The sequence below is a fragment of the Scyliorhinus canicula genome, chromosome 6 (genome assembly GCF_902713615.1).
Source record: "Scyliorhinus canicula chromosome 6, sScyCan1.1, whole genome shotgun sequence".
NCBI lineage: Eukaryota > Metazoa > Chordata > Chondrichthyes > Carcharhiniformes > Scyliorhinidae > Scyliorhinus > Scyliorhinus canicula.
In genome coordinates this window covers 14,268,709-14,320,986 of record NC_052151.1, presented here as the reverse complement: position 1 = coordinate 14,320,986, position 52,278 = coordinate 14,268,709, and the positions used below count along the sequence as shown (strand labels likewise).

At 55.1% G+C, this 52,278-nt stretch overlaps 2 protein-coding genes across 2 annotated transcripts; both read left to right on the top strand.

The window, feature by feature from the left end:
* Positions 1–14,453: 14,453 nt before the first annotated feature.
* Positions 14,454–15,133, top strand: LOC119966929 (ubiquitin thioesterase ZRANB1-like; the record flags this gene model as incomplete). The annotated part of the gene is made up of 1 exon (XM_038798887.1): positions 14,454–15,133. A coding segment is annotated over one exon (483 nt), but the record flags the coding sequence as incomplete, so codon positions are not given.
* Positions 15,134–19,672: 4,539 nt separating this feature from the next.
* Positions 19,673–49,380, top strand: LOC119966928 (zinc transporter ZIP9-like). The gene is made up of 5 exons (XM_038798886.1): positions 19,673–19,788; positions 23,319–23,498; positions 30,672–30,773; positions 40,406–40,474; positions 49,271–49,380. The coding sequence occupies exons 1-5, from the start codon at positions 19,782–19,784 to the stop codon at positions 49,378–49,380; spliced, it is 468 nt and encodes a 155-aa protein (XP_038654814.1). The 5' UTR covers positions 19,673–19,781.
* Positions 49,381–52,278: the final 2,898 nt, after the last annotated feature.

The window sequence follows — 52,278 nt, the reverse complement described above, 5'->3', positions numbered from 1 at the left end:
GGCGGAAGGTGTGGCTGGTGGAGAGTGTGGCTGGTGGAAGGTGTGGCTTTGGAAGATGTGGCTGGTGGAAGGTGTGGCTTTGGATGGTGTGGCTGCTGGAAGGTGTGGCTGGTGGAAGGTGTGGCTTTGGAAGGTGTGGCTTTGGAAGGTGTGGCTGGTGGAAGGTGTGGCTTTGGAACGTGTGGCTGGTGGAAGGTGTGGCTTTGGAAGGTGTGGCTGGTGGAAGGTGTGGCTTTGGAAGGTGTGGCTTTGGAAGGTGTGGCTTTGGAAGGTGTGACTGGTGGAAGGTGTGGCTGGTGGAAGGTGTGGCTTTGGAAGGTGTGGCTGGTGGAAGGTGTGGCTGGTGGAAGGTGTGGCTGGCGGAAGGTGTGGCTGGTGGAAGGTGTGGCTTTGGAAGGTGTGGCTTTGGAAGGTGTGGCTGGTGGAAGGTGTGGCTGGCGGAAGGTGTGGCTGGCGGAAGGTGTGGCTGGTGGAAGGTGTGGCTGGTGGAAGGTGTGGCTTTGGAACGTGTGGCTGGTGGAAGATGTGGCTGGTGGAAGGTGTGGCTTTGGAAGGTGTGGCTTTGGAACGTGTGGCTGGTGGAAGGTGTGGCTGGTGGAAGGTGTGGCTGGTGGAAGGTGTGGCTGGTGGAAGGTGTGGCTTTGGAAGGTGTGGCTTTGGAACGTGTGGCTGGTGGAAGGTGTGGCTGGTGGAAGGTGTGGCTGGCGGAAGGTGTGGCTGGTGGAAGGTGTGGCTGGTGGAAGGTGTGGCTTTGGAACGTGTGGCTGGTGGAAGGTGTGGCTGGCGGTAGGTGTGGCTGGTGGAAGGTGTGGCTGGTGGAAGGTGTGGCTTTGGACGGTGTGGCTGGTGGAAGGTGTGGCTGGTGGAAGGTGTGGCTGGTGGAATGTGTGGCTTTGGAAGGTGTGGCTTTGGAAGGTGTGGCTGGTGGAAGGTGTGGCTTTGGAAGGTGTGGCTTTGGAAGGTGTGGCTTTGGAAGGTGTGGCTTTGGAAGGTGTGGCTGGTGGAAGGTGTGGCTTTGGAAGGTGTGGCTGGTGGAAGGTGTGGCTGTGGAAGGTGTGGCTGGTGGAAGGTGTGGCTGGTGGAAGGTGTGGCTTTGGAAGGTGTGGCTGGTGGAAGGTGTGGCTGGTGGAAGGTGTGGCTTTGGAAGGTGTGGCTGGTGGAAGGTGTGGCTTTGGAAGGTATGGCTGGTGGAAGGTGTGGCTTTGGAAGGCGTGGCTTTGGAAGGTGTGGCTGGCGGTAGGTGTGGCTTTGGAAGGTGTGGCTTTGGAAGGTGTGGCTGGTGGAAGGTGTGGCTTTGGAAGGTGTGGCTGGTGGAAGGTGTGGCTGGTGGAAGGTGTGGCTGGTGGAAGGTGTGGCTGGTGGAAGGTGCGGCTTTGGAAGGTGTGGCTGGTGGAAGGTGTGGCTGGTGGAAGGTGTGGCTGGTGGAAGGTGCGGCTGGTGGAAGGTGTGGCTTTGGAAGGTGTGGCTGGTGGAAGGTGTGGCTTTGGAAGGTATGGCTGGTGGAAGGTGTGGCTGGTGGAAGGTGTGGCTTTGGAAGGTGTGGCTGGTGGAAGGTGTGGCTGGTGGAAGGTGTGGCTGGGGGAAGGTGTGGCTGGTGGAAGGTGTGGCTTTGGAAGGTGTGGCTGGTGGAAGGTGTGGCTGGTGGAAAGTGTGGCTTTGGAAGGTGTGGCTGGTGGAAGGTGTGGCTTTGGAAGGTGTGGCTTTGGAAGGTGTGGCTGGTGGAAGGTGTGGCTGGTGGAAGGTGTGACTGGTGGAAGGTGTGGCTTTGGAAGGTGTGGCTGGTGGAAGGTGTGGCTGGTGGAAGGTGTGGCTGGTGGAAGGTGTGGCTTTGGAAGGTGTGGCTGGTGGAAGGTGTGGCTGGTGGAAGGTGTGGCTTTGGAAGGTGTGGCTGGTGGAAGGTGTGGCTTTGGAAGGTGTGGCTTTGGAAGGTGTGGCTTTGGAAGGTGTGGCTGGTGGAAGGTGTGGCTGGTGGAAGGTGTGGCTGGTGGTAGGTGTGGCTGGTGGAAGGTGTGTCTTTGGAAGTTGTGGCTGGTGGAAGGTGTGGCTTTGGAAGGTGTGGCTTTGGAAGGTGTGGCTGGTGGAAGGTGTGGCTTTGGAAGGTGTGGCTTTGGAAGGTGTGGCTGGTGGAAGGTGTGGCTTTGGAAGGTGTGGCTTTGGAAGGTGTGGCTGGTGGAAGGTGTGGCTGGTGGAAGGTGTGGCTGGTGGAAGGTGTGGCTTTGGAAGGTGTGGCTGGTGGAAGGTGTGGCTTTGGAAGGTGTGGCTTTGGAAGGTGTGGCTGGTGGAAGGTGTGGCTGGTGGAAGGTGTGGCTGGTGGAAGGTGTGGCTTTGGAAGGTGCGGCTTTGGAAGGTGCGGCTTTGGAAGGTGTGGCTTTGGAAGGTGTGGCTGGTGGAAGGTGTGGCTGGTGGAAGGTGTGGCTGGTGGAAGGTGTGGCTGGTGGAAGGTGTGGCTGGTGGAAGGTGTGGCTGGTGGAAGGTGTGGCTGGTGGAAGGTGTGGCTGGTGGAAGGTGTGGCTTTGGAAGGTGTGGCTGGTGGAAGGTGTGGCTGGTGGAAGGTGTGGCTGTTGGAAGGTGTGGCTGGTGGAAGGTGTGGCTGGTGGAAGGTGTGGCTTTGGAAGGTGTGGCTGGTGGAAGGTGTGGCTTTGGAAGGTGTGGCTTTGGAAGGTGTGGCTGGTGGAAGGTGTGGCTGGTGGAAGGTGTGGCTGGTGGAAGGTGTGGCTTTGGATGGTGTGGCTGGTGGAAGGTGTGGCTGTTGGAAGGTGTGGCTTTGGAAGGTGTGGCTTTGGAAGGTGTGGCTGGTGGAAGGTGTGGCTGGTGGAACGTGTGGCTGGTGGAAGGTGTGGCTGGTGGAAGGTGTGGCTTTGGAAGGTGTGGCTTTGGAAGGTGTGGCTGGTGGAAGGTGTGGCTGGTGGAAGGTGTGGCTTTGGAAGGTGTGGCTTTGGAAGGTGTGGCTGGTGGAAGGTGTGGCTTTGGAAGGTGTGGCTGGTGGAAGGTGTGGCTGGTGGAAGGTGTGGCTTTGGAAGGTGTGGCTTTGGAAGGTGTGGCTGGTGGAAGGTGTGGCTGGTGGAAGGTGTGGCTGGTGGAAGGTGTGGCTTTGGATGGTGTGGCTGATGGAAGGTGTGGCTGTTGGAAGGTGTGGCTGGTGGAAGGTGTGGCTGGTGGAAGGTGTGGCTTTGGAAGGTGTGGCTGGTGGAAGGTGTGGCTTTGGAAGGTGTGGCTTTGGAAGGTGTGGCTGGTGGAAGGTGTGGTTTTGGAAGGTGTGGCTTTGTAAGGTGTGGCTGGTGGAAGGTGTGGCTGGTGGAAGGTGTGGCTTTGGAAGGTGTGGCTTTGGAAGGTGTGGCTGGTGGAAGGTGTGGCTGGTGGAAGGTGTGGCTGGTGGAAGGTGTGGCTTTGGAAGGTGCGGCTTTGGAAGGTGTGGCTTTGGAAGGTGTGGCTTTGGAAGGTGTGGCTGGTGGAAGGTGTGGCTGGTGGAAGGTGTGGCTGGTGGAAGGTGTGGCTGGTGGAAGGTGTGGCTTTGGAAGGTCTGGCTTTGGAAGGTGTGGCTGGTGGAAGGTGTGGCTGGTGGAAGGTGTGGCTTTGGAAGGTGTGACTGGTGGAAGGTGTGGCTTTGGAAGGTGTGGCTTTGGAAGGTGTGACTGGTGGAAGGTGTGGCTTTGGAAGGTGTGGCTTTGGGAGGTGTGGCTGGTGGAAGGTGTGGCTGGTGGAAGGTGTGGCTGGTGGAAGGTGTGGCTTTGGAAGGTGTGGCTCTGGAATGTGTGGCTGGTGGAAGGTGTGGCTGGTGGAAGGTGTGGCTGGTGGAAGGTGTGGCTGGTGGAAGGTGTGGCTTTGGAAGGTGTGGCTGGTGGAAGGTGTGGCTTTGGAAGGTGTGGCTGGTGGAAGGTGTGGCTTTGGAAGGTGTGGCTGGTGGAAGGTGTGGCTGGTGGAAGGTGTGGCTTTGGAAGGTGTGGCTGTTGGAAGGTGTGGCTGGTGTGGCTTTGGAAGGTGTGGCTGGTGGAAGGTGTGGCTGGTGGAAGGTGTGGCTTTGGAAGATGTGGCTGGTGGAAGGTGTGGCTTTGGATGGTGTGGCTGCTGGAAGGTGTGGCTGGTGGAAGGTGTGGCTTTGGAAGGTGTGGCTTGGAAGGTGTGGCTGGTGGAAGGTGTGGCTTGGAAAGTGGTGGCTGGTGGAAGGTGGGCTTTTGGAATGGTGTGGCTGGTGGAAGTGTGGCTTTGGAAGGTGTGGCTGGTGGAAGGTGGGTGGTGGAAGGTGCGGCTGGTGGAAGGTGCGGCTGGTGGAAGTGTGGCTGGTGGAAGGGGGTTGGTGGAAGGTGTGGCTGGTGGAAGGTGGGCTTTGGAAGGTGTGGCTTTGGAAGGTGTGGCTTTGGAAGGTGTGGCTGTGGAAGGTGTGGCTGGTGGAAGGTGTGGCTGCGGAAGATGGGCTGTGGAAGGTGTGGCTGGTGGAAGGTGTGGCTTTGGAACGTGTGGCTGGTGGAAGATGTGGCTTTGGAAGGTGTGGCTGGTGGAAGGTGTGGCTGGTGGAAGATGTGGCTTTGGAATGTGCGGCTTTGGAAGGTGTGGCTTTGGAAGGTGTGGCTTTGGAAGGTGCGGCTGGTGGAAGATGTGGCTGGTGGAAGGTGTGGCTGGTGGAAGGTGTGGCTTTGGAATGTGCGGCTTTGGAAGGTGTGGCTTTGGAAGGTGTGGCTTTGGAAGGTGCGGCTGGTGGAAGGTGTGGCTGGTGGAAGGTGTGGCTGGTGGAAGGTGTGGCTTTGGAAGGTCTGGCTTTGGAAGGTGTGGCTGGTGGAAGGTGTGGCTGGTGGAAGGTGTGGCTTTGGAAGGTGTGGCTTTGGAAGGTGTGACTGGTGGAAGGTGTGGCTTTGGAAGGTGTGGCTTTGGGAGGTGTGGCTGGTGGAAGGTGTGGCTGGTGGAAGGTGTGGCTGGTGGAAGGTGTGGCTTTGGAAGGTGTGGCTCTGGAATGTGTGGCTGGTGGAAGGTGTGGCTGGTGGAAGGTGTGGCTGGCGGAAGGTGTGGCTGGTGGAAGGTGTGGCTGGTGGAAGGTGTGGCTGGTGGAAGGTGTGGCTGGTGGAAGGTGTGGCTGGTGGAAGGTGTGGCTTTGGAAGGTGTGGCTGGTGGATGGTGTGGTTGGTGGAAGGTGTGGCTTTGGAAGGTGTGGCTGATGGAAGGTGTGGCTTTGGAAGGTGTGGCTGGTGGAAGGTGTGGCTTTGGAAGGTGTGGCTGTTGGAAGGTGTGGCTGGTGTGGCTTTGGAAGGTGTGGCTGGTGGAAGGTGTGGCTGGTGGAAGGTGTGGCTGGTGGAAGGTGTGGCTGGTGGAAGGTGTGGCTTTGGATGGTGTGGCTGCTGGAAGGTGTGGCTGGTGGAAGGTGTGGCTTTGGAAGGTGTGGCTTTGGAAGGTGTGGCTGGTGGAAGGTGTGGCTTTGGAACGTGTGGCTGGTGGAAGGTGTGGCTTTGGAAGGTGTGGCTGGTGGAAGGTGTGGCTTTGGAAGGTGTGGCTTTGGAAGGTGTGGCTGGTGGAAGGTGTGGCTGGTGGAAGGTGTGGCTGGTGGAAGGTGTGGCTTTGGATGGTGTGGCTGATGGAAGGTGTGGCTGTTGGAAGGTGTGGCTGGTGGAAGGTGTGGCTGGTGGAAGGTGTGGCTTTGGAAGGTGTGGCTGGTGGAAGGTGTGGCTTTGGAAGGTGTGGCTTTGGAAGGTGTGGCTGGTGGAAGGTGTGGTTTTGGAAGGTGTGGCTTTGGAAGGTGTGGCTGGTGGAAGGTGTGGCTGGTGGAAGGTGTGGCTTTGGAAGGTGTGGCTTTGGAAGGTGTGGCTGGTGGAAGGTGTGGCTGGTGGAAGGTGTGGCTTTGGAATGTGCGGCTTTGGAAGGTGTGGCTTTGGAAGGTGTGGCTGGTGGAAGGTGTGGCTGGTGGAAGGTGTGGCTGGTGGAAGGTGTGGCTTTGGAAGGTCTGGCTTTGGAAGGTGTGGCTGGTGGAAGGTGTGGCTGGTGGAAGGTGTGGCTTTGGAAGGTGTGGCTTTGGAAGGTGTGACTGGTGGAAGGTGTGGCTTTGGAAGGTGTGGCTTTGGGAGGTGTGGCTGGTGGAAGGTGTGGCTGGTGGAAGGTGTGGCTGGTGGAAGGTGTGGCTTTGGAAGGTGTGGCTCTGGAATGTGTGGCTGGTGGAAGGTGTGGCTGGTGGAAGGTGTGGCTTTGGAAGGTGTGGCTGGTGGATGGTGTGGTTGGTGAAAGGTGTGGCTTTGGAAGGTGTGGCTGATGGAAGGTGTGGCTTTGGAAGGTGTGGCTGGTGGATGGTGTGGCTTTGGAAGGTGTGGCTGGTGGAAGGTGTGGCTTTGGAAGGTGTGGCTGGTGGAAGGTGTGGCTGGTGGAAGGTGTGGCTTTGGAAGGTGTGGCTGGTGGATGGTGTGGTTGGTGAAAGGTGTGGCTTTGGAAGGTGTGGCTGATGGAAGGTGTGGCTTTGGAAGGTGTGGCTGGTGGAAGGTGTGGCTTTGGAAGGTGTGGCTGTTGGAAGGTGTGGCTGGTGTGGCTTTGGAAGGTGTGGCTGGTGGAAGGTGTGGCTGGTGGAAGGTGTGGCTTTGGAAGATGTGGCTGGTGGAAGGTGTGGCTTTGGATGGTGTGGCTGCTGGAAGGTGTGGCTGGTGGAAGGTGTGGCTTTGGAACGTGTGGCTGGTGGAAGGTGTGGCTTTGGAAGGTGTGGCTGGTGGAAGGTGTGGCTTTGGAAGGTGTGGCTGGTGGAAGGTGTGGCTGGTGGAAGGTGCGGCTGGTGGAAGGTGTGGCTGGTGGAAGGTGTGGCTGGTGGAAGGTGTGGCTTTGGAAGGTGTGGCTTTGGAAGGTGTGGCTTTGGAAGGTGTGGCTGGTGGAAGGTGTGGCTGGTGGAAGGTGTGGCTGGCGGAAGGTGTGGCTGGTGGAAGGTGTGGCTTTGGAAGGTGTGGCTTTGGAAGGTGTGGCTTTGGAAGGTGTGGCTGGTGGAAGGTGTGGCTGGCGGAAGGTGTGGCTGGCGGAAGGTGTGGCTGGTGGAAGGTGTGGCTGGTGGAAGGTGTGGCTTTGGAAGGTGTGGCTTTGGAAGGTGTGGCTGGTGGAAGGTGTGGCTGGTGGAAGGTGTGGCTGGTGGAAGGTGTGGCTTTGGAATGTGCGGCTTTGGAAGGTGTGGCTTTGGAAGGTGTGGCTTTGGAAGGTGTGGCTGGTGGAAGGTGTGGCTGGTGGAAGGTGTGGCTGGTGGAAGGTGTGGCTGGTGGAAGGTGTGGCTTTGGAAGGTCTGGCTTTGGAAGGTGTGGCTGGTGGAAGGTGTGGCTGGTGGAAGGTGTGGCTTTGGAAGGTGTGGCTTTGGAAGGTGTGACTGGTGGAAGGTGTGGCTTTGGAAGGTGTGGCTTTGGGAGGTGTGGCTGGTGGAAGGTGTGGCTGGTGGAAGGTGTGGCTGGTGGAAGGTGTGGCTTTGGAAGGTGTGGCTCTGGAATGTGTGGCTGGTGGAAGGTGTGGCTGGTGGAAGGTGTGGCTGGTGGAAGGTGTGGCTGGTGCAAGGTGTGGCTTTGGAAGGTGTGGCTGATGGAAGGTGTGGCTGTTGGAAGGTGTGGCTGGTGGATGGTGTGGTTGGTGAAAGGTGTGGCTTTGGAAGGTGTGGCTGATGGAAGGTGTGGCTTTGGAAGGTGTGGCTGGTGGAAGGTGTGGCTTTGGAAGGTGTGGCTGTTGGAAGGTGTGGCTGGTGTGGCTTTGGAAGGTGTGGCTGGTGGAAGGTGTGGCTGGTGGAAGGTGTGGCTTTGGAAGATGTGGCTGGTGGAAGGTGTGGCTTTGGATGGTGTGGCTGCTGGAAGGTGTGGCTGGTGGAAGGTGTGGCTTTGGAAGGTGTGGCTTTGGAAGGTTTGGCTGGTGGAAGGTGTGGCTTTGGAAGGTGTGGCTGGTGGAAGGTGTGGCTGGTGGAAGGTGCGGCTGGTGGAAGGTGTGGCTGGTGGAAGGTGTGGCTGGTGGAAGGTGTGGTTAGTGGAAGGTGTGGCTGGTGGAAGGTGTGGCTTTGGAAGGTGTGGCTTTGGAAGGTGTGGCTTTGGAAGGTGTGGCTTTGGAAGGTGTGGCTTTGGAAGGTGTGGCTTTGGAAGGTGTGGCTGGTGGAAGGTGTGGCTTTGGAAGGTGTGGCTTTGGAAGGTGTGGCTGGTGGAAGGTGTGGCTGGCGGAAGGTGTGGCTGGCGGAAGGTGTGGCTGGTGGAAGGTGTGGCTGGTGGAAGGTGTGGCTTTGGAACGTGTGGCTGGTGGAAGATGTGGCTGGTGGAAGGTGTGGCTGGCGGAAGGTGTGGCGGTGGAAGGTGTGGCTGGTGGAAGGTGTGGCTTTGGAAGGTGTGGCTGGTGGAAGGTGTGACTTTGGAAGGTGTGGCTGGTGGAAGGTGCGGCTTTGGAAGGTGTGGCTGGTGGAAGGTGTGGCTTTGGAACGTGTGGCTGGTGGAAGGTGTGACTTTGGAAGGTGTGGCTGGTGGAAGGTGTGGCTGGTGGAAGGTGTGGCTTTGGGAAGGTGTGGCTTTGGAAGGTGTGGCTGGTGGAAGGTGTGGCTTTGGAAGGTGTGGCTTTGGAAGGTGTGGCTTGGCAGAAGGTGTGGCTGGTGGAAGGTGTGGCTTTGGAAGGTGTGGCTTTGGAAGGTGTGGCTGGCAGGAAGGTGTGGCTGGTGGAAGGTGTGGCTGGTGGAAGGTGTGGCTTTGGAAGGTGTGGCTTTGGAAGGTGTGGCTGGTGGAAGGTCTGGCTTTGGAAGGTGCGGCTGGTGGAAGGTGTGGCTGGTGGAAGGTGTGGCTGGTGGAAGGTGTGGCTTTGGATGGTGTGGCTTTGGAAGGTGTGGCTGGTGGAAGGTGTGGCTTTGGAAGGTGTGGCTGGTGGAAGGTGTGGCTGGCGGAAGGTGTGGCTGGTGGAAGGTGTGGCTGGTGGAAGGTGTGGCTTTGGAAGGTGTGGCTGGTGGATGGTGTGGCTTGTGGAAGGTGTGGCTTTGGAAGGTGTGGCTGGTGGAAGGTGTGGCTTTGGAAGGTGTGGCTGGTGGAAGGTGTGGCTTTGGAAGGTGTGGCTGTTGGAAGGTGTGGCTGGTGTGGCTTTGGAAGGTGTGGCTGGTGGAAGGTGTGGCTGGTGGAAGGTGTGGCTTTGGAAGATGTGGCTGGTGGAAGGTGTGGCTTTGGATGGTGTGGCTGCTGGAAGGTGTGGCTGGTGGAAGGTGTGGCTTTGGAACGTGTGGCTGGTGGAAGGTGTGGCTTTGGAAGGTGTGGCTGGTGGAAGGTGTGGCTTTGGAAGGTGTGGCTTTGGAAGGTGTGGCTTTGGAAGGTGTGACTGGTGGAAGGTGTGGCTGGTGGAAGGTGTGGCTTTGGAAGGTGTGGCTGGTGGAAGGTGTGGCTGGCGGAAGGCGTGGCTGGTGGAAGGTGTGGCTTTGGAAGGTGTGGCTTTGGAAGGTGTGGCTGGTGGAAGGTGTGGCTGGCGGAAGGTGTGGCTGGTGGAAGGTGTGGCTGGTGGAAGGTGTGGCTTTGGAAGGTGTGGCTGGTGGAAGGTGTGGCTGGTGGACGGTGTGGCTGGTGGAAGGTGTGGCTGGTGGAAGGTGTGGCTGGTGGAAGGTGTGGCTTTGGAAGGTGTGGCTGGTGGAAGGTGTGGCTGGTGGAAGGTGTGGCTTTGGAAGGTGTGGCTGGTGGAAGGTGTGGCTGGTGGAAGGTGTGGCTTTAGAAGGTGTGGCTTTGGAATGTGTGGCTGGTGGAAGGTGTGGCTGGTGGAAGGTGTGGCTGGCGGAAGGTGTGGCTGGTGGAAGGTGTGGCTGGTGGAAGGTGTGGCTTTGGACGGTGTGGCTGGTGGAAGGTGTGGCTTTGGAACGTGTGGCTGGTGGAAGGTGTGGCTGGCGGTAGGTGTGGCTTTGGACGGTGTGGCTGGTGGAAGGTGTGGCTGGTGGAAGGTGTGGCTGGTGGAAGGTGTGGCTGGTGGAAGGTGTGGCTTTGGAAGGTGTGGCTTTGGAAGGTGTGGCTTTGGAAGGTGTGGCTTTGGAAGGTGTGGCTGGTGGAAGGTGTGGCTTTGGAAGGTGTGGCTTTGGAAGGTGTGGCTTTGGAAGGTGTGGCTTCTGGAAGGTGTGGCTGGTGGAAGGTGTGGCTGGTGGAAGGTGTGGCTGGTGGAAGGTGTGGCTTTGGAAGGTGTGGCTGGTGGAAGGTGTGGCTGGCGGAAGGCGTGGCTGGTGGAAGGTGTGGCTTTGGAAGGTGTGGCTTTGGAAGGTGTGGCTGGTGGGGAAGGTTGGCTGGTGGAAGGTGTGGCTGGTGGAAGGTGTGGCTTGTGAAGGTGGAAGGTGTGGCTGGTGGAAGGTGTGGCTGGTGGAAGGTGTGGCTGGTGGAAGGTGTGGCTGGTGGACGGTGTGGCTGGTGGAAGGTGTGGCTTGGAAGGTGTGGCTGGTGGAAGGTGTGGCTGGTGGAAGGTGTGGCTTTGGAAGGTGTGGCTGGTGGAAGGGGTGGCTGGTGGAAGGTGTGGCTTAGTGAGGTGTGGCTGGTGGAAGTGTGGCTGGTGGAAGGTGTGGCTTTGGAAGGTGGGCTGGTGGAAGGTGTGGCTGGTGGGAGGTGTGGCTGGTGGAAGGTGTGGCTTTGGACTGTGTGGCTGGTGGAAGGTGTGGCTTTTGGAATTGTGGCTGGCGGAAGGTTGTGGCTGGTGGAGGTGTGGCTGGTGGAAGCTGTGGGATTTGGACGGTGTGGCTGGTGGAAGGTGGGCTGGTGGAAGTTGTGGCTGGTGGAAGGTGTGGCTGGTGGAAGGTGTGGCTTTGGAAGGTTGTGGCTGGTTGGAAGGTGCTGGCTGGCTTGGAAGGTGTGCTGCTGAAGGTGTGGCTTTGGAAGGTGTGGCTGGTGGAAGGTGTGGGCTTTGGAAGGTGCGGCGGTGGAAGTGCTCTGTGTGGAAGGTGTGGTTTTGGAAGGTGTGGCTGTGGAAGGGTGGCTCTTGGAAGGTGGGGCTTTGGAAGGTGTGGCTGGTGGAAGGTGTGGCTGGTGGAAGGTGTGGCTGGTGGAAGGTTGTGGCTTTTGGAATGGTGTGGCTGGTGAAGTGTGGCTGGTGGAAGGTGTGGCTTTGAAGGTGTAGGCTGGTGGAAGGTGTGGCTTTGGAAGGTATGGCTGGTGGAAGGTGTGGCTTTGGAAGGTGTGGCTGGTGTAAGGTGTGGCTTTGGAAGGTGTGGCTTTGGAAGGTGTGGCTGGTGGAAGGTGTGGCTTTGGAAGGTGTGGCTGGTGGAAGGTGTGGCTTTGGAAGGTGTGGCTGGTGGAAGGTGTGGCTGGTGGAAGGTGTGGCTGGGGGAAGGTGTGGCTGGTGGAAGGTGTGGCTTTGGAAGGTGTGGCTGGTGGAAGGTGTGGCTGGTGGAAAGTGTGGCTTGGAAGGTGTGGCTGGTGGAAGGTGTGGCTTTGGAAGGTGTGGCTTTTGAAGGTGTGGCTGGTGGAAGGTGTGGCTGGTGGAAGGTGTGGCTGGTGGAAGGTGTGGCTTTGGAAGGTGTGGCTGGTGGAAGGTGTGGCTGGTGGAAGGTGTGGCTGGTGGAAGGTGTGGCTGGTGGAAGGTGTGGCTTTGGAAGGTGTGGCTGGTGGAAGGTGTGGCTGGTGGAAGGTGTGGCTTTGGAAGGTGTGGCTGGTGGAAGGTGTGGCTTTGGAAGGTGTGGCTTTGGAAGGTGTGGCTGGTGGAAGGTGTGGCTGGTGGAAGGTGTGGCTGGTGGTAGGTGTGGCTGGTGGAAGGTGTGTCTTTGGAAGTTGTGGCTGGTGGAAGGTGTGGCTTTGGAAGGTGTGGCTTTGGAAGGTGTGGCTGGTGGAAGGTGTGGCTTTGGAAGGTGTGGCTTTGGAAGGTGTGGCTGGTGGAAGGTGTGGCTTTGGAAGGTATGGCTTTGGAAGGTGTGGCTGGTGGAAGGTTAGGCTGGTGGAAGGTGTGGCTGGTGGAAGGTGTGGCTTTGGAAGGTGTGGCTGGTGGAAGGTGTGGCTTTGGAAGGTGTGGCTTTGGAAGGTGTGGCTGGTGGAAGGTGTGGCTGGTGGAAGGTGTGGCTGGTGGAAGGTGTGGCTTTGGAAGGTGCCGCTTTTTAAGGTGTGGCTTTGGAAGGTGTGGCTTTGGAAGGTGTGGCTGGTGGAAGGTGTGGCTGGTGGACGGTGTGGCTGGTGGAAGGTGTGGCTGGTGGAAGGTGTGGCTGGTGGAAGGTGTGGCTTTGGAAGGTGTGGCTGGTGGAAGGTGTGGCTGGTGGAAGGTGTGGCTTTGGAAGGTGTGGCTGGTGGAAGGTGTGGCTGGTGGAAGGTGTGGCTGGTGGAAGGTGTGGCTTTGGATGGTGTGGCTGGTGGAAGGTGTGGCTGTTGGAAGGTGTGGCTTTGGAAGGTGTGGCTTTGGAAGGTGTGGCTGGTGGAAGGTGTGGCTGGTGGAACGTGTGGCTGGTGGAAGGTGTGGCTGGTGGAAGGTGTGGCTTTGGAAGGTGTGGCTTTGGAAGGTGTGGCTTTGGAAGGTGTGGGCTGGTGGAAGGTGTGGCTGGTGGAAGGTGTGGCTTTGGAAGGTGTGGCTTTGGAAGGTGTGGCTGGTGGAAGGTGTGGCTTTGGAAGGTGTGGCTGGTGGAAGGTGTGGCTGGTGGAAGGTGTGGCTTTGGAAGGTGTGGCTTTGGAAGGTGTGGCTGGTGGAAGGTGTGGCTGGTGGAAGTTGTGGCTGGTGGAAGGTGTGGCTTTGGATGGTGTGGCTGGTGGAAGGTGTGGCTGTTGGAAGGTGTGGCTGGTGGAAGGTGTGGCTGGTGGAAGGTGTGGCTTTGGAAGGTGTGGCTTTGGAAGGTGTGGCTTTGGAAGGTGTGGCTTTGGAAGGTGTGGCTTTGGAAGGTGTGGCTGGTGGAAGGTGTGGCTGGTGGAAGGTGTGGCTGGTGGAAGGTGTGGCTTTGGAAGGTGTGGCTTTGGAAGGTGTGGCTGGTGGAAGGTGCGGCTGGTGGAAAGTGTGGCTTTGGAAGGTGTGGCTTTGGAAGGTGTGGCTTTGGAAGGTGTGGCTTTGGAAGGTGCTGTCTAGGAACCTGCTGCATTTTTTTAAAAATCTTCCACGGGATGTGAGCATTGCTGGCAAGGCCACCATTTTTTCCCATCCCTAATTTGCCTTGAGCTGAATTGTTTTCTCGGCCATTTCAGAGGGCACATTGCTGTGGGTCTGCAGTCACAGTCACAATTCAACATCTAGTAACGTGCTTTCCACATTTCAAAATTTCCCAACAAATTATTATTAATCTGCATCCAATTTTGAAATACTGCAAAAGTTCCCACTTTTGTTACGATTCCAGTTGGTGTAAGATTGGACCGGAAGATCCCAAAAGGGAACCTTGGATTAAAAGACTGCGATTTTTTTATTTTTTTTTAAGAAAACATTGAGGAACAGAATGACAAGATTTGGAAGAAGAAACAAACATTTGTTAAACATGAAACAATTGGATTATTGGATTATTTAGTTTTGTGAAGGGGAGGTCGTGACCCACTAACTTGATCGAGTTTCTGAGGAGGTGGCAAACATGATTGATGAGGGGAGGGCGGTGGATGGTGTTTGCATGGACTTCAGTAAAGCCTTTGACAAGGTGCCTCATGGTAGACTGGTACAAAAGGTGAAGTCACACAGGATCAGAGGTGAGGTGGTAAGATGAATACAGAACTGGCTCAGTTACAGAAGGCAAAGGGTAGCAGTTGGAGGGTGTTTAACTGAATGGAAGGCTGTGACTAGTGGTGTTCCCCACAGATCGGTGCTGGGGCCTCTGTTGTTTGTAGTATATATAAACGATTTGGAGGAAAATGTAGCTGGTCTGATTAGTAAGTTTGCGGATGACACAAAGGTTGGTGGAGGGGCAAATAGTGTTGAGGATTGTCAGAGGATACAGCAGGACATAGATAGACTTGGGCAGAGAAATGGCAAATGGAGTTAAATCCGGACAAATGTGAGGTAATGCATTTTGGTAGGTCTAACACAGAGGGGAAATATACAGTAAATGGCAAACCTCTCAGGAATATAGAAAGTCAGAGAGATCTGGGTGTGCAGGTCCACAGATCTTTGAAGGTGGCAACACAAGTGGACAATTTAGTCAAGAAAGTATACGGAATACTTGACTTCAGTGGACGGAGCTTTGAATATAAAAACTGGCAAATCATGCTACGGTTGTATGGAACCTTGGTACGGCTGCACTTGGAATATTATGCACAATTCTGGTCATCACCATAAGGATGTGGAGGCTTTGGAGAGGGTGCAGAGGAGGTTTACTAGGATGTTGCCTGGTATGGAGGGCGTTAGCTATGCGGAGAGGCTGAATAGACTCGGACTGTTTTCATTAGAACGACGGAGGTTGAGGGGCGACCTGATGGAGGTCTCCAAGATTATGAGGGGCATAGATAGCATGGAGGGGTCAGCCACCAGGGGGCATAGGTTTAAGGTCCATGGGGCAAAGTTTAGAGGAGATCTGCGAGGCAGGTTTTGTACGCAGAGGGTGGTAAGTGCCTGGAAAGTGCTGCCAGGGGAGGTTGTGGAAGCAGATACATTAACGGCGTCCAAACGACATTGCGACAAATTACACACGATTTCAAGGGGTGTACTTGCCTTTGCTATGGGAGCAGAGTTTCTGTTGGAAAAGCCCTATAGCTCTGGGGTACACAAGGGGCCATTTCTCTGCACTGGTCGCTATGGAAAATGTTGGCTATGACAATCGAGGTGCTGGCGCCAACCTAAATACAGATGATGATGTCAACATTACCTTCTTGCCACTGGTGGACAGTGAGAGGAAGCTACTGCACATACACTTCCTTTTGGCCCATGAGGGTAACGAGGACCAGCAGGAGAAGCTACTAAGAGAATGGCTTGACTGTTGTGTCACCGAGGGTGGAGTTCTCGTTGCACAGCAAAGGAGCTCCCGTCGGCGCAACCATCCATTGGTTACACAAATGGTGGAGAAATGGTTAGATCGTTATCGGCAGATACGACCATGCACTTCTCTTTCAGATGGTGAGGAAGATGAGGAAGAGGATGATGAATGATGATGCTAGGTATCTGATGGACACATGGGCATTACTTTGCTAAGAAGCCTGCAGATTGGACTCTTCTGGCTTGTCGTGCATCATGGAAAGTTTGGATACCAAATAGAAGTCACGTTTGAGGTCTGATCTTTGGCAACAAAAAGGGCTGATGTGTTTTGCCAAGTTGGAATCAGAACTGGCGTGGTGGACAACAATAAACTATGGGCGCGATTCTCCCAAACCGGGAGAAATCGTAAGGCTGGCGTCAAAAACGGGCGGGTTTGACGCCAGCCCCCCCCTTCCCGACCGGGAACCGATTCTGGTCCCCGGTTGGGGCTAGCATCCCGCGGCCGTGAACTCCAGCATCGCGGGCTTAACGAATTTCGTTAAGCCCGCTTGTCAGAGTTTGCGACGGCTGACGCGTCACATGACGTCAGCCGCGCATACGCGGATTGGAAGACTCCAACCCGCGCATGCGCGGATGACGTCATCACGCATTTGCATGCGCGGGCCGGGATGCCCCTCAGCCGCCCCGCGAATGGATACAGTGGGGCGGCGGAAGGATAAAGAGTGCGCGGGGTAAGTGCCCACCGATCGCAGGCCCATGGCACCCTTGGCACGGCCGTGGTACTGCCGTGCCAATCGGTGCCATGGTTGCCAAGATCCCAACTTTACGGCCGTTTTTACGAACGGTCAGACCAGGTGTGTTTGACGTTCCTAAAAATGGTCGTAAAGGGCTTGGACTTCGGCCCATCGATCAGCTGAGAATCGCTGCTCGCCGTAAAAAAACGGCGGCAGCGATGCGTGTCGGGAGTCGGGCGTGGGGGGGGGAGAATAGCGGGAGGGCGTCAGACTAGCGTGGCCGTAAAAATTTACGACCCCCACTATTCTCCGCACCGTCGTGAGTGCGGAGAATTGCGCCCTATGAATACAAAATTTACTTTAATGTTAAGAGAAAAAGCTTTCCCCCCCAAAAAATATCGTACATCCTTAGCTATAAATGTACTGCAAGTGGTTGTGTAAGAACTTGTGTAACAGGGAAAGAACTATACCAGCATCTAAAAATAATTGAATTTCTATTGGTTTCCTAGCAAGGGCACTTAAAAAATCTCCTGTTTTAGATTCCGGTTTGTTCCTTTTAGATTTATTTTATTATAGCCATTTACAGTCTTTGTCAATGTTTTCAAGATACTTGTGCATGTGTTCTTTTGAGAGAGAATTTTATGCCAAATGATGTTGCTGAGGGACAGGTTGCAGGCTGTACACTGGGTTTTGAAGAAAAAGGGGCATCATGGATGGCAAAAAAACCCATAATGAGAACAAGTGCATGGGTATTCTCTAAAACGCATTGGGACTGAATACTATAGTGAAGTAAAATCTAAGGAACAAAATAGAGAGGTTGGGTTGTGTTTGGAAAATGTTCACCAAAGTATTGTCTTTGTTTCTGATTTTAAAAAAGAGGAACCTGTTACTCTATAGAGTATGGCGTCGGCAAATTATTTGAGTTTGCAGAGGTCATACATGCTCTCTCTTCACTAATGCTCACTACTACAAATCTAGTTTAGACCCTGAACTCTGGCAGTAATTCTATTCTGATAAACCTATTTATTTAAAGTGACCTGGAGACATGAGGTATTTTTTCCCCCCATAAAATTAAGTTGAGAACCAATTATGTGGATTTTGTTGATTGTTTACTCAATCCCGATGAAGAATTTCATGTTGCACAAATACACACTCTTGCTGTGAAAATGTTGCTGAATGTGCTGTTGACTTTTTTTTTGTCTATGCAAATGCTGTGCACCATTGCTAAGCCTGAGGTTTCCACTTAACAAGGTTATTATATTGCTGTTGCATGTGTCTCACTGAAATTTTATAATTCTATTCAGTACACTTTTGAACTTTACAAGAAATACTTTCTCTTGGTAACATTCTAGGCATCTTATGCAAATTGAGTTTTCTATGTAATACCTGATGTTCAGTACTTGACACGTCAGCAGCTAGACAGATTACACTACATTGATGTGAAAAAAAAAGACGTCGTGACAAATATGTGGTTAGGATGGGTATAGAGGGATACGGCACAAGGAAGTGCTGAGGGTTTTGGCCAAGGTTGGTATCATGACCAGTACAGGCTTGGAGGGCCGAAGGGCCTGTCCCTGTATTGTTCTTTGTTCTTTAACAATTACACAGATGATTTTAAGATTAACACGAATTACAAAGCACATCCTAAACTATAACGGTCTCATTAACACACAAAGTCCCTTTTAAGCACACAGAATGACTGTGGCAAGACACACTCCTCGCTGAACCCAAGTGAATGTCTGTGGACCTCTCCTCAGAATCCCCCCCCCTCAGATGATTTTTATACGGTGAGCCACTTTGTCTCACTGACTGAGACTTCAGACTGTGAACGCTCTCCTTCACTTCCACCCCATTTTTATTTCTATCGATGTATTTTCATTTCTTCCATCAATCCATCAATCTGATTTTCCCTCACTCCCCCCCCCCCCCCCCCCCCCCCCCGCCCCACTAGGGTTCATCTGTAACTTGTTCCAGGATGTTCTGCCATTATGATAGTCAGGGTCTCCTAATGTGTCACTATCGGCACCCTTCACAGTAATCACCACACCATTTACATTCCCTTAGTCTTTCTGTCCATCCCATCTTTGTCAATCTCCACCTATCGCTGGTCCTCTACTCAGCTCCACCCCCCACCCCCCCCCCCCCCCCAACCACCGCATAAATCTCACCTTATCCCTCCAGCTTTGACAAAGAGTCATCCAGACTGGAAACGTTGGCTCCCTCCTCTCTCCACAGATGTTGTCAGACCTGCTGAGATAGTCCAGGATTTCCTGTTTTTGTCTCACTGTACTCCGACTTCCTCACGGGTGATTTAAATTCCACTTTCAAAAGTCACATTTTCAAACCTCCTTTTAAATGATCCTTTCCCTGTCCTGCTTGCACCCAGGTTTCGCTCCCAGGTTTTACACCTCTCCCTTCAGGGTTCCTTTGTCGTAAAGGCTTTTTACACAAACTCCCGAGCTCCAGCCACTGATTCCCACAATGATTTGAAATTTGGGTGGAATGCTCCCATGTTTTTTCACAGCGTCAGGCTCAGACTGAAACCCGGAATGTAGCTCTGCATCTCCGCAGAGCAGCTTGAACGCCATGTTAGGCTCCCCTCAGTAAACGCAAAGTCAGTGTGCGCCGGCACTCTGGCAGGGCGAGGCCTGATAGAGCTGGTGACGCTGGCTCTACCGAGATCGGGGTGCTGTCTTTCAAGGATCCACACCGAAACTGAGCTTCCACCAGCCCCCCCCCCGAGTAAACAATAGGACCCCCCCTCACAAGCGTCGTCGGCTGCCCCCACACCACAGCAGACGTGATGGTGCTCCCACCCACCCACCCCCACTAGCATTGGGCGGTGCCCCCCTCACCCTACCCTCTTTAAAAGCCCTTGGGGTGGTCCAGAGGGCCCATTCCTGGCACTACCCCACCACAGGTTGGCAACACCTGGGTATAACCCTCTCCCGTGGGGGAGGGCAATCCCTATCTTTGTCTACCAGGAGGGCATCCTCTTGGCTAGATCTCGTTTATCAAAACCGGTGGAAACCTTGTCGACTTGACTTTTGAATAATTAGTGAGGGGGGGGGGCATCATGTGGCTGGGGAGCTGGCTAACTAGATTAAAATGCGTGCAAAACCATCAAACTGAAGTTCTTGCCCTATGTGGGAGTGAGCCACGTGATGTCACTGGCGAGGGGTGAAAAATCGGCAAAATCGATTCTGTCTGGATTTTCTGCCCATGTTGACTACAAGCTAGGGCTCACAAACACCCTCAAAGTCTCCTAAGCGTTTGGTATTTTCTCACAAATTACTGCAGATAAGGGCAGCACGGTGGCACAGTGGTTAGCATTGCTGCATACGGCGCTGAGGACCCAGGTTCGATCCCGGCTCTGGGTCACTGTCCGTGTGGGAGTTTGCACATTCTCCCCGTGTCTGCGTGGGTTTCACCCCGACAACCCAAAGATGTGCAGGCTAGGTGGATTGGCCACGCTAAATTGCCCCTTAATTGGAAAAAATAATTGGGTACACTAAATTTTTTTTTTTTTTTAAATGACTGCAGATATTTTTCTGGCCTCTCGTGATCTAATGCCTTTTCAACTCTTTATGACTTTACTGAACAGTAATCTGTTCTGGTTCCTCTGTTCTGTTAAGTCCAGACGTCTTGGAGGCTTCTCTCCATTTCCCTACTTTTCGTAACTAACTGGACTTCAGATTTCCGGCTCTCGTAGCAAAGCTGAGGGAGATGTTCCCTCTTTCGCCTCCTAAAAGCAACTGCTTCTGGCAGAGCAGTGGGAGCTGCCTTCTCTCTCACTACATATCTCCAACTGCAATCAAATTAGCTAAACTAAAACTTAAACCCTTCTCTATTTTACAAGGCCCCAGTTGCTAAGCAACCATTTATTCTTCATGCTGTAGCCCTCTCTAAACATAATAGAGAAACGGTTGGAATTGAACCAAACGCCACACATACAAACACCTTTGTCTCGCATGAATCTAACTATAGGTTTTACCCTTTCAGGCACAGAAATTGAATTAAACCTACTTAAAACTATACCTTATTTCTAATGTTTACCTGTACAAATATAAATCCTTTAAAACAACCTTTATTTTCCTAAGTGTCTATCGAACAACCAGTATATGCTGCATCAATACTGTAAACGCGTTGCCTTATCCTGTTCTCTCGCTCTAACTGGTGTAGGAGAAGCTGAAGTTCGTGACCGTGCTCGGAGCAGGATTACTGTGTGGGACAGCTCTGGCCATCATTATCCCCGAGGGAATTGAGCTGCTGCTGAGCGATCTCATGGCAGGTGTGTACCCACTTACACTCACCCACCATTTAACCTGCATTTACATAGATCGTTGACTGTGGTCCATGTGGGACCGGGGACACCTCACTCTGATAGGCCGACAGCAAGCATGGGACAAGGCCAGGAGACAAGCTTCCATGAATTATCACAGCCGGTATGGGGATTGAGTCTATGCACCTTGTTCTCATCATTCTGTCTCACACTCTAGCAATCTGGCCAGCTGAGCAAACAAACCCTCATGTGTATTAAGGTGGAAGGTTGGAGTGGGCATGAAGGTGGAATGGGTACACAGTAGAAATGCAGTGGAGAGACTAGAGGGGTTCAGATAGACTGATCTTTACAAGTGGATCCACAAATTTAAAAAACTGAAAACTATAGGGCAATGCGATCTTAGGCAATAAAAGCTCTCCCCTCCTCTCCCTCTACCGCTCCCTCTCCTCTCCCCCTTTCTCCATTCCCTACTGCTCCCCTCTGTCCACCACTCTCTCTCTCCCTCCCTCCCCATACTCCTAGCCGGTTGACTCCCTCCTCATCAACAATTCCCAGCATGCACTCCTTCATTGCACTCTCCCAGGGTAAATATCTCATTCTTTTGACAAGGAAGGCGATAAGGATATCTTCCTCGTTGCTTCCATGTTAACTTTCTGTAGTTTATGTACAAGGTCCCCAGTCCCTTTAAATAAAAATATGTTCCAGTTTCTCACAGTTCAAAAAATAATCTGCTTTTCTATTCCTCCTGCTGGAGTAGATACCTTCAAAGTTCCCCTCATTACCTTCCATCTGCCATGTTCTTGCCCACTTGCCCAACCTGTCGATATCCTTCTGCAGCCTTTTCACATCCTCACTGCTTATTTCCCATTTAACCTTTGCTGTGAGCTCACTAGGATGTGTTACACTCATTCCTTCCCATGTACTGATCACTGCAGCACCCAATAATTACAGTCTGCAACCCAAACATATCCTGTTCATCCAACTCTGGTTCCTGTCCATTAACCAGTCCTCAATCCATATCCTCAATTCCTTGAACTCTAACTGTGTGGAACCTGATCAGGCGGGAAGGTGGAGTTGGGGAATGTCATATCGGATCAGATCAGTTACAACCCCATTGAATGGTGGAGCAGACTGGATGGCTTAATTCTGCTCCTACGTCTTACGGTCTTAAATGCTTTTTGGAAATCCAAACATACAATACCCACTTCTGCCTCCCTTACCCAGCCCACTAGACACATCCCCCAAAAAGTAACAGCTTTGTCAAACATGACTTCCCTTTCAGCAATCCACAATGACCCTACTGGTCATATTATGATCCTCTAAATACTTTGTTACCACATTCCTAATAATAGGAATGGGCAGCACGGTAACAAGGTGGTTAGCATAAATGCTTCACAGCTCCAGGGTCCCAGGTTCGGTTCCCGGCTGGGTCACTGTCTGTGTGGAGTCTGCACGTCCTCCCCGTGTGTGCGTGGGTTTCCTCCGGGTGCTCCGGTTTCCTCCCACAGTCCAAAGATGTGTGGGTTAGGTGGATTGGCCATGATGAATTGCCCGTAGTGTCCTAAAAAGTAAGGTTAAGGGGGGGTTGTTGGGTTACGGGTATAGGGTGGATACGTGGGTTTGAGTAGGGTGATCATTGCTCGGCACAACATCGAGGGCCGAAGGGCCTGTTCTGTGCTGTACTGTTCTATGTTCTATGTTCTAATAGATTCCAGTATTTCCCCTATTGTTGATGTTACTGGAATTGAAGACATTTTGGAAGATCAAAGGCAATGCAGCCTCTCCATCAGCAGCAACTTACAATGCGGCTCAGTCCCATTCATTTCTGCAGCCATTTATTTTTTTAACCTCTGTTGATTTTCTTTAAGTTCCTTATTCTCTCGAGATCCTTAGTCGTCCATTATTTCCAGAATCTTCTGCTGTGAAGAGAGGTCAGAAGTATTTTGAATCTGCCATTTCCTTATTGCCCATTATAATTTCATCTGCCTCTGCCTCTGATGGGCCGCAATCACTTTGGTCAATCTCTTGTTTACATAGGGACGGGCATGTTCAGCAGCTATCCTGTGGCCTGCATTAGTCACTGTGCCAGTTGGTGCTGGAGTGGGGAGAAATGTACTTCTGTGGGGCTCAGACCCAGGAGGACGAGACCTCCGATTCCCTCGGCCTTGTAGCATCTTTTGTCAAGTGGGGAGCTGGATTTGTGCCCAGATCCAAAGGTTAAAGGTCATTGGATGACCCATTGGATAACTCCCCCAATGAGTGTCCTGTTAATGCGTTCATGCTTCTGATTCCGGAGGAACACCCTCATTATTCTAACTGACCTGGTCGAAAAGAGAAAGACTGCATTTGTATAGCATCTTTCACAATCACAGACCTTCCAAATCGCTTTACAGCCCGTGATCTGCTTTTAAAGTTTAAGGTCAGAAACACTCCAATGGGGAGGTTCCGCCTCAGGATAGAATATGGTGGCCGGTGTCCAGGGAGGTGCCATCAAATAGCAGGGGTGATGTTAACGTGTTCAGAGATTCTCTGCTATTGGAGGGACAACAGGGGCAGGTAAGATAACAGGAACTCTGAAAACAATCCTGTTCTTTCTGTACCCGTCACTCTTGAGATACAGGCAGAGGAATTAGCGAGCACAGGCCCCTTGTGCTTATGGTAGCACAGTGGTTAGCACTGTTGTTTCACAGCTCCAGGGTCCCAGGTTCGATTCCCGGCTTGGGTCACTGTCTGTGCGGAGTCTGCACGTTCTCCCCGTGTCTGCGTGGGTTTCCTCCGGGTGCTCCGGTTTCCTTCCACAGTCCAAAGACGTGCAGGTTAGGTGGATTGGCCATGATGAATTGCCCCTTAGTGTCCAAAAAGGTTAGGAGGGGTTATTGGGTTATGGGGATAGGGTGGAAGTAAGGTCTTAAGTGGGTTGGTGCAGACTCGATGGGCCGAATGGCCTCCTTCTGCACTGTATGTTCTATGTTCATGCTGTCCCGCTGGCTTCTAATGCAGAACAAGACCAGCAGCGCAGGTTCAATTCCCGTACCAGCCTCCCCGAACAGACGCCGGAATGTGGCGACTAGGGGCTTTTCACAGTAACTTCGTTTGAAACCTACTACTCGTGACAATAAGAGATTTTCATTTTGTTTCACTGTATGTTCAATGCACTGAACAAAAGGATAAAATACAGGTTGTGAATCTTTCTGGACAGTGGTCAGACCAGCTATAAACTGGGCTGTCCAATACAAAATCGGATGTTTGGCCACCCTCAGATATATCCTCCTGACAGACAGCTAGTCTTTTTTTAACCACTTCCTCCTCCTCCCTGTTTAGATTTAGATATTTGAATATTCCAGATTATCCCCTCCTGGCCAGTTATTTAAACAAGTGTGGTCCTGCCCCTCCTCCCACTGTGTTTACAGGAGGGGCCTGGTAGGCAAGGCTCTGATCCTGAGGAAATATTCAGTAAATAGCGGATGATGGAGGCCTTTGAAAGAAAGCAAAAATATTTATTTTTCACTTCTGAAAAACCGTTTTGTCTGCAATTACAGATCGGCACAGGAATATGTCACAGAGTCAAGTTGTGGCGGAAATCCAGATGTCTGACGGAAAGCAGGCTGGCACAAAGCAGTTTGTACCCCCTCACTTCATCATTGGCATCTCCCTGGTCATGGGCTTCCTTCTGATGTTCATTGTCGATCAGATCGGCAACTGCATTGCATGGGATGGAGGTAAATGTTCAACTGCCTAACTAAAATAACGTGTATCTTACTGAACACATTCTCCTTTCTCTTCATTGTTTGTGAAGTGGATAGTCCATCATTTACTGTTCATACTTCTTCACTTTCTGGGGAGCTACAGGAACCACTACAATCCATGTGGTGAGAACATGAGAAGTAGGAGGAGGAGGCCCTTTGGCCCTTCGGACCTGCTCTCTCTCTCTCTCTCTCTCTCTCTCTCTCTCTCTCTCCCCCCCCCCCCCCCCCCCCCCCCCCCCATTCAATATGATCACAGCTGTTCTTCTACCTCAACACCATTTTCCCGAGATCCCTTGATATCTTCTTGGACATGCTCGATGATTGAGCTTCCAGTGCTCTGCAGCAGAGAATTCCAAAGATTCACCACCCTTGGAGTGAAGAAATTCCTCCTCATCTTCTGGCCTACCCTTTATTCTGAAACTATATCCTTGGTTCTATACCCCCCCCCCCCCCCCCCTCCCCGAGGCAGGGGCAACCCCCTTCCTGCATCTACCCTATTGAGCCCTGTAAGAACATTGCATGAAATCGCCTCTCGATGTACTAAACCGTAGGGACGACAGGCCCAGTCTTCTTAATCTCTCCTCGTAGGACATGGAATCAGCCTGGTGAACCTTCATTGCATCCCCTTGAAGGCAAGTATATCCTTCCTGAAGTAAAGAGACCAAAACTGTACACAATGCACCCACCAAGGTTCCATACACCTGCAGCAAGATATCCTTATCCCTGTACTCAAATCCTCCAGGGTTCTGTATGTATCTCAGGCATGTTTGACCCAGCGATACTGAAGAAACAGCAGTGTGGTTCCACATCAGGTTGGTGCGTGAGGGGAACTTGGAAGTGGCGGTGTTCCCTCAACACAGCAGATTACAAATCACTCAAACAAGTGTCTTGCTTTGAACTCGAAGAGCAGCACGTGACCTCTACGTTTGACCTGAGTCGAAGTTCCATCTGCATGCAGTTAAACTGCGTTGGACTTTCAGAGTGTACATATCGGTCTCGCTGCACACAGTCATAGAATCATAGAATTTACAGTGCTCAAGGAGGCCATTCGGTCCATCAAGTCTGCACCGGCCCTTGGAAAGAGCATCCCATTTAAGCCCACGTTTCCAACCTAACCCAGTAACCCCACCTAACCTTTTGGACACTAAGGGCAATTTAGCATGGCCAATCCACCTAACCCGCACATCTTTGGACTGTGGGAGGAAACCGGAGCACCCGGAGGAAACCCACACAGACACGGGGAGGACATACAGACTCCGCACAGACAGTCACCCAAGCCGGGGATCGAACCTGGGACCCTGGAGCTGTGAAGCAACAGTGCTAATCACTTGTGCTACCATCTTCAAATGTTCAATAACTTGGGCTGGAAACATAGACAAATTTATGGCACAGGAAGAGGCTATTTTTTGGGGGGTTTAATTATATTGCGTGATGCAATCAAGAGTGGTAAGCCATAGCTGAAAATGGGTTTACCACAACAAATGTTTCCAGTTCTCCACATGTATGTTATCCAATCTAAAATCACCGACTAGGGGGAGGCGGTGGCCTAGTGGTATTGTCACTGGACCAGTAATCCAGAGGCCCAGACTAATGTTTTGGGTCCCACCACGGCAGATGGTAGCATTAAATTCAATGAATTAATAAATCTGGAATTGAGAAGCTGGCCTCAGTGTTGGTCACCAGTAAATGATTGTTGTAAAACAACCACCTGGTTCTCCAATGTCCTTCAGGGAAGGAAATCTGCCAGCTTTACCTGGTCTGGCCTACACGTGACTCCAGACCCACTGGGGCTGACCCTTAAATGCCCCTTGAAATAGTCGGGCAAAACATTCAGTTCAAGGGCAGTCAGGGATGGGCAATAAATGGTGGCCCAGCCAGCCACACACACATCCCGTGGGAGAATATTTTTAAATGACAAGGAACACACTATGCCGTGCCATCAGATGGTTGCACAGGTGTAAATTAGTCAGCTTCTCTTCATTAAACATTTTCGACTTTTGAAAAATTCCTATTTGTTCCCTTGAGTCGATGAAAACGAGCTGGATTTGAAAACCTTACCGAATGGGAGCAATCGGAGGAAACTCTCTTTCCTCCTCAGTTTAACCTGGGCGTGTGGTCAGATTTGTCAGTAAGGCCAAGCTTAGCCAAACTGATTTTGAAGTCAGCCTTAAAGACATCACAGATACTCGATTCAGACATGACTTACACTGCAGCTTTTTGAAAGCTTGTGCAGCCGATTTCACCCTGATTGCAGTGCCAGCCCAAAGGAACCACCTTCCCAAGGGCAGTTAGGGCCAGCGACGCTCACACCTCAGAAATGAATTAATAGAAACACTTTATGCCATTCCCCCCCCCCCCCCCTTGCCGTGCAGAACAGTATTGAACAAGCCCACATTGGTGGTGGGACCTGTCAGTTTTGAGTCTTAAAGGATCCTCCAATGGGTCACTGGAACCCAAAGAGGTTTGGGAGGGTGGGCTCTGTGGGCCGGGAGGGTGGGCCGGGAGGGTGGGCTCTGTGCACCGGGAGGGTGGGCCCTGTGGGCTGGGAGGGTGGGCCCTGTGGGCCGGGAGGGTGGACTCTGTGGGCCGGGAGGGTGGGCCGGGAGGGTGGGCTCTGTGGGCCGGGAGGGTGGGCCCTGTGCACCGGGAGGGTGGGCCCTGTGCACCGGGAGGGTGGGCCCTGTGCACCGGGAGGGTGGGCCCTGTGGGCCGGGAGGGTGGGCCCTGTGCTCCGGGAGGGTGGGCCGTGTGGGCCGGGAGGGTGGGCCCTGTGGGCCGGGAGGGTGGGCTCTGTGCACCGGGAGGGTGGGCCCTGTGGGCTGGGAGGGTGGGCCCTGTGGGCCGGGAGGGTGGACTCTGTGGGCCGGGAGGGTGGGCCGGGAGGGTGGGCTCTGTGGGCCGGGAGGGTGGGCCCTGTGCACCGGGAGGGTGGGCCCTGTGCACCGGGAGGGTGGGCCCTGTGGGCCGGGAGGGTGGGCCCTGTGCTCCGGGAGGGTGGGCCCTGTGGGCCGGGAGGGTGGGCCCTGTGGGCCGGGAGGGTGGGCCCTGTGGGCCGGGAGGGTGGGCCCTGTGGGCCGGGAGGGTGGGCCCTGTGGGCCGGGAGGGTGGGCCGTGTGGGCCGGGAGGGTGGGCCCTGTGGGCCGGGAGGGTGGGCTCTGTGGGCTGGGAGGGTGGGCCGGGAGGTGGGCCCTGTGGGCCGGGAGGGTGGGCCGGGAGGGTGGGCCCTGTGCACCGGGAGGGTGGGCCGGGAGGGTGGGCCCTGTGGGCCGGGAGGGTGGGCCGGGAGGGTGGGCTGGGAGGGTGGGCTCTGTGGGCCGGGAGGGTGGGCCCTGTGGGCCGGGAGGGTGGGCCCTGTGGGCTGGGCGGGAGGGTGGGCCCTGTGGGCTGGGCGGGAGGGTGGGCCCTGTGGGCCGGAAGGGTGGGCCCTGTGCACCAGGAGGGTGGGCCCTGTGGGCCGGGAGGGTGGGACCTGTGGGCCGGGAGGGTGGGCCGGGAGGGTGGGCCGGGAGGGTGGGCCCTGTGGGCCGGGAGGGTGGGCCCTGTGGGCCGGGAGGGTGGGCCGGGAGGGTGGGCCGGGAGGGTGGGCCCTGTGGGCTGGGAGGGTGGGCTCTGTGGGCTGGGAGGGTGGGCCCTGTGGGCTGGGAGGGTGGGCCCTGGGAGGGTGGGCCCTGTGGGCTGGGAGGGTGGGCCCTGTGGGCTGGGAGGGTGGGCCCTGTGGGCCGGGAGGGTGGGCCGGGAGGGTGGGCCCTGTGGGCCGGGAGGGTGGGCCGGGAGGGTGGGCCCTGTGGGCTGGGAGGGTGGGCCCTGTGGGCCGGGAGGGTGGGCCCTGTGGGCCGGGAGGGTGGGCCGGGAGGGTGGGCGGGGAGGGTGGGCCCTGTGGGCTGGGAGGGGGGGCTCTGTGTGCTGGGAGGGTGGGCTCTGTGGGCTGGGAGGGTGGGCCCTGTGGGCCGGGAGGGTGAGCCCTGTGGGCTGGGAGCGTGGGCCCTGTGGGCCGGGAGGGTGGGCCCTGTGGGCCGGGAGGGTGGGCCCTGTGGGCCGGGAGGGTGGGCCGGGAGGGTGGGCCCTGTGGGCCGGGAGGGTGGGCCGGGAGGGTGGGCGGGGAGGGTGGGCCCTGTGGGCTGGGAGGGGGGGCTCTGTGTGCTGGGAGGGTGGGCTCTGTGGGCTGGGAGGGTGGGCCCTGTGGGCCGGGAGGGTGAGCCCTGTGGGCTGGGAGCGTGGGCCCTGTGGGCTGGGAGGGGGGGCTCTGTGTGCTGGGAGGGTGGGCTCTGTGGGCTGGGAGGGTGGGCCCTGTGGGCCGGGAGGGTGGGCCCTGTGGGCCGGGAGGGTGGGCCGGGAGGGTGGGCGGGGAGGGTGGGCCCTGTGGGCGGGGAGGGGGGGCTCTGTGTGCTGGGAGGGTGGGCTCTGTGGGCTGGGAGGGTGGGCCCTGTGGGCCGGGAGGGTGAGCCCTGTGGGCTGGGAGCGTGGGCCCTGTGGGCCGGGAGGGTGGGCCCTGTGGGCCGGGAGGGTGGGCCGGGAGGGTGGGCCGGGAGGGTGGGCCCTGTGGGCTGGGAGGGTGGGCCCTGTGGGCTGGGAGGGTGGGCCCTGTGGGCCGGGAGGGTGGGCCCTGTGGGCCGGGAGGGTGGGCCCTGTGGGCCGGGAGGGTGGGCTCTGTGGGCGGGGAGGGTGGGCCGGGAGGGTGGGCCGGGAGGGTGGGCCCTGTGGGCCTGGAGGGTGGGCCCTGTGGGCGGGGAGGGTGGGCCGGGAGGGTGGGCCCTGTGGGCCGGCAGGGTGGGCCCTGGTGAAGCTGGAAGTCTTCATGAAGCCTGTATTCACACTATCCTGTCTGAGGTGTGATTTAATACAGTTGCGATTCTAATAACTTCCTCTTGTTTATCCCCTTAAATTGGATTTGTTGGGCAACAGAAACAAAGCATCACCATTAAAACCGGCTCACTCTGCCTTCGTGACGCTGAGGTAATAGAAGCTGGGCTGGCACATGGGGGTCAGGATCCTGCCGATGTGGAGATTGAGCCACAACACAGGCTGGTCAGGCTGAAATCCCGATTGCAGCCGGCGGGGGGGGGGGGCGGTTTGGGGGGGGGATAAATGACGGCCTTGTCAGTATGAATACACAACTTAATAAATGAAATCTTACAGGTGCTCTGGGTGGGGTTTGGCTGGGGGCTGGCAATATCCCAATATTAGTGTTGTTTCCCTCTTTCTGGCCCCCAGCCTGCTTTGCTGCCAGGTCATTGCTCAGTTTACAGTGTTCTCTTTGTACAAGGTTGCTGCTTCAGAGAGTGGGCAGGGGTTTGTGTGACTGGGTGACAGACAGCTTCATGTTGGTGAACAGAGGCTCTATTGTTCTGTCAGCGAGCTTTGGTTGGGATAAGCAGGCTCTCCCCCTCCTTCACAAAGTGTTTCATGGCCCTTGTCCCAAAATATAGTTCTCTTGAAAGTCCCAAAACAAAAACAACAGCTCTGGCTAGACTTGGCACATGCTCTGCTCGAGCACCCAGCCTGGTTTGAAGCCATTGGAAAGATTTTTTTCTTCATAAACAAATTAGAAAAGAATGAAAAGGGACCTTGGAGTGACCTGAACAGGTTAGAGGAGAACCAGGGTGTATAGAGGTTAGCTGGGTTCAGGTGCAGTTATACCATGTCACAATCGGGGGAGGGGTCCACGACACCACACTAGACCAAAGTTATCGGTTACATACATCCTGCTACTTGTATGTTTTATCAGCTGAGGCTGTGCATGACTTACTCCCCTTCCCTCACTCTCACATGGCTCTTCCCTCCCTCTTGCCTATCCCTACTCCCCCTCCTTCCTAGTTCCTCTACCTGCCTCTCCATTGTCTCTTTCCTCTCTCCCCTCACCGATGTTCGTCTCCCACCCCGCTCCTCCCATCCTCTCTCCTCCCTGATAGGAGCCTGAGTTTAGTCAGCACTGGGAAACAGTGTTTGTGAAGTGGATAGTCCATCATTTACTGTCCAAAGGTCGTTAAGGACACGACTGGTTTGATCTTCAATTACATCCCGGAGCACTGCCCTGTCCAGATGGTGGGGTTGGAGGAACTGTGAGTGTGGAGGGTTGTCCCCTGTATGTTCCTTCAGAGTGCCCTTCCACAGGAGGAGCTCCGTGATGGGTTAAAACTGTTCAAGGAAAACGAAGCAGATCAGAAGAAAGGTTTAACAGCTTCAAGAAGCTTGCAAAGGTAAGGTTTCCCCTTGACACCCAATACTGTCGTTTGGATAGAGAAAGCTTTCCTCCTGTGGCACAATGTGCATGGCAAGTTGTCACAAACATGACGGCCTGGACACCCCTTCAACCCATTTCAGAGCAGAGCGAAGTGGGGAGGCAAGGCGGCCGCTGGCTGCCCGTCCCACACTCCAGCTGCCAGGAGTAACCCCTCCATCCCGTCAGTAAAAGCCATGGCCGCCCCTTCAGAGGGCTACAGCTGATAAATGGGGTGTAAATCCGAGCCTGGCTCCCTGACGTTCCATCAATGATCACATCAACCTGTGGGGAGGCCCTGGTGGTGGTGCTATCTCCTGAGCTGACAATAGAAATGCCAACAACCCACCTCCCATCAGGCCCACAGTGTGGCCATTCTGGGTACAAAAAAACCATACTCCCAAGGAGGCAACCTGTTAATGTTGTCATATTAGCAATGATTGCATCCAAAGCTCACTACATGCTGCATGTTCACTTTCTCACACTAACCAGGCCACATATTGAACACTTGCACCTCTTTCTGTCGGCTCCTAAAGCCTTCGGTGCACTGATTTTATCGGGTAAATCTCCTCGGGGCTTCACCCATTCCACCACAGTGATTCAGCAGACGCTTGATGGAATCCTCCTGTTTAAATGGGGTTTGCCACTGGAGTTACAAAACTGGACTGCGGGAAGGGCCACAATTTCTGGCAGTGGGTAACAAAGAGGAGGGAGGGCTCGGTAACTTTACTGCCTTTGGAGCAGGGCCTGTGGCAAGGCTGGGACTATCATTGAAGCCCATCCTTTGGCTGTCATTCGTTCCACAATGCTGATCGCTTCCCCGGCCGCAGTCTGGCACACCAACACAATGCACGTCGTGGCGATGTGAACACTGATTGTCACTCCGTTCTCAGCCTGTACACTAACATGTGTTCCTCTTGTTTTTATAGGTGCCTCCCAAAATCCAGGCCAGCCTACTTCAGACGGCCAACAGTCCAGCTCCTCACAGCACCCTGTGTCAGTCACTCAATCTGTAGCAAGCACCAGCACAGGTACATCTACTCTGAGTTTAGATTTGAAAAAACTCACCTTTATATTAGGGCCTCAGGAAGTCGTCGCTTTGTGATGTAAGGAACCTGGCAGTGAAAGTACACCCAGCTCTTTCCTGGCATATGGGCATCTTTGGCAAGGGCCAGCATTAGATGCCAGTCCCTAATTGCCTTTGAAAAGGTGGAGAAAACCTGCTGCTTTGGAAGTTCTCCTGAGAGAAGAGAAGGTTGAGAGGAGATTTGATAGAGGTTTTCAAAATGGTGAGGGGTCTGAAGGGGGAAAAAATAGGCAGAATAAATATGGCGAACATTGATGATGAGGTGGTGCTGAACATTGTGCAGCCATCTGCGAATATCTTCACTTCTTCCCTCATGACGGAAGGGAGGTCACTGATGAAACAGCAAAATTATTGATGAAGATGGTTGGGGCCTGGGACGCTGCCTGAGGAACACCTGCAGTGATGTCCTGGAGCTGAGATGATTGACCTCCAACCACCATCTTCCTTTTGCACCAGGTATGACTCCAACCAGCGGAGAGATTTCCCCCTGATTCCCATCGACTCGGAGGAAACCCACGCAGACACGGGGAGAAAGTGCAAACTCCACACACACACTCCACACACATTGCTGGGTAGATGCCTGTGTTGTAGCTGTACTGGAACAGCTTGGCTAGGGGACACTGTTCTGGAGCATACGTCTTTAGGCCAGGATATATTTAGGTCCCGTAATCTTTGCTGTATCCATGCTGATGTGATCAGATCATCTATTTTTAGCACAAATGATTGAGGGGTAAATGTTGACCAGGATATTATGGAAAACGCCCTGCTCTTGGGATCTTTATCACTGACTGGAAAGGGCAGACAGGCCCCAGATCAACCTCCCATCCCAAAGACAGCAGCTCTGACAATGGAGCACTCCCTGTGGCTGCAGTCCCAGGTCTCTAAAGTGAAAATTGAACCCACAACCTTCAAACTGAAAGGTGAGAGTGCAACCCACGAAACGATGACTAACACTTGCTGCCCCCCACCACACACACACACACACGCCCGTCCAGCCTCTCCAGTCCGATCCGGAAAGAGGTCGGGACAGAGATTCGGACAGCGGGTGTGATTTAATGAATTGCAGAGATGTCCGGTGGTGGAGAACGAGGTAACTTAGAGCTGCGTCAATTCTGAGGTGTTGCTATTGACGACCAGCAGACAGACATCCACCTCACTTATTCCTCTCACTGGCTGAGCACTGAGAGGGCCCTTCAAATACTCAACGGTGCAAACAAACAAATTAGGAGCAGGAATAGGCCACTCGGCCCCTCGAGCCTATTCCGACACTCAATAAGATCATGGCTGATCTGATTCAACTCCACATTCCTTCTCGATAACCTTTCACCTCGTTGTTAATCAAGAATCTATCTTGCTCTGCTCTAAAAAATATTCCAAGATTCTGCTTCCACTGCCTATTGAAGAGAATTCCAAAGACTCCGATTCTGAGAGAAAACGTTCTCTTCATCTTCGTCTTCAATGAACGACCGTTATTTCTAAACAGTGACCCCAAGATCTAGATTCTCTAATAAGAGGAAAGATCCTCTCCACATTGACCCCATCAGTACCCCTCAGGACCTTAAAGATTTCAACCTTACTCTTCTAAACCCTGGTAGATTATATACCTAACCTCTCCAAACGTTCCTCCGAAGACTGATGTACCTGTAAATTCTCAGGTACTTTTGACCAGTTTACTGACTCAAAGGTTTTACCTCGATGCCCTTATTTGCGCGATGAACAAGTGGAGAAAACAGGTTCACAGTTTAACGCAATTTTATTCACAATCCTCTTACTGAACAAAATGTGACTCAGGACCCTGGAGCTGTGAAGCTACAGTTCTAACTACTGTGCTGCCCATTGAATTAGTCACTCAGCAAACATCTGACCAGATGCAGTAAAATAATGGAGTGGATAATTAGCTGAGGTGTCTCATGCTCAGTCATCAAATCTGACACCACCTAAGGAAAGACGTAAGTGTGTTAGCATTTTAAGGGGAGGTTTACTCAACTAATACCAGGATTGGGTGGGTTGGCTTGTGGAACTGGAAACCAGCTGACAAGACAAACTGACACAAGAGGCCCTGGCTGGAATCGATACTGGCCACCTGCCAGAGCACTCCAGTAAACTCGTTATCGCTGTATGGACTTTGTGATTACTCACTCAGCATTTACACAAAAGAATAAGAGCATGCTATGAATATGTGACAAACATCCAGACACAAGTGATGAACTTTGCAGCAGAACAGACAAAAGAAGCCATCAGACTCCATAATGAGGGCAACACGGTAGCACAGTGGTTAGCACTGTAGCTTCACAGCTCCAGGGTCCCAGGTTCGATTCCCGGCTTGGGTCACTGTCTGTGCGGAGTCTGCACGTTCTCCCCGTGTCAGAGTGGGTTTCCTCCGGGTGCTCCGGTTTCCTCCCACAGGTCGGCAAAGACGGGCTTGTTAGGTGAATTGGACATTCTGAATTCTCCCTCTGTGACCCGAACAGGTGCCGGAATGTGGCGACTAGGGGCTTTTCACAGTAACTTCATTGCAGTGTTAATGTAAGCCTACCTGTGAGACTAATAAAGATTATTATCTCATTGCTTAAAAAGGGAGGAAGGGATAGACAGAGTAATTACAGGCCTGACAACCTAACCTGGGTGTGGGACAAACGATTGGAAAAAATTCTGATGGGCAGGATAAGTTTTCATGAAGAAAGTCACGGGTTAATCAAGGCCATCATGAATTTGTTAATGAGAACAAGGAGGGTCGATGGAGGTAGGGCATTTGGAATTGAGAAAGGTTTTTGACAAGGCCCACATTGCATTCTGGTCAGAAGTTAAAAGAGTTTGTGGGGGTCAAATCAGTGGAGGACACCCTGCGGCCCAGGGGCGTCTGAGTGTGGCCCACAAGACATTTTGTTGACCGTTTCTCACACGCAGAGTTGCCACATTCCCCTTACTTATGCCCATGGCCCAACTTGGTATTGGGACCAAGCCATTGAACCTCGCGAGAGATCTCTCATCAAATTCGCAATGCTCGAAACGTCTCGCGAGATTTAACGCAGTCTCGTGAGACGTCATGACATGAATCTCGCCCTCACTGGGCGTGACCCAGATCAGCATATTTAAATAAAACATTAGGCTGATTCAAATATACATTCCCCGGATTTGCCCACGTATGAGAGTCGCTGGCCGGGTCTGGGAGACCTCGCTGGGGCGCTAGTTAATACTGCCCCACACAAATATGGACTAGTCATAATGGCACCCGGGGGAGAGGGGGGGTACCTCCCAGGCCATTATAGATTCCCGTGTGGTCAGGGACAGGGCAGGTGGCACCTGGGCACCTTGGCACTGACGCCGCACTTAGTCATGTTTTCTGCACTGAGGTGTTCCGACGAGTGGAACTGTTAAATGGCATCCCGATCACGCAACCCGCCTGTTACCACCCCAAACCCCTCCCCCCTCCGCAAGTGGCAAATCACCAATAAAGGGGTCCTCAGCCCACTCCCCACATGGCACCCCCAGGCTCGGTCCCCATCACACAATAAAATGCCAGCTTGGCAGTGCCAGCCTGGCACACTGGCAGTGTCATATGGTCCCTGTGCCTGGCTGGAAGTGCCAAGGTGGCACCAGCAGTTCCAGGGTACCCCACTTCCCAGAGGGTAAGCACCAGGGGGGCCTCTGATCCCCACGAGTGTCGTTCTGTCTCGTCCCCGTTTTGGAGTGAACAGCGCTCGCCCGAGGTCTTCAAGGGGGTTAGATCCCACGCCTTGGTTAGACCTCGGCATTGTATATCAGAGTGAGACTAGCTGTCTCACTCTAATATGTAGATTTGCCATAAATTGATCCCGCCCACAATCAGCGGGATTCGCACTGTGACATCTCGCCCATTGGATGGTGTTAGTTTTGGTGAGGCGTGGCGAGCCAGGTTGATGCTGGTAGAGGGATCTCCCGGCATCTCGCCCATTGGATGGTGTTAGTTTTGGTGAGGCGTGGCGAGCCAGGTTGATGCTGGTAGAGGGATCTCCCGGCATCTCGCCCATTGGATGGTGTTAGTTTTGGTGAGGCGTGGCGAGCCAGGTTGATGCTGGTAGAGGGATCTCCCGGCATCTCGCCCATTGGATGGTGTTAGTTTTGGTGAGGCGTGGCGAGCCAGGTTGATGCTGGTAGAGGGATCTCCCGGCATCTCGCCCATTGGATGGTGTTAGTTTTGGTGAGGCGTGGCGAGCCAGGTTGATGCTGGTAGAGGGATCTCCCGGCATCTCGCCCATTGGATGGTGTTAGTTTTGGTGAGGCGTGGCGAGCCAGGTTGATGCTGGTAGAGGGATCTCCCGGCATCTCGCCCATTGGATGGTGTTAGTTTTGGTGAGGCGTGGCGAGCCAGGTTGATGCTGGTAGAGGGATGTCCCGGCATCTTGCCCATTGGATGGTGTTAGTTTTGGTGAGGTGTGGAGAGCCAGGTTGATGCTGGTAGAGGGATCCCCCGGCATCTTGCCGCCGCGTTGCTTTTCGGACACAGCGCGGCCGGTAGATCTCGCTCTCTAAGAGCGGCCTCGTCAGAGAGAAACTCTCCGAGACCCGACAGCGGAGTGTTTCTGGGTGCTGCAGCCCAGAACCGGACATAGATTCTCTTTTTCCCGGTTGAATCGCGCCCCATGTAGTCTATTTCCTACGGGTTTGACTGAAGTGTTCCCCACAGGAAGCAAAGGCAGTGAGGTGAGGTGTGTGCTGATTGTACACAACACTGACTCTCAGAGCCTACAACGCCTTCTCTGTCCAAAGTGTAAATAATTGTTTTGTTTTTATCGTTTGAAGTTGATTAAAGTTGGTGACCGATTTATTAATGTATAAATGATAAATGATTATTTTCTATAACTTGTTATGAAATATTGGGCATGTATTAAATATATTTAATCTTACTGATGGGGGTCATGGTCCGTGAACAAGCCTGAGACGGAGATAAAGAAGGGTCACTCATGCCCCCTCACTCGCCCATGTTGCCCATACGGAGATGAAGAAGGGTCACTCATGCCCCCTCACTCGCCCATGTTGACCATACGGAGATGAAGAAGGGTCACTCATGCCCCCTCACTCGCCCATGTTGCCCATACGGAGATGAAGAAGGGTCACTCATGCCCCCTCACTCGCCCATGTTGCCCATACGGAGATGAAGAAGGGTCACTCATGCAGCCCCTCACTCGCCCACGTTGCCCATACGGAGATGAAGAAGGGTCACTCATGCAGCCCCTCACTCGCCCATGTTGTCCATACGGAGATGAAGAAGGGTCACTCATGCCCCCTCACTCGCCCATGTTGTCCATACGGAGATGAAGAAGGGTCACTCATTCAGCCCCTCACTCGCCCATGTTGTCCATACGGAGATGAAGAAGGGTCACTCATGCCCCCTCACTCGCCCATGTTGTCCATACGGAGATGAAGAAGGGTCACTCATTCAGCCCCTCACTCGCCCACGTTGCCCATGCGGAGATGAAGAAGGGTCACTCATGCCCCCTCACTCGCCCACATTGCCCATATGGAGATGAAGAAGGGTCAGTAATGCAGCCCCTCACTCGCCCATGTTGCCCATACGGAGATGAAGAAGGGTCAGTAATGCAGCCCCTCACTCGCCCATGTTGCCCATACGGAGATGAAGAAGGGTCACTCATGCAGCCCCTCACTCGCCCATGTTGCTCATACGGAGATGAAGAAGGGTCACTCATGCCCCCTCACTCGCCCATGTTGTCCATATGGAGATGAAGAAGGGTCACTCATGCAGCCCCTCACTCGACCATGTTGTCCATACGGAGATGAAGAAGGGTCACTCATGCAGCCCCTCACTCGCCCATGTTGCCCATACGGAGATGAAGAAGGGTCACTCATGCAGCCCCCTCACTCGCCCATGTTGCCCATACGGAGATGAAGAAGGGTCACTCATGCAGCCCCTCACTCGCCCATGTTGCCCATACGGAGATGAAGAAGGGTCAGTAATGCAGCCCCTCACTCGCCCATGTTGCCCATACGGAGATGAAGAAGGGTCACTCATTCAGCCCCTCACTCGCCCATGTTGTCCATACGGAGATGAAGAAGGGTCACTCATGCCCCCTCACTCGCCCACGTTGCCCATGCGGAGATGAAGAAGGGTCACTCATGCCCCCTCACTCGCCCACATTGCCCATACGGAGATGAAGAAGGGTCAGTAATGCAGCCCCTCACTCGCCCATGTTGACCATACGGAGATGAAGAAGGGTCAGTAATGCAGCCCCTCACTCGCCCACGTTGCCCATACGGAGATGAAGAAGGGTCAATCATGTTCCCTCACTCGCCCATGTTGCCCATACGGAGATGAAGAAGGGTCACTCATGCAGCCCCCTCACTCGCCCATGTTGCCCATACGGAGATGAAGAAGGGTCACTCATGCAGCCCCCTCACTCGCCCATGTTGCCCATACGGAGATGAAGAAGGGTCACTCATGCAGCCCCTCACTCGCCCATGTTGCCCATACGGAGATGAAGAAGGGTCAGTAATGCAGCCCCTCACTCGCCCATGTTGCCTATACGGAGATGAAGAAGGGTCAGTAATGCAGCCCCTCACTAGCCCATGTTGCCCATACGGAGATGAGGAAGGGTCAGTAATGCAGCCCCCTCACTCGCCCATGTTGTCCATACGGAGATGAAGAAGGGTCACTCATGCAGCCCCTCACTCGCCCATGTTGTCCATACGGAGATGAAGAAGGGTCACTCATGCAGCCCCTCACTCGCCCATGTTGTCCATTGCTGTCCAAAGAGTTTGGGGCAACTTCGTGTTTTGCAGTAAAATAAAATCAAGATTCTTGTGTTTATATAGGGCGCGATTCAGCGAACTCAAGTTAATGTCCGTTGGACGGCGTTTTAACTTCAGCTTGCTTCTCGCATTCTCGCAGATCGGGGCACTGTTTTGTCCGCAGCCCTGAACTCCTCCCCCCCCCCCCCCCCCCCACTTTGTTGGACCCCCCCTCACTCGCCCAACATTGGGGAGGGCCCCTGGAACCCCCCCCCCCCTCTACCTGGCAAAGCCCCACCCCTCCCCAGGCATGACCCCTGGTAGTGCCAACCTGCCATCTAGGCACCCTGGCATAGCCAGTCTGGCATTGTGGCAAAGCCACTGCCCCCCCCCCCTCCCAGGCACCCAACCACCCCGGCAATGCCATGGTGCCACCCTGCCCTGTCCCCGACCATCCCGGGTCTGCAATGGCCTGGGGAGACCCACCCAGGTGCCGTCACGACTGGTCCAGTTTGTGTGGACCAGTATTAAAGGTCATCCTGGCTCAGTCTCCCAGGCACTGGGAGCTCGGACCTGGATCCCGCCCAGCGAGTTGCACCAGGCGGAGCGAGTTGGGTGATTCGTGAGGATTCACGCGGAGCCTGTATCGCTCATTACACCCAGATCCCCGGCGGTCGTGACAGAGCTGCTGAATCACAACCATAAAGTTTCCACAACCTATTTCTGGCCAGTGAAGTATTTTGAGGTGTTGTCCCTGTTGTAATGAAGGAAACACAGAGAAGCAAACTGCCACAGTCAGTAATGTGACCATGATCAGATACTCTTTGTTTTTGTATTGTTGATTGAGGGAAGAATATTGGACACCAGCGATAACTCGCCTCCTGTTCTATGAAATAGTTCCATGGATTCTTTCACATCCACTTCGATTACAGTCTCTTCTAAAGGACGAGGCACTTCCTGCAGAGCAGCACCCAATCTCTAGTGGGACAAAACAAGGGAATAATATTGGGAAGGATGGCTATCCCAATATGGAATAATGGAACCTTATAGCTCGGAGGAAACCGTTCAGCACTTTGAGCCTGTACTGGATCATGGAAAAGGCTCTGGATTCAGATCCACTTCCCTTTCGTTATCACTGGCATATCTTCACGTTCATGTATTTGTCAAATTCCCTTTGGAAAGTTATTGCCGAATCTGCTTCCACCACTCTTTCAGACAGTGCCTACCAGATCATAAGAACTTGCTGTGTATAACAGAATAATAGAATTGTTACAGTATAGAAGGAGTCCATTCGGCCCATCAGGTCGGTGTCAGCTCTCTGCTCGAGCAGTTTACCTCACCCCACCCCTCGCTCTTTCCCTGTGGGCCCACTTGCTTTCAGGCAGTACATTCCAGATCCCAACAACTCATGTTAACAAACTCTACCTCCAAAAAGTGTCAAAATAATTCTCGTCGTCCCTCTGGCTCTTTTGTCAATTATCTTGCAGCTGTGTCCTCTGCTTTGTTTCCACTTCTGGTCGCATGTTATATGACCAAGATTGGCAATGTGTTGTATTCTTTGTCCTTTCTTCCAGAATGACCCAATGTAGTTGACAATATACCAATCAAAAGATTGAAACAAAACTAATTTATTATTACACGACTAATTAAATGAAGTTCGAACACTCTACTGAGCTACAGATAATTAAATGATATTGAATCTGCCTTGCAGTGCTCAATATTATATCTAGTCACTAACTACACTATGATCTAACCTCGTGCTATCTCTATCGACTCTAAGCTTCTTGTGTTTTCACCAATGCTTCTCCTTAGGCTATTCCCAGAATTCTCTGAGGCTGTCTTAAATACAGAGCAGTAGTAACGGCCTCTAGTGTTTGATTTACACAGAGATGTTATTATTAATCCCTTCATTAACCTGACTATATACATATCATTACATCCGCTAGTTACCAATCCTCCTGGCAATGGAATCTGTTTTTCCTTATTTGCTGTGCGTATCAAAACTTTACATCATTTTGAGCACCTTCATTAATTCTCCTCTTAAACTTCTGAGCTCTGACAACCATGCCGGCTTCTCGAGGAATCATCGAAGGGCAGCACGGTAGCATTGTGGATAGCACAATGGCTTCACAGCTCCAGGGTCCCAGGTTCGATTCCGGCCTGGGTCACTGTCTGTGCGGAGTCTGCACGTCCTCCCCGTGTGTGCGTCGGTTTCCTCCGGGTGCTCCGGTTTCCTCCCACAGTCCAAAGATGTGCAGGTTAGGTGGATTGGCCATGCTAAATTGCCCTTAGTGTCCAAAATTGCCCTTAGTGTTGGGTGGGGTTACTGAGTTATGGGGATAGGGGGAGGTGTTGACCTCGGGTAGGATGCTCTTTCCAGGAGCTGGTGCAGACTCGATGGGCCGAATGGCCTCCTTCTGCACTGTAAATTCTATGTTTAAGGCACAGGAAGAGGCCACTCGACCCACCGTGTCTGCTCCGGCTGAGAAACAGGTCACCAGGCCTCATCCCATTTTCCCAGCATTTGGTCCGAGGTTATGGAATTGTGTCGATCCAGACCCCTTTAGAATGGGTTGAGGGTTCCTGCCTCTCCTGCCTTTCAGCAGCGAGTTACAGTCACTTTAAATCAATGCCCCTAGTGACGGACTCCTCTGCCAAAGTAAACAGGCCCTTCCCATCTACTCTGTCATATTAAAGCTGGAGATAACTGATCTTAATGAAGTCATTACTAAAATCACCCAAGGTACTAATAATAGTTATACTCCAAATTATAGGACTGAAAATAGGTCATTACGTGGTGAGATATATATTTATGCATTATTAACATCAGGCTTAATGTTTCCATTACAGAACCAAGGACAGGCCCAGGTGCTGGGTCCAGCATTACTGCTACACTCGGCCTAGTTATTCATGCTGCAGGTATTGATCCTGATTCCTCCCACTCAATAGGCCATGGGTTCAGATAATGGCCGATCGAGTTTGGGGATTAACTTAAAGCAGAATATGTTTCAGATGGTGAAGGATCTTCTGTCATGTTTGGAGTAAAATTTTTAGGGCAGGGGGAGCTCGGTGGGGGGAGGGGGAGCTCGGTGTGGGGAGGGGGTGTGGGGAGGGGGAGCGGTATGGGGAGGGGGGCTCGGTGGGGGGAGGGGGAGCTCGATGTGAGGAGGGGGAGCTCGGTGTGGGGAGGGGGTGTGAGGAGGGGGAGTGGAATGGGGAGGGGGAGCTCGGTGTGGGGAGGGGGAGCTCGGCGTGTGGAGGGGGAGCTCGGTGTGGGGAGGGTGAGCTCAGTGTGGGGAGGGGGAGCTCGGTGTGGGGAGGAGGTGTGGGGAGGGCGAGCTCGGCGTGGGGAGGGGGAGCTCGGTGTGGGGAGGGGGAGCTCGGTGTGGGGAGGGGGAGCTCGGTGTAGGGAGGGGGGGGCTCGGTGTGGGGAGGGGGGGCTCGGTGTGGGGAAGGGGAGCTCGGTGTGGGGAAGGGGAGCTCGGTGTGGGGAGGGGGGGCTCGGTGTGGGGAGGGGGGGCTCGGTTTGGGGAAGGGGAGCTCGGTGTGGGGAGGGGAGCTCGGTGTGGGGAGGGGGAGCTCGGTGTGGGGAGGGAGAGCTCGGTGTGGGGAGGGGGGGCTCGGTGTGGGGAAGGGGAGCTCGGTGTGGGGAAGGGGATCTCGGTGTGGGGAGGGGGAGCTCGGAGTGGGGAAGGGGAGCTCGGCGTGGGGAGGGGGAGCTCGGCGTCGGGAGGGGAGCTCGGTGTGGGGAGGGGGAACTCGGTGTGGGGAGGGGGGCTCAGTGTGGGAAAGGGGAGCTCGGTGTGGGGAGGGGGAGCTCGGTCTGGGGAGGGGAGCTCGGTGTGGGGAGGGAGGGCTCGGTGTGGGGAGGGGGAGCTCGGTGTGGGGAGGGGGTGTGGGGAGGGGAGCTCGGTGTGGGGAGGGGGAGCTCGGTGTGGGGAAGGGGAGCTCGGCGTGGGGAGGGGGAGCTCGGTGTGGGGAGGGGGAGCTCGGTGTGGGGAGGGGGTGTGGGGAGGGGAGCTCGGTGTGGGAGGGAGGGCTCGGTGTGGGGAGGGGAGCTCGGTGTGGGGTGGGGGTGCTCGGTGTGGGGATGGGGAGCTCGGTGTGGGGAGGGGAAGCTCGGTGTGGGGGGGGGAGCTCGGTGTGGGGAGGGGGAGCTCGGTGTGGGGAGGGGGGGCTCGGTGTGGGGAGGGGGTGTGGGGTGGAGGTGCTCGGTGTGGGGAGGGGGTGTGGGGCGGGGAGCTCGGTGTGGGGAGGGGGACCTCGGTGTGGGGAGGGGGAGCCCGGTGTGGGGAGGGGGAGGTCGGTGTGGGGAAGGGGAGTCGGTGTGGGGAAGGGGAGCTCGGTGTGGGGAGGGGGAGCTCGGTGTGGGGAGAGGGAGCTCGGTGTGGGGAGGGGGAGCTCGGTGTGGGGAGGGGGAGCTCGGTGTGGGGAGGGGGAGCTCGGTGTGGGGAGGGGAGCTCTGTGTGGGAAGGGGGTCTCGGTGTGGGGAGGGGGTCTTGGTGTGGGGAGGGGAGCTCGGTGTGGGGAGGAGGGGCTCGGTGTGGGGAGGGGGAGCTCGGTCTGGGGAGGGGGAGCTCGGTGTGGGGAGGGGGAGTTCGGTGTGGGGAGGGGGAGCTCGGTGTGGGGAGGGGGAGCTCAGTGTGGGGAGGGGGTCTCGGTGTGGAGAGGGGGAGCTCGGTGTGGGGAGGGGGAGCTCGGTGTGGGGAGGGGGAGTTCGGTGTGGGGAGGGGGTCTCGGTGTGGGGAGGGGGAGTTCGGTGTGGGGAGGGGGAGTTCGGTGTGGGGAGCCGGCACCCGGTGTGGGGAGGAGGGGCTCGGTGTGGGGAGAGGGAGTTCGGTGTGGGGAGCCAGCACTCAGTGTGCGGAGGGGGTCTTGGTGTGGGGAGGGGGAGCTCGGTGTGGGGAGGGGGAGCTCGGTGTGGGGAGGGGGAGCTCGGTGTGGGGAGGGGGAGCTCGGTGTGGGGAGGAGGGGCTCGGTGTGGGGAGGGGGTGTGGGGAAGGGGAGCTCGGTGTGTGGAGGGGGGGCTCGGTGTGGGGAGGGGGAGCTCGGTCTGGGGAGGTCGAGCTCGGTGTGGGGAGGGGGAGTTCGGTGTGGGGAGGGGGAGCTCGGTGTGGGGAGGGGGAGCTCGGTATGGGGAAGGGGGAGCTCGGTGTGGGGAGGGGGAGCTCGGTGTGGGGAGGGGGAGCTCGGTTTGGGGAAGGGGAGCTCGGCGTGGGGAGGGGGAGCTCGGCGTGGGGAGGGGGAGCTCGGTGTGGGGAGGAGGGGCTCGGTGTGGGGAGGGGGAGCTCGGTGTGGGGAGGGGGAGCTCGGTGGGGAGGGGGAGCTCGGTGTGGGGAGGGGGAGCTCGGTGTGGGGAGGGGGGCTCGGTGTGGGGAGGGGGAGCTCGGTGTGGGGAGGGGGGGCTCGGTGTGGGGAGGGGGAGCTCGGTGTGGGGAGGGGGAGGGGGGAGCGGTATGGGGAGGGGGGCTCGGTGGGGGGAGGGGGAGCTCGATGTGGGGAGGGGGAGCTCGGTGTGGGGAGGGGGTGTGAGGAGGGGCAGCGGTATGGGGAGGGGGCTCGGTGGGGGAGGGGGAGCTCGATGTGGGGAGGGGAGGCTTGTGCGGAGGGGGAGCGGTGTGGGGAGGGGGAGCTCGGTGTGGGGAGGGGGTGTGGGGAGGGGGAGCGGTATGGGGAGGGGGGCTCGGTGGGGGGAGGGGGAGCTCGTGGGGAGGGGAGCGGTGTGGGGAGGGGGAGCGGTGTGGGGAGGGGGAACTCGGTATGGGGAGGGGGTGTGAGGAGGGGGAGCGGTATGGGGAGGGGGGCTCGGTGGGGGGAGGGGGAGCTCGATGTGGGGAGGGGGAGCGGTGTGGGGAGGGGGCACTTAGTTTGGGGAGAGGGTGTGGGGAGGGGGAGCTCGGTGTGGGGAGGGAGGGCTCGGTGTGGGAAGGGGGAGCTCGGTGTGGGGAGGGGGACTCGGTGTGGGGAGGAGGGGCTCGGTGTGGGGAGGGAGGGCTCGGTGAGGGGAGGGGGGAGCTCAGTGTGGGGGAGGGGGAGCTCGTGTGGGGAGGGGAGCTCGGTGTGGGGAGGGGGAGCTCGCTGTGGGAGGGGAGCTCGTGCGTGGGGAGGGGGGGAGCTCGGTGTGTGATGGTGTCTCGTGTGGGGAGTGGGGAGCTCGGTGTGGGGAGGGGGGGCTGGTGTTGGGGGGGTAAGCTCGGTGTGGGGAGGGGAGCGCGGTGTAAGGGGAGGTGTCTCGGTGTGGGGAGGGGGAGCTCGTGTGGGGGAGTGGGAGCCTCGGTTGGGGGAGGGGGGGCTGTTGTTGGGGAAGGGAGCTCGGGTGGGGAGGGGGAGCTCCGGTGTGAGGAGGGGGAGCTCGGTGTGGGGAGGGGGAGCTCGGTGTGGGGAGGGGGAGCTCGGGGTTGGGGAGGAGGTGCTCGGTGTGGTGTAGGGAGGAGTTCGGTGTGGGGAGGGGGAGTTCGGTGTGGGGAGGGGGAGTTCGGTGTGGGGAGGAGGAGTTCGGTGTGGGGAGGGGGAGATCGGTGTGGGGGAGGGGGCGGTGTGGGGAGGAGGAGTTCGGTGTGGGGGAGGGGGGGGAGTTCGGTGTGGGGAGGGGGAGCTCGGTGTGGGGAGCCAGCACTCGGTGTGGGGAGGGGGGGGGCTCGGTGTTGGGAGGGGGAGCGGTGTGGGGAGGAGGGGCTCGGTGTGGGGAGGGGGAGCTCGGTGTGGGGAGGGGGGAGTTCGGTGTGGGGGGGGGGGGCTCGTGGGGGGGGGGGGGGCTCGGTGTGGGGAGGGGGGGCTCGGTGTGGGGAGGGGGAGTTCGGTGTGGGGAAGGGGAGCTCGGTGTGGGGAGGGGAGCTCGGTGTGGGGAGGGGGAGCTCGGTGTGGGGAGGGGGAGCTCGGTGTGGGGAGGGGAGCTCGGTGGGGAGGAGGGGAGGGGGCGTGTGGGGAGGAGGAGTTCGGTGTGGGGAGGGGGAGTTCGGTGTGGGGAGGGGGAGTTCGGTGTGGGGAGGGAGGAGGAGTTCGGGTGGGGAGGGGGAGTCGGTGTGGGGAGGGGGAGCTCGGTGTGGGGAGGGGAGTTCGGTGTGGGGAGGGGGGGCTCGGTGTGGGGAGGGGGGGCTCGGTGTGGGGAGGGGGGGCTCGGTGTGGGGAGGGGGAGTTCGGTGTGGGGAGTGGGGGCTCGGTGTGGGGAGGGGGAGCGGTGTGGGGAGGAGGGGCTCGGTGTGGGGAGGGGGAGCTCAGTGGGGAGGGAGAGCTCGGTGTGGGGAGGGGGAGCTCGGTGTGGGGAGGGGGAGCTCGGGTGTGGGGAGGGGGAGTTCGGTGTGGGGAGGGGGGTGTGGGGAGGGGAGCTGGTGTGGGGAGGGGGAGCTCGGTGGGGAGGGGGAGCTCGGTGTGGGGAGGGGGAGCTCGGTGTGGGGAGGGGGAGCTCGGTGTGGGGAGTGGGAGCCGGTGTGGGGAGGGGAGCTCGGGTAATGTGGGGGAGTGGGAGCCGGTGTGGGGAGGGAGAGCTCGGTGTGGGGAGGGGGTGCTCGGTGTGGGGAGGGGGCTCGGTGTGGGGAGGGGGGGCTCGGTCTGGGGAGGGGGAGCTCGGTGTGGGGAGGGGGAGCTCGGTGTGGAGAGGGGGAGCTCGGTGTGGGGAGGGGGAGCTCGGTGTGGGGAGGGGGAGCTCGGTGTGGGGAGGGGGAGCTCGGTGTGGGGAGGGGGAGCTTGGTGTGGGGAGGGGGAGCTCGGTGTGGGGAGGGGGAGCTCGGTGTGGGGGAGGAGCAGTTGGACTTTCTATCTGCGGAACCTGTCATCTCCCCAACCACACTGGCCGACACCAGGCCCAGTTACACTGTGTGTGGCTGAATCTCCCTCTCTATGTTGGGTACAGGCCCAGTTACACTGTGTGTGGCTGAATCTCCCTCTCCATGATGGGTACAGGCCCAGTTCCACTGTGTGTGGCTGAATCTCCCTCTCTATGTTGGGTACAGGCCCAGTTACACTCTGTGTGGCTGAATCTCCCTCTCTATGTTGGGTACAGGCCCAGTTACACTGTGTGTGGCTGAATCTCCCTCTCCATGTTGGGTACAGGCCCAGTTACACTGTGTGTGGCTGAATCTCCCTCTCCATGATGGGTACAGGCCCAGTTACACTGTGTGTGGCTGAATCTCCCTCTCCATGTTGGGTACAGGCCCAGTTCCACTGTGTGTGGCTGAATCTCCCTCTCCATGTTGGGTACAGGCCCAGTTACACTGTGTGTGGCTGAATCTCCCTCTCTATGTTGGGTACAGGCCCAGTTCCACTGTGTGGCTGAATCTCCCTCTCTATGTTGGGTACAGGCCCAGTTACACTGTGTGTGGCTGAATCTCCCTCTCTATGTTGGGTACAGGCCCAGTTACACTGTGTGTGGCTGAATCTCCCTCTCTATGTTGGGTACAGGCCCAGTTACACTGTGTGTGGCTGAATCTCCCTCTCCATGATGGGTACAGGCCCAGTTACACTGTGTGTGGCTGAATCTCCCTCTCTATGTTGGGTACAGGCCCAGTTCCACTGTGTGTGGCTGAATCTCCCTCTCTATGTTGGGTACAGGCCCAGTTACACTGTGTGTGGCTGAATCTCCCTCTCCATGATGGGTACAGGCCCAGTTACACTGTGTGTGGCTGAATCTCCCTCTCTATGTTGGGTACAGGCCCAGTTACACTCTGTGTGGCTGAATCTCCCTCTCTATGATGGGTACAGGCCCAGTTCCACTGTGTGTGGCTGAATCTCCCTCTCCATGATGGGTACAGGCCCAGTTACACTGTGTGTGGCTGAATCTCCCTCTCTATGTTGGGTACAGGCCCAGTTACACTGTGTGTGGCTGAATCTCCCTCTCTATGTTGGGTACAGGCCCAGTTACACTGTGTGTGGCTGAATCTCCCTCTCCATGTTGGGTACAGGCCCAGTTACACTGTGTGTGGCTGAATCTCCCTCTCTATGTTGGGTACAGGCCCAGTTCCACTGTGTGTGGCTGAATCTCCCTCTCTATGTTGGGTACAGGCCCAGTTACACTCTGTGTGGCTGAATCTCCCTCTCCATGTTGGGTACAGGCCCAGTTACACTGTGTGTGGCTGAATCTCCCTCTCCATGTTGGGTACAGGCCCAGTTCCACTGTGTGTGGCTGAATCTCCCTCTCTATGTTGGGTACAGGCCCAGTTCCCACTGTGTGTGGCTGAATCTCCCTCTCTATGTTGGGTACAGGCCCAGTTACACTGTGTGTGGCTGAATCTCCCTCTCCATGATTGGGTACAGGCCCAGTTACACTGTGTGTGGCTGAATCTCCCTCTCCATGATGGGTACAGGCCCAGTTCCACTGTGTGTGGCTGAATCTCCCTCTCCATGATGGGTACAGGCCCAGTTCCACTGTGTGTGGCTGAATCTCCCTCTCCATGATGGGTACAGGCCCAGTTACACTGTGTGTGGCTGAATCTCCCTCTCCATGTTGGGTACAGGCCCAGTTACACTGTGTGTGGCTGAATCTCCCTCTCTATGATGGGTACAGGCCCAGTTACACTGTGTGTGGCTGAATCTCCCTCTCCATGATGGGTACAGGCCCAGTTACACTGTGTGTGGCTGAATCTCCCTCTCCATGATGGGTACAGGCCCAGTTACACTGTGTGTGGCTGAATCTCCCTCTCTATGTTGGGTACAGGCCCAGTTCCACTCTGTGTGGCTGAATCTCCCTCTCTATGTTGGGTACAGGCCCAGTTACACTGTGTGTGGCTGAATCTCCCTCTCTATGTTGGGTACAGGCCCAGTTACACTGTGTGTGGCTGAATCTCCCTCTCTATGTTGGGTACAGGCCCAGTTCCACTGTGTGTGGCTGAATCTCCCTCTCTATGTTGGGTACAGGCCCAGTTACACTGTGTGTGGCTGAATCTCCCTCTCCATGATGGGTACAGGCCCAGTTCCACTGTGTGTGGCTGAATCTCCCTCTCTATGTTGGGTACAGGCCCAGTTACACTGTGTGTGGCTGAATCTCCCTCTCCATGTTGGGTACAGGCCCAGTTACACTGTGTGTGGCTGAATCTCCCTCTCTATGATTGGGTACAGGCCCAGTTACACTGTGTGTGGCTGAATCTCCCTCTCTATGTTGGGTACAGGCCCAGTTACACTGTGTGTGGCTGAATCTCCCTCTCTATGATGGGTACAGGCCCAGTTACACTGTGTGTGGCTGAATCTCCCTCTCTATGATGGGTACAGGCCCAGTTACACTGTGTGTGGCTGAATCTCCCTCTCCATGATGGGTACAGGCCCAGTTACACTGTGTGTGGCTGAATCTCCCTCTCTATGTTGGGTACAGGCCCAGTTCCACTCTGTGTGGCTGAATCTCCCTCTCTATGTTGGGTACAGGCCCAGTTACACTGTGTGTGGCTGAATCTCCCTCTCTATGTTGGGTACAGGCCCAGTTACACTGTGTGTGGCTGAATCTCCCTCTCTATGTTGGGTACAGGCCCAGTTACACTGTGTGTGGCTGAATCTCCCTCTCTATGTTGGGTACAGGCCCAGTTACACTGTGTGTGGCTGAATCTCCCTCTCTATGTTGGGTACAGGCCCAGTTCCACTGTGTGTGGCTGAATCTCCCTCTCTATGTTGGGTACAGGCCCAGTTACACTGTGTGTGGCTGAATCTCCCTCTCTATGATTGGGTACAGGCCCAGTTACACTCTGTGTGGCTGAATCTCCCTCTCCATGTTGGGTACAGGCCCAGTTACACTGTGTGTGGCTGAATCTCCCTCTCCATGATGGGTACAGGCCCAGTTACACTGTGTGTGGCTGAATCTCCCTCTCTATGTTGGGTACAGGCCCAGTTACACTGTGTGTGGCTGAATCTCCCTCTCCATGTTGGGTACAGGCCCAGTTACACTGTGTGTGGCTGAATCTCCCTCTCTATGTTGGGTACAGGCCCAGTTCCACTGTGTGTGGCTGAATCTCCCTCTCCTATGTTGGGTACAGGCCCAGTTACACTGTGTGTGGCTGAATCTCCCTCTCTATGTTGGGTACAGGCCCAGTTACACTGTGTGTGGCTGAATCTCCCTCTCTATGTTGGGTACAGGCCCAGTTACACTGTGTGTGGCTGAATCTCCCTCTCCATGTTGGGAACTTGCCCTTTCCGAGTTTTCCAAGCAGTTGAAGGTTGGCCGCCACCTTCTCACTGTAACTGGGTTTGAGTAATAAATGCAATCACCTCGGAACAGAAATAGGCCATTGAGCCTCTCGAGCCTGTTCTGTCCCTCAGTTAGGTCAATCTCAACCCTCTCATCTCTTGATATTTTTCACTGACTCAATCTGAATGGCTTTATGTGAGAGAGAGGTCCACATTTCAACTACCCTGTGAGTGAAGACCTGCTTCCTGATATCATCCCTGTACAGATCTTCTCCTTTAATGATTATGGTCCTTGTTTTGGATACCTCTCTAACCTCTCTCTCAGACCATCTTAAACACCTCAATTCAATCAACCCTCCACTTTCTAAATGTGAGTAAACACAAACTATGTTTATCCGCCCTGCTCTCACAATCTTTCAGGTATGTCGCACTCTGGTGAATGTGCTGCATCCTATGCAAGGCCCATACATTGTTCCTCAGGTAGTGTGCCCAGATTGAAAGCAGTATTACAGATAGTGGTCAAACCAGGACTGCAATGTCACCTCCATGCATGAAAGGGAATATCCTCTGTAAGATGGCATCGTTACTAACCTGTTTTATTCCCTCTTGCAGCGGACGGTGTGGCTCTGGGTACTGCAGCAGCATCCTCTCAGATCTCTCTCCAAGTCATTGTGTTCTTAGCCGTTATCCTTCACAAGGTGATCAGACAAGCTAAACTTTGACCTTTAGTGTTGTTGAGCTCCAGGCTGTGTGGGCGAGGAACACCGGAGAAGATGGTGGACCTTCTCCTTGAACTAAAGGGTTAAGACACCATAGTCCCAGGTGACCACAGGTTGCTTTTCCCTTTGAAGGGGAGGGCTGACTGGTGGGGATTTAACCTGAGGGTCACCACACCTCAGGCGAGGGGCAAGGTTGAGAACATAGAACATACAGTGCAGAAGGAAGCCATTCAGCCCATGAATAACCTCATCTGGTACAGGAATTGAACCCGAGCTGCTGGCCTTGCTCTGCATCACAAACCAGCTGTCTAGCCCACTGAGCTAAACCAGCCCTCTCCTTGAACTACCGCAGTCCTAATAGGGGCAGCATGATAGCACAGTGGTTAGCACTGTGGCTTCACAGCGCCAGGGTCCCAGGTTCGATTCCGGCTTGGGTCACTGTCTGTGCGGAGTCTGCATGTTCTCCCCGTGTCTGCATGGGTTTCCTCCGGGTGCTCCGGTTTCCTCCCACAGTCCAAAGATGTGCAGGTTAGGTGGATTGGCCATGCTAAATTGCACTTAGTGACCAAAAAGGTTAGGAGGGGTTATTGGGTTACGGGGATAGGGTGGAAGTGAGGGCTGAAGTGGGTCGGTCCAGATACGATGGGCTGAATGGCTTCCTTCTGCACTGTATGTTCTAATGTCCTGACCAATATTTGCCACATAACCACCATTGTTAATACAGATAACATTTATCTCATTGTTAAGTTTTTGATGTGGTGAGAACCAGTCAATCATAGGAAGAGTGTTTATAAACATCAAAGCAGGATAATGGAGATGCATTCAAGCATGAAGGGAAAGATCAATGAACAATCCGTCAAGCAGTTGTGTCTGGGCCAATAAAACTGCGAAATCACTGTCTAGTGAAATTGCTGTATGAAATTGAATGGAAGATTTGCATTTCAACTGTTGTCAAGAGATTTGAAGTCCTTTGAAGTGTACGGCTTTCGAGGAAGCTTCTGGCACTTGTAACAGCTGCTGCTTTAAAGACTTTTGTTTTTTGTAGGGAGCAGATGTTAGGGAAGAGTAAGTGAAAGTGCAGTGATGTTTCACTCTACTGCCTGGATTAGATTTCAGCCTTTAAGGCAGGGGTCTCTGATGGGGCGGGTTGGGGGGGGGGGGGGTGTTTGGGTCACCCTCATGTGTATATTGTTGTGGGGGCTGGCGGGGGGGTGACCTGTTATTCCTGTGGTGGGGGGCAGGATGCCCTCCTTGTCAGCACGTGGCGGGCAGGATTAGCATTATGGGGGGGCTGCTGCCACACCTCAGGATTGGGCCAAAATGGTGATCTCTCCACCGTGTATAGATTTTCATGGTTAAGGAGAGAGAGAGACTCAGCTGGGCCCCACTCCCAGTGCCAGTGGAGACCAGTAGCCATTCTCCAATAGCGGGAGCACTTAGGCTCCAGAGCAGAGAATCGCGGCCACTGTCTTTCAGAAACCCCTCCAACTACAGACTTCCCCTCGCTTCCATTCTTAAAGAAATTACGCCTCAGTGCTTAGACATCCTGGACAAAGCAGTCTGCTTGTTCGTGCTTTCACCAGAGATCTCAATATCCAGTCCCTCCACCCCTCGTGCAGTCCCTGCAGAGTGTACCATGGGAAGGCCCTGTGGAAACCTCTGGACAGGCTTCTTTAACCCTCAGTACCAGGAAGCCAGACAGAAGTGATGTCCTGGGAATACCACTCTCCACGGTTTGCCCCATCACCCTGCATGCTGACTAGGGGTGATATTGCTGTTCCTTCACTGTTGCTGGGAGTTAATCCCCCAATCCCCACTCAAACAACTCTGTCGAGCACTTATTTCCACTGCTATTTTTTATAAATATTTTTATTCTCCATTTTCACATTTTCTTCAGAATTTACACCCCACCAGCAAACAGTAAATGGTAACGAATACAATGTCAATCCCCCATCAACAACAACCATCCTGTGGTGATATGCATCACTGTAAATACACAAGGGGTTAATGCAAATACACTAAATAAACACTAGAGGGAGCACCATGACACACAGATATTCAACCAATAGGTCCATAAGATAGGACACAACCAATGGGCAGTCAAGATACACCCAGAGGTGACACTACCACAAGGGGGCTACCCATATAAAAGGACAGGGCGCACATGCTCAGTCTCTTTCCATAGGCGACACTCAGAGAGACAGGGGCAGATCAGGAAGCATCACACCCACCACATGGATTAGAGCAGACTGGTTAGTTAGACTGAGTTACTATAGTTAGATTAGCAAGAGAGTCAAACCCAGGTTGGAGAATTGTTAACTGTTCAATAAATGTGTTAAACCTATCTCCAAGTCAGAGATGTGTCAGAGTACACATCAAGGAAGCAGCTTATGCTACATGAAGAAGCACAACACAACAGATCCCCATCCAACCACTCCCCCCCCCCCCAAAAAAAACAACGACCCACCTGACAATATAAACATCAAATAAAACAAACCCTCCCAAGGTGGGAAAAAAAGGGAAAAGGGAATTAGGAATCGCCTATGGTCACCGTTGACATATACAGTCCACCCCCCAACTCCCCCCGCTAATACTCAATGCCATCCAATCCCCGAAAGAGTACCGTCAATGACACCCCACCCCCTCTCCCAGACTCCTCCCCTCCACTTCCTCTTGTAAAATTCTCCCCCCAACCTCGGTTCCTTCCCCCCAGCTTTCCACCCCGGCTAGACTCACCGAAACCTGTTCTGCCAGGCTCTGATGGCCGCAGCCCCTCCCCCCACCTCACACCCGTTCACTGGCCAGCTTAAACCAGCCAGCATGGAGGCCCCCGCCCGGGTCTCCTTCCCCCTTACCTGGTCCCAGGAAAACCAAGAAATCCCCTTTAGCACACAACCCCCG

Coding starts and splice junctions, on each gene's coding strand:
- LOC119966928 (XM_038798886.1), top strand. Junction 30,774..40,405: donor TGTAGCAAGCACCAGCACAG/GTACATCTACTC, acceptor TTTCCATTACAG/AACCAAGGACAGGCCCAGGT. Junction 40,475..49,270: donor CCTAGTTATTCATGCTGCAG/GTATTGATCCTG, acceptor TCCCTCTTGCAG/CGGACGGTGTGGCTCTGGGT.